The sequence below is a fragment of the Ovis aries genome, chromosome 4, assembly GCF_016772045.2.
Source record: "Ovis aries strain OAR_USU_Benz2616 breed Rambouillet chromosome 4, ARS-UI_Ramb_v3.0, whole genome shotgun sequence".
NCBI classification, from domain to species: domain Eukaryota; kingdom Metazoa; phylum Chordata; class Mammalia; order Artiodactyla; family Bovidae; genus Ovis; species Ovis aries.
In genome coordinates this window covers 78103747-78174507 of record NC_056057.1, presented here as the reverse complement: position 1 = coordinate 78174507, position 70761 = coordinate 78103747, and the positions used below count along the sequence as shown (strand labels likewise).

The 70761-nt window shown below is 48.9% G+C and overlaps 1 protein-coding gene across 2 annotated transcripts; it reads left to right on the top strand.

The window, feature by feature from the left end:
• The first annotated feature begins 12508 nt into the window (after nucleotides 1-12508).
• Nucleotides 12509-61824, top strand: RAMP3 (receptor activity modifying protein 3). 2 transcript variants are annotated; one of them, XR_009600506.1, is made up of 5 exons: nucleotides 12509-12638; nucleotides 31446-31578; nucleotides 35085-35347; nucleotides 52162-56917; nucleotides 58156-61824. XR_009600506.1 is itself a non-coding variant. In XM_004007973.5 (3 exons), the coding sequence occupies exons 1-3, from the start codon at nucleotides 12575-12577 to the stop codon at nucleotides 35338-35340; spliced, it is 453 nt and encodes a 150-aa protein (XP_004008022.1). In that variant the 5' UTR covers nucleotides 12509-12574; the 3' UTR covers nucleotides 35341-36242. The 2 variants fall into 2 exon arrangements, 1 of the variants encoding a protein (XP_004008022.1); XM_004007973.5 differs by lacking the exons at nucleotides 52162-56917; nucleotides 58156-61824 and having other exon boundaries at nucleotides 35085-36242.
• Nucleotides 61825-70761: the final 8937 nt, after the last annotated feature.

Sequence of the window (70761 nt, the reverse complement as noted above, 5' to 3'; positions counted from 1 at the left end):
GAATTTCTTCTATTGGAGAACAGCCTCCCCAGAACTTGTTAGTTTTAAGTGTAGAGGAAAGTGATTCATTTATACTCACATCCATATTCTTTTTAAGATTCATTTCCTTTATAGATTATTACAAGATATTGAGTATACGTTCCTGTGTTATATAGTAGGTCCTTGTTTATCTTTTTTGTATATAGTAGTGTGTATATGTTAATTCCAAACTCCTGATTTATCTCCCCTCAGGAGAATCCCAGGGACAGGGGAGCCTGGTGGGCTGCCGTCTATGGGGTCACACAGAGTCAGACACGACTGAAGTGACTTAGCAGCAGCAGCAGCAGAGCTATCCACTTTGGTGACCCTAAGTTTGCTTTCAGTGTCTGTGAGTCTAATTTCTGCTTTGTAAATAGTTCACTTGTGCTGTTTGTTTGAATTCCACAAATAATGATATCATGTGATATTTGTCTTTGACTTAATCCACTTAATGCGATAATCTCTAGGTCCATTCAGATGGTTACAAATGGCATTATTTCATTCCCTGGGGACACTTGCATACACACTATATTCTCCTAAGGGTTTGGGAGTCTGTCACCCCTTTTGGGTGGGATTAGTGGCCTCTGTGGGCTGGAAGGCCTCGTTCCATGTTTTTCTCCCTCTGTCCCTGGCTGCTGTGGTCTCACCCTCTCCGCCAAGTCTGGCCTCCTGTGAAAACACGCCCCTCGATCCCCCTCCGTCCCCCTTCCCTTCTCTCCTCAGCCCTAACTCCTCCAGTCTCCCTAGCCCCGCCAGCACCTCCTGGTGGGCCACTTGCCCTCCACCCTGCTCCTACTGCTCTGCCTTTTTTGAGGTCACATGTCCACCTGACCCTCAGCCCCACTGCCTCCCAGGTACGGCAGCCTCTCCTGAGATGGGCAGAGGCGAGTTGCTGGCTTCTCAGGCCTCCTGGGTGCCCGAATCTCTTCTGTTGGGGAACAGCACCCCTCCCCACTCCCAGAGCTTGAAGCCTGGAGGCAGCACTGCCTCTTCCCTTCTGCCCTCCGAAGCCTTCACCCCTGCTTCTGCCCATCTCCTGGGCTGCTGCCCTGGGAAGGCTCTCATGGTGCCGGGCTTCTGATGACTGCCTGACCACACTCGTCTGATTAGAGATGATCTTAGTTATTTGTTGGTTGTTCTGTTCACTTTCTGCTCCTCCTCAGTGTAAGCCTCCTGTGGTCAGGCTCCCTTCTGTCTCACTGATCATGTGTCCCAGCATCTGGGACAGCATCCTTTATTCTAGAGGAGCTTCGAGGACACGTGAGTGTAGGAGAGGGCTGCAGCAGGGCTCCCCTTTCCAGGGAGTTGCTAATCTTCCCCACCAGCTGGGCTTTCACATGATCCTATCATCACCCCCGCCCTGCCCCCATCTGAAACTCTTCCCATACAGCCTGGAGGGCTGGTGAAGTCCAAACACAGAGTGTGGTTTGAATGGCTTTCCTATGAATGGCTGAAAGGGAGGTTTGAATGTTTGAGTGGATTAATGCAGCCCTAGTGACCTTGAACTATATACTGTTTTCTCACCTGTGCCTTGGCATGAGGATGATACCTAGGGGACTGACTTGTGAAAGCATTTGATGCCTACTTCATAGCACATTAGCAGGTATTCCTGTCCTTGACCTCCTCTTATCTTCATGGTCTAGGCTGGTACTTTTGGGGTGGTGAGGGCTGTTAGCAGATCACATCTCAGAATGTCTTTTTAAATCAACACAAAGCAGTCTTGGCTAAGATTTGAAGACCCAGGATTTAAATCCCCCAGGCAAGCCCATCATGGGAGGAGTCTGTCCTTGGGAGTCAGGCTCTGGTCTCATTAGCTGTGTGACCTCAGAGAGGTTGTTCCCCTTCACATGCTCCTCAGTTTTCCCATCTATGAGGCGGAGACAATGACACTGTCTCTCCTCGTGGATAGGCATAGGCGTGAGGGTTACATGATGTGCTAAGGTAACGAAGGTGCCTCTGAATCTAAAAAACTGTCTACAGATTTCAACTGAGATGATTTAGAAGCTAATGTAAAAATTTTAAATTGGGAAAATAACAAATACATGTTGCAGAAAACTTGGACAATTCAGAAAAGCATAAAGAAGAAAGAAAATCGCAAGTGATCTGTGTCCCAGTGCTTCCCGGTTAACGTCTTGGTTCACCTTCATTGTTTTTTCCTCTGTGAGCACCTGTGTATGTGAGCACCACATCCTCCCATATATATACAGACTGTCCACCACCCCTTCCCCCTGAAGACAATCTTGTGTCCCTGGGGCTGGGCTGCAGGCATGGTGCGGTCACTTTACCCAGAGCACTCCCATGCCCTCAAGGCTTCTGGAAGGCATTGTGGTCAGTGGCGGGGAACCAGGTCACTTTACTAGCAGGCCACCACCATCAACCCATTTCCTCAGCTTCTAAGAGAACCCTTTACCCAGCAGCCATAGGATTGGGACTGCGCTTCTCACCTGGAGGGGAAGTGGAGGCTTGCTTTATCTGCTGGCGGCCGGGGAGGCCAGGCCAGGAGGGGTTGGGGGCCAGGGGGAGAAGCAGGAGGTGTTGGCAGGCCAGGCCTTCAGGCAGGTGCTAGGCCGGACAGAGAAACCAGAAGTTTCCAGGAACCATGTTCCCTGGGCTCACCTGCCCCAAGGCAGGGTCGTGGGGGGTTTCTGGGGCCCTGGGAGTGTTCACTGGCACCACTAGCCTGGCCTCAGCCCATCTTCTTCCAAGACCTTCAGGCCTTTTCTCTCCGCACATCTCCTGTGTGTTTGGATGGATGGAGAAACTGAGGCCCAGCTGTGATCTCCCGGAGCATCAGTCACATGATGGGCCAAGGGCATAGGGTCCCCACTGGTCCTGTGGGGTCAGCTGGGTCCGAGTTTCCTTCACAGTCTCATGCCCCTGGGTGGGAGCTCTGTCCTCAGCCTTCCTCGCAGCCAGTGGGACCCTTTCCACCACTTTCAGGAGCTACGAGTCCTTTAGTTTGTTTTCCGGTAGGTGGCGCTATCTCATGTGTTTTTGGTTTCTCTTAGCCGAGCTGCTTCTATTTCAGCGCACTTTCCAACTTCACCATCCCTCTATGAAGTCCACCTCTGTGCCTTTATTGTTGCTTCTTGTGTCTCTGGGGTCATTCCTGCCTTGCTTCTGCCAGAGCTGCTGTCATCGCTAGGGTGGTATGGCTCTTTCCTTGCATCTGGGATCCCTTGAGACACAGGCTCCACTGTGGGCGGGTGGGATGTCTGAAGGGGAGCCAGCGTCCACAGGCACCTCTCCCGTGTGTGGTGGTGTTAGGTTCCCGGACTCCACTACTGCAGATAGGAGGGTGCGTGGGCCCCTTGGAATCTGGAAGGATGGTGCCCCAGGCCACTGCCTCTCTCTGCTGCCCAGTTACCTGTGGGCACAGGCGCAAGTGCAGCTGGAGACCTGAGTTGTGAGTGTGGCTGCTCGTGGGTTGTCTGTGCCTGTGGGCTCAGCTGCTGCGGTCAGAAGGCTGGGACTGCGCACACCCACTCCACTGTTTCCACAGGTCTGTTTCCCCTGTTCCAACCCACCCACCTTTAAATGTTCTGTTGTGTGGAGTTTTCTCTGTCCTCTTGTTTTGGGCGGAGGAACCTTTGTTGAGTTGTAGATGTTTTATTGGATGTAGACTGAAGGGGAAGGACAAAGGTAGTTTTTCACTCAGCCGTGTTTCTGATGTCACTCTTTAACTTTTAAAAAAGGGCTTTACAATTACTGCTTGGCAGGTGGTGCTAGTGGTAAGAACCCACCTGCCAATGCAGGAAATGCAAGAGATGTGGGTTTGATCCCTGGGTGGGGAAGATCCCCTGGAGGAGGGCATGGCAACTCACTCTAGTATTCTTGCTTGGAGAATCCCGTTGACAGAGGAATCTGGTGGGTACATCCCAGGGAACTGGCCCATGAGTCGCAATGAGTTAGATACGACTGAAGTGACTTAGCATGCACTCAGAATGATGATAACAAAAAAATTTTTGACATCTTCCATGTTCTACTATTTTACATTAATTAAAAATTTAAAAAGATGTTTGCACAGCAAGAGAAGAAACCATGCATCTCACAGAGGTGGGAAGCACGCAGCTAGACCGGAGGAAGGACTGGCATTTGGGCTCTGTCTCTCTGCAGACTCATGTTCTCCACGGGTCATGCTGCCTGGCAGTTTCATTAAGTTCAGCAAACACTGTCTGTTCCAGGCACTCGATGGCAAAATGCATTTCCCTAAGTGGGGAGGGAGTCGCTTGGGGCCACCAGATGAGACAGCTGTGACCACAGAGCATCCTGAGCCCAGAAGTGGGGATGTTGAGGAAGGAGCCAGGGATGGATGCTCAGAGAAGGTAACTCTGGAGCTGGATCTTGGTGGATGAAATTGGGGGCTGAGCCAGGTGGAGACAGAGCACATCAGGTCAGGGGGGCAGACCCGGAGGATGGCCCAGAGGCTAAGTGTGAAGGAAATGGTGGTTTCTAAGAATAAAAAGTCAGCATGCTAAGTGTCCAGCAATAGCACAGAGAAACCCAGATGGGAACAGAGGCCTCTTCCTGCTAGAGAGGACACACACAGCTCTCCCCACCAGGCTCAGCGCAGAACAGACCTGGCAGCCTCTGAACCCACTCCTGCCAAGGTTCTGGTCACATCTGTGGCATCCCTGGCCCTTGTGATGTGTGGTCTTTGGGTGCCTGCTGTGACACCAGGTGCTTCTTGTTTTCCTCCCATCCTTGGTGAACCCTTCTGGGTGCCTCGCTGGCTTAACCTCCTGCTTGCTTAACCATGTCTGACTCTATGTGACCCCACAGAGTGTAGCTCGCCAGGCTCCTCTGTCCATGGGATTTCCCAGGCAAGAATACTGGAATGGGTTGCCATTTCCCTCAGGGGATCAAACCCACATCTCCTGCACTGGCAGGCAGATTCTTCACCACTGAGCCACCTGGGAAGCCCTGAATTCAACCTCTAAATGTTGAAGTCCTGAAGGCACATGGCTGAGCGCTCTGTTTTGGGTTTCTGCATGATCCACCCCCATGCAGTCTCTCTTCGGAGCTCCAGGTAGTCCCTTGAGCCTGGCCAGCACCCTGGGGATTTAATTCCATTTTGATTTTTTGTCTCTAACTACTAGCAAGGTGACTGTTGTTTATGTTATCTGTATTTCACTGCCTCTCGTACTCTGCTTTTTCATACTCTGGGGCCCAGCCACTTTCCATCAAGTTGCTACTGATTTTTAGGTATTCCTCTTACCTTTTGGATATGAATTCTCTGTGTTGCAAATATTTCCTTTCATTAGATTGTTTTTATTTCCACTTTATGGTATTCTTTTGTCTTGTGAAAGATGTAAAATTTTATGTGGTCAAAATTATCTGCTACTGGGACTTCCCTGGTGGTCAGTGGCTAAGATTCCACGCTCCCAATGCAGGGGGGCTGGGTTCGATCCCTGACCAGGGAACTAGATCCTATATGCTGCAACTAAGAGTTCACATGTCGCAAAAGATCCTGCCTGCTGCAGTGAAGATGGAAGAACCTGCATGCCACAACTGAGATGTGGCACAGGAAAATAAATTAAAAACATTATCTGATACTATATGTCTTCTTGCAATAACCCAGATGAACCTCGCCCAGAGATATAACCACATCTTTCTGTAGTTTTAATAATACTCTGATGAATTTTTTACGTAAAGTTCTTCCTTTTACAACATCTCTTGGCTGCACTGCACTACATATGGAATTTTATCTTCCCTGATGGCTCAGATGGTAAAGCATCTGCCTGCAATGTGGGAGACCCGGGTTCGATCCCTGGGTTGGGAAGATCTCCTGGAGAAGGAAATGGCAACCCACTCCAGTACTCTAGCCTGGAGAATCCCATGGATGGAGGAGCCTGGTAGTCTACAGTCCATGGGGTCGCAAAGAGTTGGACACGACTGAGCAACTTCACTTTCACTTTCAAACAGGGACTGAACCCGTGTCCTCTGCAGTGGTAGCTCGGAGCCCTAACCACTGGCCCACCAGGGAAGTCCCTGGGCAGCCATCTTTGATTCCTCACTTTCTCACACTCCTTCCATCCTTTCCAGGATCCCGTCAGTAGCTGATGGCTGTGCTCTCCCCTTGGCCAGAGGGGCCTGTGGAAAGCACCAGCTAATTAGCTCTGCAGAACAGACTGATCTCACACAGAGTAAAGCAGACATACCCTGTGTTGCCAGGGGGCCGCCCTCCTTTTGGCTGGGCCCACACTCCTCTGAGGCTGGACGTCCTCCACCTCCCCTGCGCCCTCTCCTGCTTCTCCCGTCTCAAGTGCACCCCACTCCCCTGTGCCTCCCCAGTGACCACTTGTGTGGGGTTCATGCTGGCTCCTGGTGTCAGGATCTCCTCTGGGGAGCCCAAGCGGTGACGTAGGCTCTGTATTTGTTTTAGGGTGATGTGAGCTCTGTGTCTGTTCTAGGGTGCTCTGTATTTGTATCTTTTGCAACATGTGAACTCCTAGTTGCAGCGTATAGGATCTAGCTCTGTATAGGTTATCTGGGGCTGCCATGACATTGACTACAAATGCAGCAGCTTGAAAGCACACACATATCGTCTTACAGTTCTGTAGGTCAGAAGTCCAGTTCAGGTCCCCTGGGCTGCAGGGGAGGCTCATTTCCTTGTTTGGTCATGTCACTGGCAGAATTAGCTTCTTTGAGGCGGTAGGACCAAGGTCCCTCTTCTTCAGTGGCTCTCAGCTTCTGAAGTGTGTTTTCCTCAAAACATTTTCTGACAGGTTTTACAAAAATGAAATCAAATGGAAGTTAACTTGTTTTGTTCACTTAAAGAGGAAATGGGTGACAATGAAGAGATAAGTGAAATGTGTGTATACACAGAGCAGAATGTTATTTAGCCTCAAAAAGGAAGGGATTCTGACACCTGTTGCAATGTGGATGAACCTGAAAACATTATGTGAGGTGAAATAAGCCAGGCATGAAGGACAAAGGTTGTGAATTCTCTTGTGAGGTGGTCAGATTCATAGAGACAGAGGCTGGGGGAGGGGGCAAGAGGAGCTAGTGTTTCATGCAGGCAGCATTAAGTTCTAGAGATGGATGCTCGTCATGGCTACACAGCATGTGAGTTTGCTTACTGCCCCTGAATGGTGCATTGAAAAGTGGTTAGAGTGGTAGATTTTTTAAAAATTTAAATTTATTTATTTTAATTGGAGGCTAATTGCTTTACAATATTGTATCGGTTTTGCCATACATGAACATGAATCCGCCAAGGGTGTACACGAGTTCCCAATCCTGAACCCCCGCCCCCCCCCCACCCTCCCCAGTGGTAGATTTTATGTGGTGTGTGTTTTACAATACCAACAACAACAACATAGAGAGTTGAGTCCTGGGCCCTGGGAAACAGCGGAGGGTCAGAGTCCCATTCTCACAGAGGGTTATCTCCCTGTGGCCCCTTCCTAGACAGACCCTCTGGCTCATTACATGCAAGTCTCCGGCCCCGAGCTTTACTAAGGATGGAGGGACAATATTTTACCGGCAGGGGGCGCCAAGCACCCGCGTTCCGGCCCCGCTACACAGATCTCTGCCGCCAAGTCTCCCAAGGCTTTGCCGGTTAATCTCTCATCCGCCTGCCCTAAACTTCAGCTCCTCTCATGGTGGCTCCTAGACTAGGTGTGTGGAGCCGAGCCGTGTTTCTCTGATCGCGTTTGCTCACAAAACCTGCACTTAGAAAAGAGGCTCCTTTGTTGTCGGAAGAACATGCTCTTAAAACCATTACAAGAAAAATTACTGAATAAATATCTTGATAATACTGCCTCGGTCAGGGGTGGATTAGGAGAGAGAAGCCACACGGTAATTGGCACTGGTGCGTGCTAAGTTGCTTCAGTCCTGTCTAACTCTTTGCAACCCTATGGACAGTAGCCCACTGGGCTCCTCTGTCCATGAGATTCTCCAGGCAAGGGTACTAGAGTGGGCTGCCATCCCCCCCTCCAGGAGATCTTCCTGATCCAGGGATCAAATCCAAGTGTCTTATCTCTCCAGAACTGGCAGGTGGGTTCTTTACCACTAGTGCCAACTGGCACCGGAAAGCTTGATACAGAGATGGGGTGGCCTACCAAGGAACATAGGATGGCAACAGTGGGGGCGCCTAGTTAGCAGACCCCTGCAGGGGCAGGGGAGGGGAGGTGCACCCTTGAAAGGGGTGGGTCAGGGTCATGCACTACCTGGGCACATTATACATGGGGGTGGTAACCGAGCAATCCTGGGTCCCAGGTGATGGGGCAGCTGCATCCTCTCTGGGGTTTCAGACCCTGCGGTCCAGCAGTATAGACTGGCAGCAGCCCCTGTGGGGTACAGCAGTGGGCCCTGTTCTCTCCCTTGCGGCAGGGGGGTCTCCCCACCCCGTAACACCCTCTGAACTAGTCTCTGGGTGGCACTGGCTCCCAGGCCACTCACAGAGGAGCACGACCCCTCGGGTTCCTCCTTGAGGGCTCTGCTTACTCCAGGGGCCCTGAGCCTGCTGAGAGTCACGGGGGAGGGGCCTGTCTTACGGCGAGGGCTGGGGTGGGGCATGGGAGTCTCATGCTCATCCAGTCCCTGTGTTTCCCAGAGGAGCCTGCAGGGGCCTCTGGTTAATCAACACATCTGCTCAGTCTCCCACCTGTGGCCAAGCAGGGGTGAGGAGAGTACCCTCAGGGGTCCTGCGGGGCTGCTACAGAAGGAGGAGTCTGATGGCCTTGCTTTCCTGATGCGGAAGTCACCTGCTCAGAGTGGTGGGGCGGCAAGGAGGAGCCAGACAGGCTGCCAGGCATGACGACTGCTCTGGGACTGTCTTGGCCATCTGCTGCCTCTACCGTCTTCACCTCCGCCATCTCCATTGCCCAGGGCCTGTGGATCTCAGCACAGAGACGCTCCTTTGCTGCCAGTCCTCATCGCTGATCTGAGAACGAGGCTGTTATCCTCTTCAGTTTCAGATGGAAAATGCGAGGCTCCCTGAGTGTCTTGTGCCGGGGAGACAATGGAGCTTGGCTGGACCCATGTCTGTGCATCTCCCACGCTCCTCTGCTCTGAGACCCAGATCAGAGCTGCGGATCTGGGCCACCATGTGGGGAGGGGGCCAGGCCGGCAGTGTCGAATGGAGGGGCCAACACCAGGACTCGGACCAGATTTGTCATTTCCAGGGGAAGTTTTCAAGCTTGGGACGAGTTCCTATAAGAGCTGATTTGACCTGTTCTCAAGGATGTGTGGGTTTAATTGAGGGCATCTGGGACAGCAGGGGAGCAAGAGGAGGGCTGGAGGAGACCCCAGATGGGATCCCATATCCAAGGAGCGACTCTGGGATTCCATGCTTGGCAATGGAGAGTTGGGTTGCAGGGATGCCACCTTCCAGGGCTGAGACAGCCCTGGGAGGAGATACAGGAGCCCGCCTTTGGATGCCCACTGACCACCTGGGCTGAGTCCTCGCTGTTTGGGATTCTGAGGTAGAGGAGAGGCGCCAGAGAAGAAGGAGGAGCAGACAGCGGAGATTTCAGAGACTGGGCTGCAGCTTGGGAGAAAGGACCCCGACTGCCCCTGAGCAGTGGCTGGAGGACAGGGCCTGGCAGAGGTGGGGGGCCAGGCTGAAGAGGACGCCTGGAGGGTGAGCTGGGGGCCAGGCAATCGTGAAGTCCTCTCTGTGGGCAGGGTGACTGACTCTTCCAGAAGTGAAGCCTGCAAGCCCAGGGAAGGAGCCAGACAGCACCACAGCCCCTGGGCCTGTCCTGTCCTCTCTGCCCTGAGGCCTGCGGGCTGCCACTGGCCTTCCAGACCTTGTCAGCTTGGCTCAGAGGAGCTGGCTGTCTTGTGAGTGGGGGCTTCTGTCCTTTCAGGGATCTAGGCTACATCCTCTCCTCTTAAGGGCAGGCTGCTTGTGAATCAAACAGTGTCATCCTCGGGTAGCCCCCAGGGTCAGTCAGCATCCATTGTCATGAGCACTGACCGTCACCCACCTGCCCAGGGTGTTCACTGCCCCATGTTCCCTTCTCAAGCTCATCTTTCCACAGCGACAGCCCCTCCTGTCTGCCTGGAAGGTCCCATGCTCACACTCCTGCTCCCAGACCTAGTGGTGTACACAGCACACTCGTGTCCTTCCTCACTATCCTGGGGTGACCGGCTTTGACTCAGCCAGGACCTTGGGGAAGCCAGAGTAATGTCAAGGTGAGCTCTCACCCCAGGGCTGCCCGCATGGCGGCTCCTTGTCCAACAGGCAGCTGCTTTGACTAGCAATGAGCCACAGCCTCAAGTCCTAGGCCTGGCATTTCCAGAATGTCTCTTCTTCTGCCGTCCAGAGGCCACAGCAGCCACAAATTCCAGTGGATTGGATGGTGGGGGGCAGTCTAGAGTCTCTGCTGACCTTTGAATCATCTCTCTAGAGTGGGGAGGACCAGCTGACTCGGGGCAGAGGAGACAGTTCTGCATTGGGGTGGGAGTGTGGCGGGGTGAGGGGGTGGTGGAGGTCAAGGGGAAGAAGCAGCAGGGTGGGGCCACAGCAAGAAAGGCCCCTCTGGGCCTCCCCCAGCCCCTTTCTCACCACCGGAGTGAAACCCCCTGCCCCAGCAGAGATGTGCTGTGTCAGGGCTGTGGCACAGGGCATAGAGAGCAAAAGCCAGGACCCTGCCTCTCATGGACCTCCTCTAGTGGGGACGATGGGGCAGTCTGTGGGCCTTGGGAGTTTGCCGTGGGGCACAGAGGAGCTCCATGGGAGTGGAGTGCGGGGACCTGAGTCTGCAAGATGGGGGACGGAAGGGCATCCCAGACTGGGAAGCAGCTTCATCCAGGGCCCTACCTCTCAGGATGCTGGGCAAGTTAGTACTGGTCAGCAAGTCACAGCCTCAGGCTGGAATGGGCTTCATGGTACTGTCTGGTCTGCCCCCATCTGATGACCTGTCCCCTGTTGCAGCCTGCTAGCTGTGTGCCAGTTGCCTGCCGAGTCTGGCCTAGCCTCTCCCGGGGAGTGGTGTTGCCCTCAGTGTGTCTGCAGTCTCCCGGGGACACTCGCGGACACTGGGACCGTGCTGTTGGCTCGTCTCCCTTGGTGTAGGGCATCTGAGAAGCGGTGGCTGGCAGGAAGCACTGAGCTGAGGGGTAGCCCCTTCATCTGTGACCCCCACCACCTTGGGCAGAAGGCAAGCAGGAAGGGTGGTCAATTTTAATTAGCTTTAATTCTCCGTTGAAATAATTCTGGTTCTAATCAGAAAAAGAACAGAAAACTTTGGTCCCTTATTAAGGGGGCTTCATAATGCAGGAAAGGTCAGTTCGGCTCCTCTATTTTGGATGTCTGCACTAGAATCCTCCAGCACCATCTATCTTTGGGGCAGGCTCATTACCTGCCTCTTACTGCTCAGAGGGCAGAGGTCTTATCCAGGTGGGGAGCCCACTTGATCGATTCCTCTGACATGGGAAAGGCCCAGGCTGAGAGTAATTAATCCCTAGGCCTTCCTAGTGCTGCTTTCCTGAGCCCTCAGACGAGGCACTGCTGGGGGGGGTGGTAGACTATGGGCCTCGAAGGGCAGGGGTTCTTTATCAGTGACAATGTGACTGGGCATCCGTGGGGCCAGGGTCTGTGCTACGGGCTGAGAGGGACAGAGATGACCAAACCAACGGAGGTGATCTGTGATTGAGGTACCCTGAGGCCCTTGCTCCTTCCCCTGGGAGCCCATAACACTTCACGAAGTCAGGTCCTGAGGGGTGCCCAGTCACTCTCTTGGCCCTCATTCTGTCCCCTGAGGCCTCCAGAGGGCACAGGGTCAGGACTGGGGCCTGAGGACTCGGTTCCAGCCATGGGCAGTGGGGAGTGTGTGTGTCAATGTAGGTGTGTGCATGCCCCAGCCTCTCTGGTCCAGAGGGGCACAAAGGTTCTTGGCAGAGGGAAGCCCCCAGGAGGGTATCCTAGGGCCGGAGGCCCATAAGTACTCGGGGTTCTACCCTGAAGTCCCCACTTCTCACCCCCTCACAGAGATGCCTCCACTCACACCTAGCTTTCTCCCCAGGGGGTTGCCCCCTGCACCCACTTGCTGCCTCCCGGGTCTCCCACGGCACCGAGCCACACAGCCATCTTTCTCCAGACACCTTCCTGGGCTCCTTTGAGGGCTGGATTGAGGGTGAGTGCACCTGCTGGGTCCCCCCACTTCTGGCCAGGCTCCCACCCACCCCCAGCCTGCTCCCCAGCCCAGCTGGACACCAGGGCTTCTAGGACCACACCCTTAGGGCAGAAGGAAGGGCGCTGGGGAGGGGATGCGTCCTGGGGGAAGGACCGGTCAGTGAAGGGAGGCACGTCCTGGGGGGTAGGACGCGTCCTGGGGGGGGGGGTTCGTCATAGGGATGGGAGCGTCCTGAGGGACAGCAGTTCTGGGGGAGTGCGACCTGATGGAGGGCACCTGTTGGGGGGAGGGAGGCTCATCCCAGAGGGCGGAGAGCACAGCCTAGGGGCAGGCACCTCCTGGGGGCGGGCTCTTTGCGGCCCCTCCCCGGCCTGGGCTCCGTCCCCGGGCGCCCCCAGCGGGGACGCAGCTGCACCGCGCGCCGCAGCTGGACTGTGCGTCACAGCTGGACCGCGCGCGACATCTGGCCAGCCATGGGGACAAGAGCGCTGCGGCGCCCCTACTTTTTCCCACTACTGCTGCTTCTGCTGCTCTGCGGTAAGGGGACGCTGGGTCCGGCCCCGGGGCGCCCCAAGCTCCTCGGGGGTCGAGGGATCCGCGCGGCCTTTGGCATCCTGCCTCTGCACCTGGCTGCTCCTCCTCCTCAGCACCGATCTGGGCCAGCCCGGCGCGCCGGGCTGTGGAGGCGCGGTCCCCAAGATGCTCCAGCTGATGGTGACGGGCCGGGCTTGGAAGGAAGGCAAAGGGTCTCCGGCAGGCTGTACTTGGCCAACGGGCTCGGCCAGAGCCCGCTCCTCCCTGCTGCGATGTCTCCGGCCTCGCTGTTCTGGGACTGGGGACTGGCGGGCGTGTCCATTTCCCTCCTCCCTGTGAGGCAGTGTGCTCCACTTCCCGGGCGCCCGGGTGCACAGCCGGCGCAGGGGTGTGGATGAGAGGAAATCAGAAGTGGGAGTGCTAGATCTTCCCTCCTGTGTCTGTCCTCCAGGGACAGTGTTTCAGTGTGAGTGTGTGTGCCTGTGTCTGGAGCAACTGGCTGGAGGGGACAGAGGGCGGCTTTCTGAGGTTCCCCCTCCCAGACCCCTTCTCCAGCGAGAAAACACGGGGCTCCTGGGAAGACACATTGCTCACAAACTGGGAATGGATTGAATGAAATGCTTGTTTTGAAAAATCCTTCTAAGGAAATCATCCAAGAACCAGTGATAGGGTACCCGTGTTTGGGGAGGGCTTCCGTGGGAGAGCCTTCCTGAGCCTGGCCAGCTCTGAGAGGGGGAAGCCCTGGCCTGGGGGTCCACTGTCCCCTGGGTCCTTTGGGATGCTCCTTTGTTCTCACTGGCCTCAGTTTCCCTGACTGGAAGATGTAAAATTGGGCTTGTTTGCATTGCCACTGTCAGCTTCGATGACCTGGAATTTGGAAAAAGCTGCTTAGGCCCATTGGCATCTTGAACTCCAGGTTATCTTTCCACTGGTGATGTCTGACGTGGATAAAGTATGACTTCATTTAATGTTCAGGGGTTAGAGCCCTAGGGTTAGCTGGATTTTTGTGTTAGAGGAAAGAGTGATTGGTGGCTTCCAGAAGTCAGGAGATCAGGAGCACACTGATACAGGATTTCAGCAAGCTTCAAATGCAAAACCCTTGGATGAAGATTTTTTTTTAATTTTAATTTTTTAATTGGAAGATAGTTACTTTAAAATGTGCTGGTTTCTGCCATACAACAACGTGAATCAATCATAATTACACATATATCCCCCTCCTCTCCGCCCTCCCGTCCCACCCCTCTAGGTCATCACAGAGCACCAGGCTGGGCTCCCTCTGTTACACAGCAGCTTCCCACTTATTATCTGTTTCACACGTGGTAGTGTATATGTCAGTGCTACTTTCTCAATTCGTCCTACCCTCTTCTTCCCCTGCTGTGTACACAAGTCTGTTCTCTACGTCTGCATGGAGATTTTGGTTCCTGTAATGGGAGAAGACTGATTCATTATGACGGAAACTGAGGCTTTCCTTGCCTGCCTACAGCCTGGAATTGAGAAGGACCAAAGGCAGGCCCTGTGGAGAAACCTTCCATGTTAATAGCCTTGGGCTCATGCTGGCGTGGTTCTGGAAGCCACCTCATCTTGTCTCATTGGACCTGGTGTCCCTCGCCCACAGAACCTGGGCTCAGGCTCCCCAGCCAGTGTCAGGGTCCAGGTCAGCCCCTCAGCAGACACAGTCCAGCGCTGGCCTCATCAGAGTAAGGACCTCAGGAACTGACTCCTGACTGAGTCGAGGAGATGCAGAGAGGGAGGCCTGCTCATGGGCTCGTACTGCTTTGTCATTCATGGGATGGGGGCCATACAGCCCTGGAGGCTGCTGCGTCTTGGGTGCCAGGGCTGCTCTGGATGCTGACACCCCGCCATCCCTGAGCTGTCTCTGGGTGGTGCAAATGAGTACAGGGAGCTGGGCTAGCAAGGGGGCTGTTCCTAGTGATCATAAGGGCCCACTGAGGACAGGCTTTGAAGGAAAATTGAGAATTACAAATCCTAATTCAGAAGCAGGTGCTGCTGTGCAGGGCCCTAGGGTCATGAGGTCCAGCAGAAGTCCACTCAGCTAGGGCTCTGGTTCTGTGCCTATTACTGACTGGGGCTGAAACTGGACTCAGGTTTGACTGCTCAATGCTCAAAAATCAGTCTTGAAGACAAAAGGGTTAGTGGGGAAAAATGCTTTATTCAGGAAGCCAGCAACCTAGGAAGATCAAATCACCCAAATCAACTCCAAGCTGCCAAACAGGGCAAGAGCTTTTATAATTTTTTAATAATGATTTCATGTTTTTAAAATGTGGACCATCTTAAAAGTCATTATTGAATTTGTTGACCAACGTAGACAGCATATTAAAAAGCAGAGACATTACTTTGCCAACAAAGGTCCATCTAGTCAAAGCTATGGTTTTTCCAGTAGTCTTGTATGGATGTGAGAGTTGGACTATAAAGAAAGCTGAGTGCAGAAGAACTGAGACTTTTGAACTGTGGTGTTGGAGAAGACTCTTGAGAGTCCTTGGACTGCAAGGAGATCAAACCAGTCAATCCTAAAGGAAATCAGTCCTGAATATTCATTGGAAGGAATGATGCTGAAGTTGAAGCTCCAATATTTTGGCCACCTGATGTGAAGAGCTGACTCATTTGAAAAGACCCTGATGCTGGGAAAGATTGAAGGCAGGAGGAGAAGGGGACAACAGAGGATGAGATGGTTGGATGGCATCACCGACTCTACGGACATGAGTTTGAGCAAGCTCTGGGAGTTGGTGATGGACAGGGAAGCCTGGCGTGCTGCAGTCCATGGGGTCACAAAGAGTTGGATACAACTGAGTGACTGAACTGAACTGATTGAATTTGTTACAGTATTGCTTTTGTTTTATGTTTTGGTTGTTTGGCTTCAAGGCATGTGGGATCTTAGCTCCCTGACCAGGGACCCAACCTGTACCCCTTGCCCTGGAAGGCAAGGTCTTAACCATTGGACTGCCAGGGAAGTCCCAGGGCAGGAGCTTTTAAGGGAAAGCTTCAAGGATGTGCAGGTGGGGGCTATGTGCAGAACAGCACTGCTCAGATTGGAGCAGCTTGTATTATGGGTGCAGTTCGATCATCAGGCAGTTAGCTCTTTCTCCCTGGTGGTTTTAGTATCTGTAAGACCACTCAGGAATATGCACTGGACAGTGTTATCTAAGTTATTCAGGGAGGAGCTAAAGATTCTGAGACTGCTGCAGGCCTAACTGCTACTTTTGTCACTCCATGTCTACAACCTTTCAGTCATTACTTCCTTTAAAAATACTTATTTCTTTTACCTATTTATTCAGCAGTGCTGGGTCTTAGTTGCAGCATGCAGTCTTTTAGCTGTGGCATGTGAACTTGAGCTGCGACTTGTGGGATCTAGTTCCCTGACAAGGGATGGAACCCAGGTCCCTTGCGTTGGGAGCATGGAGTCTTAGCCACTGAACCACCAAGGAAGCCCTACAATGTGTGTTAAATAGGCCGCAAACAAGCCCTTTTAAATTAGCATAAAATTTGAGTTAAATCATATAAATCAGAATGACTTCCACATACCTCAATACGTGAAAATTTCGTCTATCATTTTCCCCTTCTGATCGCAAGTCTTTCAGTAGAAAGCACTGATGATAAAAATATTTGTCCCTTGATCATGTTTGCTGCTTGCCCTGGGTCTATCCTCTGCCTTGGTGCTAGTCCTACTTTTCATTTATATGAAAAGTAGTTATTTTTTCATATAAATGAAAAATTTTTTTCAGTTTTTTTTTTTTTTTTTCATTTACATGAAAAGCCTAGTTATCCATGTTGGAGGAAAACTAATCAGCCATAAAAAGGACTACAGAGGTATGTTGACAGTGGGACATTCTATAGGTTATGTGTGTGTGTTAAGTTGCCTCAGTCGTGTCTGACTCTTTGCAACCCTATGGACTGTTGCCGGCCAGGCTCTCTGTCCATGGGATTCTCCTGGCGAGAATACTAGAGTGGGTTGCTGTGCTCTGCTCCAGGGGATCTTCCCACCCAGGGACTGAACCCATGTCTTTTATGTCTTCTCCATTGACAGACTGTTGCCACTAGTGCCACCTGGGAAGCCCTTTATAGGTTACACATCTTATCAGCTATATCAGATTGTCACACAACTGTTACACATGCACTTCAGGCAGTAGACTATAAAGCAAGCAGTGATACATGTCATGAGTAGTTATACTCTGACAACTTTACTAGGTCAGTTTTCCATTTAATGCTCTCCATGAAGTTTAATAAACCAAATAATCTTGATTAGTTTAATATTTCTTTCAGAGATGCTTCAGGGGCCATTTGGAGAACTCAGTTAGCTAGAGAAGGAAACCTAACTCTTATCAAAAACAGCTCAATATTCCAGGAAACATTGCTCTTTTAACAGAGTGAGAAAACCAAACTCCAGTCTTGTATTAGTTTACTTTTGATAATAAAATTCATTTATTTTATTAACTTCCATCTAATCTTACTCAATCCTGACCATGCGTAAAACTTTTCTTAAGATTCCTTTTATATAAACCTCCACGACTTCTGTATTCACGTAAGTTTGTCCCTTATCTTTTTCCCGTCTAGAAACGATGAGCTCTAGGGCAAAATTGTTTTTCTTTTTTCTTTAACAAAGCTATCTCCATTCTTTTTTAAAAAAAAAATTATTTATTTAGCTGTGCCAGGTCTTAGTTGCGACACAGGATCTTTGATCTTCGTCAGGCATGCAAACTCTTAGTTGTGGCATGCAGGATCTTTGTTCCAGCCTGCATATGCTTGGTTGCAGCATATGGGATCTAGTTTCCTGACCAGGGTTTGAACCTGGGCTCCCTGCATTGGGAGTGCGGAGTCTTAGCCACTGGCTACTTAACTTTAGTACTCTTGCCTGAAGAAGTCCATGAACGGAGGAGCCTGGCAGGCTACAGTCCATGGGGTCCCACAGAGTCGGTATGCAACTGACTATTATTTTTAGTAGTTTTAATTACATATTTATTGTAATTTTCGTCCTTAAAAATGCTAATCTCTAGCAAAACCCAAAAGGCAAGTAATTGAACTGTTTGTTATACTAACATTTTCTAATTGACAAACTTATAAACATGTTCTATAACCTCTAAAAACATACATTTTCATAGCATAATTTCTCTCTTTAAAGTGGCACAAACATCTTTAGTTTTTTCTCTCCTAAGAAGACGAATGCTAGACTTGTATAGCAATCAATGTTCCAGTATTTTATCTTAAAAAAATGACCTAGACCTTCAACGAATTTTTGTCATTTAACTTAATTTAGCAAAACTTTAAAGTTTCAAGTTACTGAGAATCAGCAATACGTGAACCGTGAACTCCCTGATGTTCAAGCTGGTTTTAGAAAAGGCAGAGGAACCAGAGATCAAATTGCCAACATCCGCTGGATCATGGAAAAAACAAGAGAGTTCCAGAAAAACATCTACTTCTGCTTTATTGACTATGCCAAAGCCTTTGACTGTGTGGATCACAATAAACTGTGGAAAATTCTGAAAGAGATGGGAATACCAGACGACCTAACCTGCTTCTTGAGAAATCTGTATACAGGTCAGGAAGCAACAGTTAGAACTGGACATGGAACAACAGACTGGTTCCAAATAGGAAAAGGAGTACGTCAAGGCTGTATATTGTCACCCTGCTAATTTAACTTATATGCAGAGTATATCATGAAAAACGCTGGATTGGAAGAAACACAAGCTGGAATCAAGATTGCTGGGAGAAATATCAATAACCTCAGATATGCAGATGACACCACCCTTATGGCAGAAAGTGAAGAGGAACTCAAAAGCCTCTTGATGAAAGTGAAAGAGGAGAGTGAAAAAGTTGGCTTAAAGCTCAACGTTCAGAAAACGAAGATCATGGCGTCCGGTCCCATCACTTCATGGGAAATAGATGGGGAAACAGTGGAAACAGTATCAGACTTTATATTTTTGGGCTCCAAAATCACTGCAGATGTTGATTGCAGCCATGAAATTAAAAGACGCTTACTCCTTGGAAGAAAAGTTATGACCAACCTAGACAGTATATTCAAAAGCAGAGACATTACTTTGCCGACTAAGGTCCGTCTAGTCAAGGCTATGGTTTTTCCAGTGGTCATGTATGGATGTGAGAGTTGGACTGTGAAGAAGGCAGAGTGCTGAAGAATTGATGCTTTTGAACTGTGGTGTTGGAGAAGACTCTTGAGAGTCCCTTGGACTGCAAGGAGATCCAACCAGTCCATTCTGAAGGAGATCAACCTTGGGATTTCTTTGGAAGGAATGATGCTAAAGCTGAAACTCCAGTACTTTGGCCACCTCATGCGAAGAGTTGACTCATTGGAAAAGACTCTGATGCTGGGAGGGATTGGGGGCAGGAGGAGAAGGGGACGACTGAGGATGAGATGGCTGGATGGCATCACCGACTTGATGGATGTGAGTCTGAGTGAACTCCCGGAGTTGGTGATGGACAGGGAGGCCTGGCGTGCTTCGATTCATGGGGTCGCAAAGAGTCGGACACGACTGAGTGACCGAACTGAACTGAACTGAACTGAACTGAGAATCTAAAATAATTAAAACATAATCATTTCTAAAGAGTTCATCTAAAAACTTCTATATCATTTTTCTGTATTTTACTACTTATGACAATATCATCATGGCAAATCAGTTTTTTGTTGATAATTTTTTCAATAGATATAACATGAATTTACTGACTTTCAGTAAACCTTTGTACAAGGAAAGTATCATATGTAGTACTGATGATTCTGAAGACATATCTGTATTAATTAACAAATCTTAATACTGGATATTAATTTAATACTTAATATTCTGCAGAGTGCATGAACCTGAAATTCATTTTGGTTAGTTTTTTGTTGTATTTAGAAATGTTTGATTTGTAAGTGCTCACTTTTCTTTAAGACAGTTAGATAGAGATCATAGATTAATTTTGGTAATTTATAGACTAATTTTGGTAATATTATCCAAAGATAAAGACACAATTATGATGTGGCTTCCTGGTGGCTCAGACAGTAGGGAGTCTGCCTGAAATGCAGGAGACCTGGGTTCAATCCCTGGGTTGGGAAGATCCCCTGGAGAAGAGAATGGCAACCCACTCCAGTATTCTCGTCTGGAGAATTATATGGACAGAGGAGCCTGGTTGGCCATGGCTCACCAGTCCATGGGGTCCTAAACTTACTTACATTTAAAAGGCTTCCCCTGCCCCCCACCTTTTTTTTTCCTTTTGGCTTGAAGTTCTACTAATTAACCCAAGGCCTGCTGGCTCAGTTTCATGCCTTGCTCTTGACACAACCGTTGGGTTTGGATATTACTCCCGGGATGCCTCTCTGCAGCAGTTGATCCCCATGATCATAAAACATTTAGCGGCACTTAGTCTCAGCTTTTCCCACTCTAGCAACCTAGAAAGGGCTGTTGTGACTGCCAGCTGGGCTTCCCTGGTGACTTAGCAGTAAAGAGTCCGCCTGCAATGCAGGAGCTACAGGAGACGTGAGTTTGATCTCTGGGTTGGGAAGATCCTCTGGAGGAGGATCCTTGCTTGGGAAATCCCCTGGACAGAGGAGCCTGGAGGGCTGCAGTCCATGGGATCCCAAAGAGTCAGACACGACTGAAGCGACTGAGCACGCACGCGTGCATGTGACTACCAGCTGGATTCAGTGAGTTCAGTCCCCATAAGCTGTGTGGGGACCTAGGAGTGTGGAGTTGCATGTATGGGAAGCTCCTGCCAGTGCCTGGCACACATTCTGTGAACATTTGAGTTTGCTAGCATCTGTGGCTCCCAGGGGCTCACCTACAGCACCACCACATACAGTGCCTGTGCCAGTGTGTCTGTGTATAAACATGGCACTGTCACTGTGTTTGTCACTGGTGGGAGTAATGTCCTGCTGTCGGGCCATCTCCTGTCTCATTGGATTCTGTGCACTCAAGTGGGCCCAGGTGCAGTGCTGGATATCAGGTACCCTAGTGACTGCAAGGAGGTGCTTGGCTCAGAGGTGCCTTGGAGGTCCTCTGACGTCACTATATGGAAATTGAGGTCCAGGATGGGGAGGGAACTCGCCAGACCACAGGGGCTGAGGGCAGAACCTTCTAGACCCCACAGTGTCCCAGAGCCATACTGGCCGTGGCCCGTCACTGCTGAGCCCACCGAGGAGGCCATGGTCTGCTTGCTGCTTGTTTGCACTGGAGGAGAATGAGAGCTCCTGTTTTTCATTTCCAAATGACTGGCCGTAAAAGGCTTTTCTCTCCGAAATGCATCTGTTTGGCTGTTTATCATTTCCCAGAGTCTGAAAGTCCCCTAGACAAAAGAAACACAGTTCTGCTTTTTCTTTGTTTCCTTGATGGAACTGCTGAAATGGTTTTCTATTCCAAGTTCATTTCTGAGACCTTTACTAACGCAGCTGGTTGCCTGAGTGGGTGGCAACCATCTACCTTTTTGGTGTTGTCAGGAATCTGCATCTTTACCTCTCTTTTTTTTTTGTTTTTAATCTATTGTTTTATTGAAGGATAATTGCTTTACAGAATTTTGTTGTTTTCTGTCAAAGATGAAACAGCCATAGGTATACATATATCCTCGCCCTTTTGAACCTCCCTCCCATCTCCCTCCCCATCCCACTGCTCTAAATTGATACGGAGCCCCTGTTTGAGTTTCCTGAAACACACAGCAAATTCCTGTTGGCTATTTATTTTATATATGGTAATGTAAGTTTCCATGTTACTTTTTCTATACATCTCAGTCTCTCCTCCCCTCTCCCCATGTCCATAAGTCTATTTTCCGTGTCTGTTTCTCCACTGCTGCCCTGTAAATAAGTCCTTCAGTACCGTTCTTCTAGATTCCATATATGTGTATTAGAATACAATGTTTATCTTTCTCTTTCTGACTCACTTCATTCTATGTAATAGATTCTAGGTTCATCCATCTCATCAGAACTGACTCAAATGCATTCCTTTCTATGGCTGAGTAATATTCCGTTGTGTATATATACCACAACTTCTTTATCCACTCATCTGTCGATGAACATCTAGGTTGCTTCCATGTTCTAGCTATTGTAAATAGTCCTGCAGTGAACAATGGGATACATGAGTCTTTTTCAATTTTGGTTTCCTCAGGGTATAATGGCACCCCACTCCAGTACTCTTGTCTGGAAAATCCCATGGATGGAGGAGCCTGGTAGGCTGCAGTCCATGGGGTCGCTAAGAGTTGGGCATGACTGAGCAACTTCACTTCGCTTTCACTTTTCACTTTTATGCATTGGAGAAGGAAATGGCAACCCACTCCAGTATTCTTGCCTGGAGAATCCCAGGGATGGGGGAGTCTGGTGGGCTGCCGACTAAGGGGTCACACGGAGTCGGACATGACTGAAGTAACTTCACAGAAGCAGGGTATAATATGCCTAGGAGTGGGATTGCTGGCTCATATGATGATTTTATTCCTAGTTTTTTTAAGGAATCTCCATACTGTCTTCCAGAGTGGTTGTATCAATTTACATTCCACCAAAAGTGCAGGAGTGTTCCCTTTTTGTCCATACCCTCTCCAGCATTTATTGTTTGTAGACTTTTTGATGATGGCCATTCTGACTGGTGTGAGGTGATATCTCATTGTAGTTTTGATTTGCATTTCTCTAATAATGAGCGATGTTGAGCATCTTTTCATGTGTTTGTTAGCCATCTGTATGTCTTCTTTGGAGAAATGTGTGTTTAAGTCTTTTCCCCATTTTTTGATTGGGTTGTTTGTTTTCCTGGCATTGAGTTGTATGAACTACTTGTATATTTTGGCAATTAACCCTTTGTCAGTTGTTTCATTTGCTATTATTTTCTGAGGGTTGTCTTTTCACCTTGCTTATGGTTTCCTTTGCTGTGCAAAAGCTTTTAAGTTGAATCAGGTCCCACTTATTTAGTTTTGTTTTTGTTTCTGTTACTCTAGGAGGTGGGCCATAGAGGATCTTGCTTTGATTTATGTCATCAAGAGTTCTGCCTATGTTTTCCTCTAAGAGTTTTATAGTTTATGGTCTTACGTTTAAGTCTTTAATCCATTTTGAGTTTATCTTTGTGTATGGTATTAGGAAGTGTTCTAATGTCATTCTTTTACATGTAGCTGTCCAGTTTTCCCAGCATCATTTATTGAAGAGGCTGTCTTTGCCCCATTGTATATTCTTGCCTCCTTTGTCAAAAATAAGGTACCCATAGGTACATGGGTTTATCTCTGGGCTTTCTATCTTATTCCATTGATCTATATTTCTGTTTTTGTGCCAGTACCATACTGTCTTGATGACTGTAGCTTTGTAGTATAATTTGAAGTCAGGAAGGTTGATTCCTTCAGCTCCATTCTTCTTTCTCAAGACTGCTTTGGCTATTTGGGATCTTTTGTGTTTCCATGTGAATTGTGAAATTTTTGTTCTATTTCTGTGAAAATGCCATTGGTAATTTGATAGGGATTGCACTGAATCTGGTAGATTGCATTTGGTAGTATAGTCATTTTCACAATATTAATTCTTCCTACCCAGGAACATGGACTATCTCTCCATCTGTTTATGTCATCTTTGATTTCTTTCATTAGTGTCATAATTTTCTGTGTACAGTTCATCTCTGTAGGTAAGTTTATTCCTAGATATTTAATCCTTTTTGTTCCAGTGGTGAATGGGATTGATTCCTTAATTTCTCTTTCTGATTTTTCATTATTAGTATATAGAAATGCAAGTGATTTCTGTGTATTGATTTTGTATCCTGTAACTTTGCTAAATTCACTGATTAGCTCTAGTAATTTTCTGATACTGTCTTTAGGGTTTTCTATGTACAGTATCATGTCATCTGCAAACAGTGAAAGCTTTACTTCTTCTTTTCCAATATGGATTCCTTTTATTTCTCTCTCTTCTCTGATTGCTATAGCTAGGATTTCCAGAACTATGTTGAATAATAGTGGTGAAAGTGGACAACCTTGTCTTGTTCCTGATCTTAGGGGGAATGCTGTCAGTTTTTCACCATTGAGAATGTTTGCTATAGGCTTATCATATGTGGCCTTTACTATGTTGAGGTAGGTTCCTTCTATGGCCGTTTTTAGAAGAGTTTTAATTATAAATGGGTGCTGAATTTTGTCAAAGGATTTTTCTGCATCTATTGAGATTATCATATGATTTTTATCTTTCAATTTGTTAATATGGTGTATCACATTGATTGATTTTCATATATTGAAGAATCCTCGCATTTCTGGAATAAACCCAACTTGATCATGGTGTATGAGCTTTCTGATGTGTTGCTGAATTCTGTTTGCTAAAATTTTGTTGAGGATTTTTGCATCTAGATTCATCAGTGATATTGGCCTGTAGTTTTCTTTTTTGTGTGTTGTCTTTGTCTGGTTTTGGTATCAGGGTGATGGTGGCCTCATAGAATGAGTTTGGAAGTGTTCCTTCCTCTGCAATTTTTTGAAAGAGTTTTACGAGGATAGGCATTAGCTCTTCTCTAACTGATATAATTCTCCTGTGAAGCCATCTGGTCCTGGGCTTTTGTTTTTTGGGAGATTTTTGATCACAGCTTCAATTTCAGTGGTTGTAATTGGGTTGTTCATAATTTCTATTTCTTCCTGGTTCAGTCTTGGAAGATTGAACTTTTCTAAGAATCTGTTTATTTCTTCCAGGTTATCCATTTTATTGCCCTATAGTTGTTCATAATAATCTCTTATAATCCTTTGTATTTCTGCATTGTCCATTGTAACCTCTCCTTTTTCATTTCTAATTTTGTTGATTTAATTCTTCTCTTTTTTTATTGATAGGTCTGGCTAAAGGTTTGTCAATTTTGTTTATCTTCTCAAAGAGCCAGCTTTTAGTTTTATTAATCTTTACTATTGTTTCTTTCATTTCTTTTTCATTTATTTCTGCTCGGATCTTTATGACTTCTTTCCTGCTACTAAGTTTGGGGTTTTTTGTTCCTCTTTTTCCAGTTGTTTTAGGTGTAAAGTTAGGCTGTCTAGTCGATGTTTTTCGTGTTTCTTGAGGTAGGACTGTATTGCTATAAACTTCCCTCTTAGAACTGCTTTTGCTGCATCCCATAGGTTTTGAGTTGTCGTGTCTTCATTGTCATTTATTTCTAGAGATTTTTTGATTTATTCAGTAACTTGTTGGTTATTTAGAAATGTGTTGTTTAATCTCCATGTGTTTGTGTTTCTTACAGTTTTTTTTCTTGTAATTGATATCCAGTCTCATAGCGTTGTAGTCAGAGAAGATGCTTGATATGATTTCAATTTTCTTAAATTTACTGAGGTTTGATTTGTGACCCAAGATGTGGTCTATCCTGGAGAATGTTCCTTGTGTACTTGAGAAGAAGGTGTATTCTTCTGCATTTGGGTGGAATGTCCTGAAGATATCAATAAGATCCATCTCATCTAATGCATCATTTAAGACCTGTGTTTCCTTGTTAATTTTCTGTTTTGATGACTTGTCCATTGGTGTGAGTGGGGTTGTTAACTTCTCCTACTGTTATGTGTTACTGTCAATTTCTCCTTTTATGTCTGTTGGTGTTTGTCTTATTGAGGTGCTTCTATGTTGGGTGCAGAGATATTTACAATTGTTATGTCTTCCTCTTGGATTGATCCCTTATTCGTTATGTAGTGTCCTTCCTTATCTTTTGTAATATTCTTTATTTTAAGGTCTATTTTGTCTGATGTGAGGATTACTACTCCAGCTTTCAGAGAAGGCAATGGCACCCCACTCTAGTACTCTTGCCTGGAAAATCTCATGGATGCAGGAACCTCACAGGCTGCAGTCCATGGGGTCGCTAAGAGTTGGACACAACTGAGCGACTTCACTTTCACGCATTGGAGAAGGAAATGGCAACTCAATCCAGTGTTCTTGCCTTGTGAATCCCAGGGATGGGGAAGCCTGGTGGGCTGCTGTCTATGGGATCACACAGAGTTGGGCACGACTGAAGAAACTTAGCAGCAGCAGCAGCAGCAGCAGCAACTCCAGCTTTCTTTTGCTTCCCATTTTCATGGAATATATTTTCCCATCCTTTCACTTTCAGTCTACATGTGTCTTTAGGTCTGAAGTGGGTTTCTTGTAGACATCATGTATATGGGTCTTGTTTTTGTGTACATTCAGCCAGTTTGTGCCTTTTGGTTGGAGCATTTAATCCATTTACATTTAAAGTAGTTATTGACATATGTGTTCCTAACTCCATTTTCTTAATTGTTTGGGGTTGATTTTGTAGATCTTTTTTCTTCTCTTGTATTTCTTTACCATATAAGTCCCTTTAACATTTATTGTAAAGCTGGTTTGGTGGTACTGAATTCTCTTCACTTTTGCTTGTCTGAAAAGCTTTTATTTCTCCGTCAATTTTAAATGAGATCCTTGCCAGGTACAGTAATCTTGGTTGCAGATTTTTCCCTTTCAGTGCTTTAAATATACCCTTCTGGCTTGCAGAGTTTCTGCTGAAAGATCAGCTGTTAAGAATATGGGATTTCCCTTGTATGTTACTTGTTGCTTCTCCCTTGCTGCTCTTAATATTCTTTCTTTGTGTTTAGTTTTTGTTAGTTTGATTAGTATGTGTCTTGGTGTGTTTCTCCTTAGGTTTACCCTGTATGGGGCTCTTTGTGCCTCTTGGACTTGATTGACTATTTCCTTTTCCATGTTGGGGAAAATTTCAACTATAATCTCTTCAAAAAACTTCTCATACCCTTTCTTTTTCTCTTCTTCTTCTGGGACCCCTATAATTCGAATGTTGGTGCTTTTGATATTGTCTCAAATGTCTTTGAGACTAGCCTCAGTTCTTTTCATCCTTTTTACTTTATTCTGCTCTTCAGAAGTTATTTCCACCATTTGATCTTCCAGCTCTCTGATTCATTCTTCTGCTTCAGATACTCTGCTATTAATTCCTTCTGGAGTATTTTTAATTTCAGTAATTGTGTTGTCTCTGTGTGTTTATTCTTTAATTCTTCTAGGTCTTTGTTAATTGATTCTTGCATTTTCTTCATTTTGTTTTCAGTGTTTTTGATCATATTTACTATCATTACTCTGAATTCTTTTTCAGGGAGTTTGCCTAGTTCCTCTTCATTTATTTGGACTTCAGTGTTTCTAGTTTATTCCTTCATTTGTGTAGTATTTCTCTGCCTTTTCATTATTTAAAAAAAAATTATTGTGTTTGAGGTCTCCTTTTCCCAGGCTGCAAGGCTGAATTCTTTCTTTTGGTTTCTGCCCTCCCAAGGTTGGTCCAGTGGTTTGTGTGAGCTTGTATAAGGAGAGATTTGTGCTGAGTTTTTGTTTGTTTGTTTGTTTTTCCTCTGATGGGCAAGGCTGAGTGAAGTGGTAATCCTATCTGCTGATGACTGGGTTTGTATTTTTTCTTTGTTTGTTTAGATGAGGCATCCTGCACTGCGTGCTACTGGTGGTTGGGTGATGTGGATCTTATATTCAAGTGGTTTCCTTTGTGTGAGTTCTCACTATCTGATACTTCCTAGGGTTAGTTCTCTGGTAGTCTAGGGTCTTGGAGTCAGTGCTCCTACTCCAAAGGCTCAGGACTTGATCTCTAAAATTCATTGAAGAAACAGCATGAACTTTCCAAAACCATCTATCTTATTTTCTTTGAAATGGCAGTCAATTCTGGCATTTAAAGACTTTCCAAGTGTTTCATCCAGGGACTTGTAAATCTCACTTGTCTTCTCACAGGCGAACCTCAAGCTCACCAAAAAAGAAAGTTTTACTTCCAAGTCCCAGTCTTGGTACCACTGAGCCCAGCCCCACATCCCTCTTCTCTCCTTGGTGGTGGACTTTAGACAGATACCTCGCCACCTCCCATTCCGGTACCAGAAACTTTACCTCAGTCTTATAACACTGGATGGATTGTTGGGTTTTGCTGGGACTTCCTTAAGCCTGTGCATCAGAAATGGTGCTCTATTTAACTGTCCCTCCATCCCCTCATGGAGGTCACTTACAGGTGTCCCATGGTGCCTGTCCTGTGCATCCTCATACCACACTGCCCACTCCCTCCATGGGCAGGAGAAGTTATCCCGTGAAACTCGCCTCAGGATGTCATGTGGTCCTTGATGGCACATCCTCAACCTGCTCTGGCCAGGCCCCTGCCATGTTGGTGTGTGGCGATTCTGGGACATATGGAGATTCTGGTCTATGAGGAAGGAGGGAGGGAGAGGAGGAAGGAGTTCCAAGAGGGAGGATGTGCAGGGGGAAGGAGGAGAATGAGATGGAGGAGGAGGAAGCACTGAACTGGGTCTCAGTGATGTGACAGGTGGTGCCTGGGTTAGGCTGAGGATGTCCAGATGTTCCAGGTCCAGGGGTCCAGGCCCAGAGGATTAACATCCAGATCATCCAGGTCCATGGATCCAGGTCCAGTTGGGTTTTGATGGTGGTCCAGGGGGTCTAGACGGCCAGGTCTAGTTGGACTGCACCTGGGAGGAGTCGCAGTACCAGTAGAGGCAAACCACGGGATGAGAGCTGCCTGGCTCATGCCCACGGGTGGAGGGTGGCACTCAGGAGACCCATGTAGGATACCCTGCAGAGACTATCAGCCAGACCCAGGAATGGGCACACGGCTGGATGTGGAGGACATTAAGTGGACTGGAGCCTGTGTTGGGGTGCCTGTCAATGAGCTGAAAGGAAAAAGTGCCTGTGCAACAGGGTGGCTTGCGGGGTGGGGGGAAATGGAGCACAGGTGGCCTTCTCAGCTGCCTCCACACAGCTCGAGAGCCTGTGCCCCCCTGCACGGCCTGGACCCAGGGCTGCAGGTGGGTTTGGCCCCCCACCCTGTTACTGAGCAAGTGGTCACAGAGACCCTGTCTTTTTGGGCTGTTGTGGGGCTCAGCAAGTTGGACCACACTTAGGACAGGGCACTCAGCAGACATTGGTCAGTACTGAAGCTGAGGGAAGCCTGGCAAGGGGCAGCCAGGCCAGCGTTCATTTCCAGAAGGGGAAACTGGGGCTCAGAGTAGAGAGTGAGTGCATCTAGGCTGGAAGAGAGTCGTGGTAAACATGTGGGGCTTTTTGACCACCTCCGGACTCCTCAGCTCTCCCATTGTCTGTCTCTTAACTCTGCAGTGTGGGCAGGGCCTCTCAGCACCTGGAACTTGTCAGAGATTAGCATCTTGGTGCTGCAGGCCTACTGGCTCAGAATCTTCATTGCACAAGATCTCCGTGCCTGTGTGCACGTAATTGTGAGCAAGCATTGCTTTCCCTACTTGTTTGCAGCTCTGGCAGTACATTGGAATCACGCATGGGGTGTTGTTGTTTTTTTTTTTAACAAATATGAAAATATGAATCTTTGGTCCCAATCTCAGAGTCACCCTTGCCATGGGCCAGGGCTGTGGCCTCAGGGAGTGTGGGTGTGCAGCCAAGTCAGACACTTTTGTTCTACCTCACATGGTCATCCTGAGAGACTCAGTGCTGAGAGGGGCTGGGAGGGAGGCCCCCAGCCACAGAGATGTCCAGGTGGGTTCAGGTACGGTGGTCTGCACCAGCCTCAGAGGGGAATGGCTTTGTTCTGCCTTCAGAAGAATTGTATTACAATAGATTGTTTCCATCAAGGACTTCAGAATCGAGAGCTGTGTTAAAATAGAACTGGATCGACAGCCTGGGAGCACATAAGCCAGACCTGCTGCAGCCTGGGAAGGGGGCTAGGTGGCTGGGGGTCGAGGCCGAGTGGTGTGTGGGTGGGGCAGTTGTGGCCAGATGGAGACAAATTGAAAGAGATGCATGACTATTAACTGGTGAAAACACCCAAAATCAGTACCATTCTCTTTTATAAAGGAGAAGACATAGGCCCAGCAGGGTGAAGGGTGTGTCCAGAGTCACACAGCAAACCAGTGACTCCAAGGGGGTGGGGCTGGGCATCTAGTTGTGGTTAACTTCAGAAGGGCACCCTCTTCCTGCAGAGACGGCAAGGCTCCTCTTTGAGGGGTGTCAGCTTCCGGCTTGGCTGCTGCCTACCTGGGACCCCACGATGTGAATGTTCTGAGGCTCAGGGTGGGTTCAGCGGGGGAGTGTGGAGTTTGAAAACCCACCTCTGCCTTCTGTTAGGCTTTAAATAAACTGGGAAGGCCTGCACACCTGCACTAGTCTACCTTTGGGTCTAGCCTCCAACGTCACTTCTTCCCCTTTCACCCAACTACTGTTAATGAATTGAGTCTTTAATTATTATGGAAAGACTCTGGTGATACTCTTGGCTCTGAAATATACTTTGTCCAGTATTAATGTTGCCACTCCAGCTTTCTTTTGATTAGTGGTTGCATGGCATATTGTTCCCCACCTTTTACCTTGAATCTTTTTGAGTCATTTTAAGGTAGGGTACGTATAAATAGCCTGTGATTGGATTTTGGATTTTGCCTTTTGATTTCATCAAATAATCCTTGCTTCATTTTTTGAATTTTGGGTATGCCATGTGGCATGTAGGATCTTAGCTCCATGACTAGGGGTCGAACCTGTGCCCCTGCAGTCGAAGCTTGGAGTCTTAACCACTGGACCACCAAGAAAGTCCCAACAATTTTTATTTCTTTATTGAGGTGCTAAGACTATTTACTTTCAATGTGATAATTTATTGATATGGTTAATTTTAAATCTACCATGGTACTATCAGTTCTTGCCCCCACTTCTCTCTTTTTCTGCTTTCTTTTAGATTTTGTATTTTTTTCCACTTTTTAATTTCTCCTTCTTCCCCTTCACTAATTGGCAGTAATTATTATTATTTTTTGATTACTGTAGTGGTTGCTTTAGGATTTGTAGTATGTATCTTTAACTTATCACAGTCTAAGTGATATTATATCAATTCATGTATAGAACAAGAACCTTCCAAACCTTTCATTCCTGTCCCCCCGACCCTTGGCAGTGCCACATGACTTGTGGGATCTTAGTTCCCCAACCAGGGATTGAACCCAGGTCCTGGCAGGGAAAGCACTGAGTCCTAACCACTGGACCACCAGGGAATTCCCCTTTTGCCTATTTTTAAATAAGTCATTGCTCTTGTTTAATAGTCATGAGTTCTTTATATATTTTAGATACAAACCCTGTATCAGAGATATGATTTTCATATATTTGCTTTCATTCTGTGGGATGTCTTCACTCTTTCGATGGTATCTTTTGAAGCACAAAAGTCTAAAAATTTGATGTAGTTCAATTTCTATGTTTTTCTTTTGTTTGTATTTTTGGTGTCATATGAGAAGACTTCATCTTATACAAGGGCACAGTGACTTTCTCCTGTATATTTATTCTATTTAAATATTTTATTTATTTATTTTTGGCTATGTTGGGTCTTTGTTGCTTCGTGCAGGCTTTCTCTAGTTGCAGAGAGCAATGAGAGCCACTCTCTAGTTGCAACATGCGGGCTTCTCATTGCACTGGCTTCCCTTGTTGCAGACCATGGGCTCTAGGTGCTTGGGCTTCAGTAGTTGTGGTGTATGGACTTTTTTGCCCCCATGACATGTGGATCTTCCCAGACCAGAGATTGAACCCATGTCCCCTGCATTGGCAGGTAGATTCTTAACTACTGGACCACCAGTGAAGTCCTCTCCTATATTTTATCCCACTGGAACCCATCTTCCCTCAGCCTCTCCCCTCCCAAGACCCCAATCTCTCTGCATGCTGCCCTCCCTTGCCTGCTTCTTCCCATGCCTCACTAGAGGACATCTTTCTGTGACCCTTCTGGGTCCTGTCTTGGTGACACCGCAACGTGGGTTCCTCTTTCTGCACTGGCTTCAACCTTCTTGAGTTACATGGAGGCCAAGGTGGTGGAAGAAGACCCCAGCTGACCTTGAGGGGCATCAGCACGAGCCTTCAAGGGTCATGACAGCACCTAGCCTTCCTAGTGATACTCACAACTCTCTCCTCTCTAGGGGAGTCTCCCCCGGTGGGTGGCTGCAATGAGAAGCGTATGTTGGCCATGCTGCCCCGCTGCGGCAAGACCTTCGCCGAAAAGATGATGAAGGTAGAGGTCTGGAAATGGTGCAACCTCTCGGAGTTCATCGTGTGAGTGTCCCTGCCCATGACCTGCCCTTGCCCTGCCCACAGCGCCTGTGCTTCCCAAGTTCCGAGGTTCATTCCAAGCCTCCCAGCCCCTCACTCCCCTCACGGACCACACTGGCTGCTCCAAATTGAACACTCCAGGTTGTGCGTCCCCCACTCTTCTGAGTGTGGTCATTTCTCTGGGAACCCCTGACACCCAATCCCCTTCCTGAATGTGGTTGGTGCCCTGCCCTGGGGTGCCTGCCTCTCTCCACGGTCCGTGCTGGGTGGAGTTGTCCTTTTGGGTTTTCCTCACAGCACCAGCCAGGGCTGGGTCGGTAGTCAGGACCATTGGACCACAGAGAAACTGAGTCCCACTGGTTTCTACCTGGTGTGGAGAGGGCCCCGCTTTCTAGAAGCTTCTGAGATATTTTTCATCTCCTGTGATCACACCCAGCATCAGGTGTCTAGGTACACCTTTCACCTCCTTGGAAATCACCGATGGCCTGCGCCTACCTTCCCCCACTTCCCACTTAGAAGGCTCTGCCTGGCACAGTGCTGGGGGCTGCTGCATTCAACCTGTCCTGTGGGCCATGCCTGCCTGGGACCCCTGGATTTCTATCAGTTGCTCCAGCCCTTTCCACCCCAAGACCCTGGCCCCTGTGCTGTCTGTTCCCAGTGGTTGTCCTATGGGCTTCCATGGCCATCTCCCCAGGGGACAGTGTCTCCTTGTGGGCACATCCAAGCCCCCTCATGGACTCCACACATAGCTGCTCACTGAACCAAATGGAACAAAATTTCTGTGTCTGCTGGGAAAGGGGAAGGGGGTGTTCAGGAAGGGCCTTGGCCAGGCTTCTTATTGTCCTTGGAACCTGACCTGAACGCCAAGCCCAGAGTGGACACACAGGGGTGGAGGTTTAGGGAGGAGGTGTGAGTTTCCTGTCCTGGGCTTCTGTCATCTGCTAAAGCCTCAGTGAGATCAAACAGACATCCAGCCCCAGGGCCGGAGGACAGTAGAGGGGTCAGCCAGGAAGGGGTCTTGGAGGAGAGAGGGGCCGATGTCTACTGGACTAGGGAAAAGTTTGCTCGTGGAAGAGGGAACCTGCCAGGGGCAGTTTGCCTGTCTTCTGGGTTCCACATCCCAACTTTCCCCTCTGGACCATGGCTGCATTTTTGCTCATTGTGAGAGCACCCTCAGGGGCTGCAGGGAGGGTGCTCTGGGAGACAGACTGAAGGGAGGGCGTGGAAAGGCCCCAGGGTGACCAGAGTCGCTTGGGAAGAACCGAGCTTGTCGTGACCCTGGTTCTGTGATGTCACACAAATGGCAGCTTCCTTGGGAAGCACACCTTGATTTTATCTCCAGGTTGAACGCAGGCTGATGAGTTAACAGCACCTGGGACTGTGTGTGGAAAGGTGTGCATCCCTGCCTCATCTGCCTCCCCAGCCCTGGGAACGCGGGGTGCTGGGCTGTGGGTGTTGGCTTCTGCAACTGTTGCCTTGTGCCTGAGTGCCTGACCTTTGCTGTCTTTTATTGTAACAACATTTTCTGTCACAATAAGGAGTCAGTTCCCAGTGATCTTGAGAAGCAGCAAGTGTGGGCAGTCTGCACATGGCCCTGTAGGTCTCAGCTCTGCCCAAGCCCTAACCTTTGGGACTCACCCATGACCTCACTGAGAACCTACTACGTGCCGGGCACTTACCAGAAGTGTATTCACAGCACCTAATTTGGTCTTTTCACCAAGGTGGGGGCTTTCACCTAATAGGGCCCATTACCTTATTGGCTGAGAATTATGAATCCCATTTACAGGTGGAGAAACTGAGGCTCAGGGAGGCTAAGCAATGTGGGCAAAGTCAGGAAGATGGTCAGCCAAGCTGAGATTAGAAGATATCGGTTTGACATCCTGAGCCCTAAGCTGCTACCTTGTACTGTTTTCTGTGCACGGGGGTCACACGGGCCTCAAATCACCCTCCACGTCCTGCTCCTTGTACCTTGTCTCAGTTGCACTGAGCTCTGGGGCGGGTGGGGGCTCTGCAGGGTGTTGGGTTAGAAGCTCTGGGGTGATGGGGCCCAGTGGGAGGGGTGGGTCTTGGGGGTGATGGTTTGCCTGAGGACCTGGTTAGTGAGGCGACCCAGAGCCTGGACCCATCCCAAGGACCACATCATGGGTCTGCACATGGATTCCAGGCTGTAGCCTTTGTTTCCTGCTTTCTTTTGCCTTGTGTGGCTCTTCGTTGCCTGCATTACCTGAGGGGTGCGGGCAGATGTGTGCCTGACCAACCAGCCAAATGTTTGGGCTGGGAAACCATTTGCCCCAGGACCACCAGGAGGAGTGGTGAAAGGTCTGGCTGAATGGATCCGCTGCCCTGTTTTCCCCTGCCTTTCCAGGCAGAGATGAGGTTGTGTACAGGAAGCTCCTGCAGGAAGCGGATTCTTCCTGTTGCTCGTGCCACCCTTCCTGGGTCAGTACCGGAAGGAGAAGGGTGGTTGCAAAGCCTAGCCCCCATGGGGAGCTGAGGCAGGAACCCCTTCCTGCCCCATACCTGTCCTGTGTGAAGCACTTTGCCAGGTGGGCAGTGGTCGGAGCTGGCACACTGAGGCAGATATTCAACCAGCCCTCTGACCAGAGCATCTTGAACAATGGCTGCCAGTCTAGGTCAGCAGCCCCAGAGGCCCGTAATCCTCGGTCAGTGGGCTTTTGGATTGAATTCTGGGGACTGCCAGTGGTAACCCTTGGTTGGCTATATGGACCATCAGGGGCCTGGCTGTTTGATGGACGTGGCTCCTTGTTCATGGCTTGCTACGTGCCTTTCCAGGTTTGGTCAACACAGACAGGAAGACCCTGGGCAGAGGGGGTCCCATGTATCCTGTCAGGTGGGGGCTGAGGAAGGTAACTTCGGAGAGGAGGACAGGTGGGATGCCCCTCCTCCTCCCTGCACCACCCAGTCAGGTTAATGAAGACAGGTTAACTTGACTGGGAGGCAGCTTTCTCTTGGCCTCAGAGAGATCTCTTCCCCTGGGAGGCCCATATAGTGGTCCTAGGTGAGAAGGGCCTTGCAGGTCAAGGGGCTGTGACCTTTGGCCTTGGAGAAAGAGCCCAGGCTCAGAGTGTCCTCTAGGAAGACCTGGGGGTGCTGGCACCCTGGGGGCTGAGCCCAGAGCTGGGGTGTTGGGAGTTCCTTTCCTTGTAGGGAGGAGGTGACAGTGTGGACGACCATGATGAGGGCAGGGATGACGTACGAGATGCAGACTGGGCATGGGGTATATTTTGGGGAGCTCATGGCCTCAGAGTTTCTTGCAGGGTATGGGGCCACCACGCGAGAGAACCTCAGGGCAAGGACGCCAGGGGGATGGATACTGCCAGACCAGCAGGCCCAAGAGAGGTTGTAGCACGAGGCCACTTTTCCCATGTGGCCTGGGGCCATGCTGAGAACTGGTGGCCACACAGCACTTGCCCCCCACTTTCCTGTAACTCAGGGCCAAATTTAGAAGTGGTGGGGGAGCTGAATGGTCAAACGCCTTGCCTTCACAGGTACTACGAGAGCTTCACCAACTGCACGGAGGTGGAGACCAACGTGGTGGGTTGCTACTGGCCCAACCCCTTGGCTGAGAGCTTCATCGCCGGCATCCATAGGCAGTTCTTCCAAAACTGCTCGGTGGACAGGCAAGACTGGGAGGACCCCCCAGACGAAATTCTTATCCCGCTGATCACCGTGCCCGTCCTGCTGACCATCGCCATGACTGGTGTGGTGGTGTGGCGCAGCAAACACACCGAACAGGTGTTGTGAGGGCCTGGTAAGCCCGAGGAGCCATGCCTGGAGAGATGGAAGAAAGTTCTGCAGGGCTGATTGAACTGGTGCTTCAGCTGCCCCTGAACCTTGCCCCGGCGGTCTTGGGCTGGTGATAGAGAAAACGTGCTGTGGCTGGAGCTTGTGTGCTGGGCGCAGATCACCGTTGCTTCACCTGCGCTGTCCCAGGATGGGCTGGGGCCTCTGGTGTTCCCAGTACCAAGTCCCTTAGGGCCCTGCCCTGGCCTGACCTTGACCCCGCCTCCTAACTGACTCTACCCCTGACCCCATCTTCCACTCTGACCCCACCCCTGGTCCTGGTCCCACCCCTGATCCTGGCCCCACCTCCTACTCTGACTCCACCCCTAGTTCTGGCCCCATCTCCTATCCTGACTCCACCTCCTACTCTGACCCCACCTCCTACTCTGACACCACCCCCAGCCTTGGCCCTACCACAGTGTCTCTGCTCTGAAAAGGTGTGCCTATTCCCACCCCACTCCAGTACTCTTGCCTGGAAAATTCCATGGATGGAGGAGCCTGGTAGGCTTCAGTCCAGGCGGTCGGAAAGAGTCGGACACGACTGAGCAACTTCACTTTCTTTCATTCCCACCTGGCTGGGGGTGGGGCAGTAAAGTGTTTTGTGGGTCCTCACTTTGCAGGCCTTGGGTCCTCCTGATGGGGAGCCCACTTAGAGAGAATCTGGAAGACAGAATTGAACTAGGAGCTCCAAGGAGCCACAGGATAGCTTGCGACCTGCGGTCTGTGGCCGCAGCTGGTGTGGGCCTCCTTGGTAATGTGCCCCTCTAAGAGCAAGGCCTCAGGGTAGGGGCCTTGTGCGCTCTACTGGCTGAGCTCTGTCTGCTGTGCCTGTGCTTTCTGTGAGTAAAGAGACATGCTGCTTCTGAGGTTTCCAGTTTTATTTCAGGGAATTCACAGAGACTCTGCCCGGCCTCTTAGAACTGGCAAGTCCCCCAGGCCCATTTTACAGACAGGGAGTGATTGAGGCTCCAGGAGGTCAGAGGTCAGAGCAGCAAAGAGAGCCTCAAACCAGGGGAGTGTGGGCAGGCGGGAGGGATCTGCTATCCAGCTCTCAGAGGTTTTGTGCTTCCCACTGGCTCCCTGCGCTTTGAGGAAAGAGGGGAGACTTCATCTTTCTGGCATTTCGAGGTTGCCTCGGGCTTGCTAGGACCCCTGCCTGGTCCTGGGGACCTGGGAGCAGCTGGTGGAGGCGCTTTGTCCGCAAGCCTCTCTCTGGTCCCTGGCGGCATTCCAGTTCCGTAGTCAATGCTTTTGAATGTGGGCGGTTTACTTCAGCACCGTCTTGCTGGGGCCCAGAAGTGGGGTCGTGGCTGTGAGTGGATGTGGAGGGAACCTAGCAGAGCAGTCCTTATGTCCTTCAGAGGCCTTACTCCTCTTCCTGCCCAGAGGTGCAGGGGGTCCCCTGAGGTTGCTGGTTCTCTGCAGGTGCCCACGGGTGCAGATGCCCACAGGTGCAGATGCCCACAGGTGCAGGGATGGGATGGGAATCTCCTGGCACTTCCGGTTCCTGAGGCAGCTTCAGCCAAGGAACAGAGACTGTGATCTCAACGTGTATCCACAGTGCCTCTGGAGCATCGCCCACCATGCAGGTCTCTGCTGGTCATCTGTGAACTGACCGACTGCTGATGAGATAACCTGTGGAGGCCCGGAGGCGCAGTGCTTTTGGGTTTCAGACCATCTCAAGCCTTTAAAGTGTTGGTTCTCTTCTCAGATGGTGCCCTGGGGCCCCTGCAGCTGCGGAGGGAGTGCAGCCCAGCCCCTGCTGGCCCTGGCCACACCCTGTGTGGGGAGCCCCTGGAGGTTGTGTGTGTCTTCCCTGCCCCAGGGATTCTCACTTCCCAGGTCGCCTGAGAGCCCGGGCCCCCAGAGCTGCACCAAGAGGCTACTCTTGTGTGCACATGGCTATCCAATGATGCTTCTTGGCTGAAGACCCCACTCTTACCAAGACTGGAGAACCTCGTAACTGTGGGCCTGGCACTGGGCTGCCTGACCGCCCTTTTAGCTCTCTAGCACGCTTTCTTCATTATGCTAACTTTAATTTAATTTTAGTGACCCCCTGACCCCACTGAGCCCTCTGACCTTCAGGCTAGTCCTGTCCAGCCCTGGCTTGCTACCTCCCTCCCACCCAGCCTGGTCTACTGGTCACAGCTTTGTATGCTCTGTCAGTCTGTTGGCCCCACATTTTCACTTATTCATGGGTTTTTCTAGGACATGGAGGGTCCTGGGTGCCAGACCACACAAGGAATGTGTGTGTATACGTTTGTGTGTATTTGTGTGTGCATTTCTGTCCCTCTTCCCCCAGCTCCGTACAAGGGGGTGCCATGTCTCTCTACTTTCTAGACAAGCAGTCTAGATATAGTGTTTTCCTGGGAGGGCCAGGATTTCTCATCCCCTCCACTCTGAGCTCTGTGTTACAGAGACTAAATTCCAGGCATGAACAGCTGAGATGTCAGGCCTCCCTCTCCCTGGCCAGACCTCACTGACAGTTAAGAGGGAGCTCTACCCCAGGCTCAGCTTGCTCTCACTTCAGTTCACCTGTACAGTGGAGGCTCCTGCCAGGAGAGGCGAGTGGAGAAGACCAGAAGCTGCTGCCCGCACCCAATATGCTGTTCATAAAGTGAGGGTGTTACGCTACTGTCCACAACCCCAGCTCCAGGAGAGTGGGTCAGAGCTCTTCCCAAGGGCAGAGGCAACTGTAAGGACGGGCAGCTCTGAAGCTCTCTCCATAGGAACTGACTTGATTTAGAAGATAGTGTAGGGAAGTCCAAGCCTAAGGGAGCTCTCGAGAACCGGGAGAATTTTGGTGGTGAGCAGTGACAAGCGACTGGCAGCTCTGCGTTGGAGGTGAGCATGAAAGGGCGCTGGCAGCTCCATGAGAGCACAAGTTAAACCACAGGCAGTTGGATTTCCCACCAGAGATAAGTGGGAACAGAGACACTTACAAGAGCCCTCACGGGGTCAGAGAAAACCTCATAGCGTGTGCGAGCTGTGTGAGCTCAGTTGCTTCAGTTGTGTCCGACTCTTTGCCACCCCATGGACTGTAGTCTGCCAGGATCTTCTGTCCATGGGATTCTCCAGGCAAGAATACCAGAGTGGGTTGCCATGCCCTCCTCCAGGAGATCTTCCCCACCCAGGGATCGAACCTCATAGACTGGCCTTAAAATCACCCCACCAAGGAGCTCAGATTTAATTGGGTTAGAATGTGGAGCATTGATGTCCCAGGTCATCGTCAGCACAACGGAGCAGTCAGCTAGACACCAGTGGAGTCTGAGAGCTGACAGTGATACCCACAGAGACAGCAGATTCCCAGAGATCAGACCCAAGGACATCAAAAGAAGCCCCAGCAGAGCTTGGGGTCTTGGGCATGTGTGCTAAGCGGAGGGCTATGCTCTCTGAGAATGACACTTGAGCTCATGCTGACATTCCAACCAGTCCACCCATGACTAGCATTCAGGTGTCAGTGTCTGTCCCAAATTTGTCCCTCGTCCTCCAGTACCCATCACAGATGTGCCTCCATCTTACTCACGCATGCAGAGCAGCCCAGGTCATGTCCCCTGGAGGGCGTTGGTGCAGAACTTGACTAGGGTGTGTGTTCTGTGTGGACTTCTGCACAGTGAAGGGGTGCTGGCGCTGCAGGGGGCCACCTGGGTCCAATCCCAGCCTAGTCATTTGTGACGTGACCTTCAACAAGTATGTGCCCTCTGCATAGGTGGGTTCCTGGTCTACGCGGGCCTTGGGAGGATGGGATGAGATCATCCACATAGCTTCCTGAGCCTGGCACACAGTGGATATGGTCAGTGTTATTATGGAAAGTCTGGGCTGGGTTCTGGATGGGGGAGCCCCTGGCATGTCACTTCATGGAGGGTGATACTGTGGGAGTGGAGGATGGTCCCAGGGGATGTGTTGAGTGGGGAGCAAAGAGAGCTTGGGGCAAAGTCACCCCAAGGGTTCTAACCTGAGGAAAGAGGACCCCAGGCAACAGCGAGGGAGTGAGAGAACCAGTTTCCAGAAGGCATCAAATGCTACTGAGGGATCCAGTTCACAGAAACCAAGAAGAATTCCTGGGGTGTGGTCAGGTGGGAATCCTTGGACCCCTCCCAGAACCATCTCCTGTCTTGGAAAGCAACAGGATCAAGAATATGTCACCCACGGTGGGAAGATTAAGTGGATTCATTTGGGTCCTCATGGAGGGAGGGACACTCCTGACCTCTTGATGTCCCCCCAACCCCAGACAGCAGGCTGTGACTACACAAGGAATGCTTTTGGGAGACTGATCCTGCTGGCACTGTTGAAGATTCCAGAAAGCAGAGCTGGTGGATGACCGGTGGGCCAGTGGGTTGGGGGCTTGGGTGGTCATGAAGGGTGTGGGAAGGGTGTTGAGGGGCAGGCGGGCAGCCACCAGCTCAGGACTACAAAAATCCAACCAGAGATCTCAGAAAGGTATTAAACAGAGAGGCGGCCCCTTGGCAGGAGACTTGTGGGGACAAATTTGAGGGATGGAGTAAGGAGTCTTGTCAATGCAGAGGCTCCCCCCACACTCCCGCCCCCTTAGTGGCTGGTCTAGCCTCTGGCAAAGCAGACCCATCCTTTCCCCATGAGAGGGGTTCTGAGTGGAGGGAAGTTGGATGTCCTCTTGGGGAGCAGGAGTTCCCGACAGGGAGGCAGAGATGAGCAGGGGGAAGGGGGCCATTGAGATGTGTGAGCAGTAGCCAGGAGGCCAGAGTTAGCCTGATAGAGGGATGGAGGACTCGAGGGGAGAGCAGTGGAGGGTGGAGGTGGACAGACCATATGGAGCTGGGTGGGACAAGGTGAGGATTTGGTTTTCATTCTGAGTCATTATAGTCACATATAGGTGGAGCACACCATAGGTGGAGCCAAGGTACCGAGTAGCATTGAAACGATAAAGGCATGCTCCAGTTATCATGGTTAAAATCACTCCTTCATATTTACTGTTATTTAATGAGAAGGAGTGGGACTTTCTGAGTGATGCAGCTGTCTATAAGGCTTTTAAATGTAATTTTTAACCACAAAGCTTATACTGTTTATACAAATAGCACATGTGGTCTCTTAGAGCTTTTTAAATGGTTAAAAATAAAAGCTTACTAATGGAGGGAAAAAAAGTGGATTCATTTGGAACTTCCCTGGTGGGCCAGTGGTTAAGAATTCATCTGCCAGTGCAGGGGACATGGCTATGATCCCTGGTCTGGGAAGATTCTACATGTCTCAGGGCAATTAAACCTCTGCATCAGAACCTGCAGCCTGCAACTACTGAGCCTGCGTGCTGCAACTGCTGAGGCCCTAGCACTTGAATCTATTTCTGAAGAAAGGGAAGCCACTGTAACGAGAAGCTTGTGCACTGTAAGGAAGAGTAGCCCCTGCTTGCCAAAACTAGAGAAAGCCCATGTGTAGCAGTGAAGATCCAGTACAGCCAAAAATAAATAAAGAAGCAAAATAAAAAAAGTGGATGCACTTATCTTGTAAAATTGTCATTGTTCTGTCGATCAGTCATGTCCGAGTCTTGGCGACCCCATGGACTGCAGCATGCCAGGCTTCCCTGTACATCACCAACTCCTGGAGCTTGCTCAAACTCATGTCCATAGAGTTGTGATGCCATCCATCCATCTCATCTTCTGTTGTCCCCTTCTCCTGCCTTTGACATTTCCCAGCATTGGGGTCTTTTCCAAAGAGTCAGTTCTTCCCATCATGTGGCCAAAGTATTGGACTTTCATCTGCAGCATCAGTCCTTCCAATGAATATTCAGGACTGATTTCCTTTAGGATGGACTGATTTGATCTTGCAGTCCAAGCGACTCTCAAGAGTCTTCTCCAACACCACAGTTCAAAAGCATCAATTCTTCAGTGCTCAGCTTTCTTTATAGTCCAACTCTCCCATTCATTGGTCTTCCCTCATAGCTCAGTTGGTAAAGAATCTGTCTGCATTGCAAGAGACCCCAGTTCGATTCCTGGGTCAGGAAGAGCCACGGGAGAAGGGATGGGCTACCCACTCCAGTATTCTTGGGCTTCTCTGGTGGCTCAGCTGGTAAAGAATCCACCTGCAATGCGGGATACCTAGGTTCGATCCCTGGGTTGGGAAGATCCCCTGGAGAAGGGAAAGACTACCCACTCCAGTATTCTGGCCTGGAGAATTCCATAGACAGTATAATCCGTGGGGTGGCAAAGAGTTGGATATGACTGAGTGACCTTCACTTTCACTCCAATCCATACATGACTACTAGAAAAACCATAGCTTTGACTAGACGGACCGTTGTTGCAAAGTAATGTCTCTGTTTTTTAATATGCTATCTAGTTTGGTCATAGCTTTTCTTCCAAGGAGCAAGGAGCAAGTGTCTTTTAATTTCATGGCTGCAGTAACCATCTGCAGTGATTTTGAAGCCCCTCAAAATAAAGTCTCTCGCTGTTTCCATTGTTTCCCCATCTATTTGCCATGAAGTGATGGGACCGGATGCCATGATCTTTGTTTTTTGAATGTTGAGTTTTAAGCCAGCCTTTTCACTCTCCTCTTTCACCTTCATCAAGAGGTTCTTTAATTCCTCTTCATTTTCTGCCAGAGTGGTGTCATCTGCATATCTGAGGTTATTGATATTTCTCCCAGAAATCTTGATCCCAGCTTGTGCTTCATCCAGCCCAGCGTTTAGCATAATGTACTCTGCACAGACGTTAAATAAGCAGGGTGACAAAATACACAGCCTTGATGTACTCCTTTTCCAATTTGGAACCAGTCAATTGTTCCATGTCAGGTTCTAACTGCTGCTTCTTGACCTGCATACAGGTTTCTCAGGAGGCAAGTAAGGTGGTCTGCTATTCCCATCTCTGAGACTTTTCCACAATTAGTTGTGATCCACAGTCAAAGGCTTTAGCGTAGTCAGTGAAGCAGAAGTAGATGTTTTTCTGGAATCCTCTTGCTTTTTCTGTAGCTGAAGCCAATAGAACCAGGAGGGGGAGGAGGAAGCTGCCAGAGGAAGAGGTTCGGCTGAATGGTTCCAGTGTCCATCAGGCAGTTTCCAGGAAGAAGAAAGAAGCCCCCAGATGTCTTCATGTCTTTGACCATAACTGGGTGTCAGCATCTGACAGGCTGACGCTGTTCCTGAACCCTGTGGGAGCAGGGATGCTAAGTGTGGCTGCACATGTGCCCAGGACCCAGGCTCCTCTCAGAAGTGATTGATAAGGGGCCCCAGGAAAGTTCCTGGTCCAGCCCTCAGTCAGCAGAGGACACAGGATGGCAGCGGAAGAGGACCTACAGAAGCTGCCAGAACCGGGTCACTGGGACTTTGGTGACTGGTCATGCCTGAGCAGGAACAGAGGGTCAGATGGGGTCAGGACAAGCGAGGCTGGAGGGGAGGCCAGGTGAGACTCAGGCTTGGACTTGGGAGGCTGTAGGAGGGGGCATTTGCTGAGGAGGAAGGTGGGGGTTGGGGTCCCCCCACACTTGCCTCTTGGTGAGAACCCTCCTTGTCCGGAGGCTTGGCTCTCAATGTCATAAGGTTCTGGACAAAACTGTGATGAACTGCAGAGTCAGTGGGCCCATGTGTCCGGTGGACTCTGATAAAGGCTGTCTGGCCTTGCTGTGTGCTCGGGGTGGGGGTGGGGTGGCACTGCCCCTTCCCTGAACTGGGTTTGACTAAAGGCCCTAGCAGCTTGGAGAGTGGGCGGGTTTCTCCCCATCACTCTGCTCTGCCAGCTTCTGCAGTAGCTTCTGTGTGGCCACCCCTCCGGCTGGCCAGGCTCTCCCTCTGAGTTCGGATGCCGGCTCCTCCCACCGTGCCCCAAGGACCATGGGGACAATCACAGGATACAGAATACTTATGCGTGGTTCCCAGAACGCAGTGGACATTCAGGAAGGACATGCTATTGTTCGTTCCTGGAAGGCCAGGTCCCATGTTCCTCCTCTGGTAGCTTTGTTGTTGGGAAACACTCTGATTTCTGGTGAAAGGAGCCACCGAGATTCAGCCTTCGCACGGCCCCCTCCCTGTCCGTGTCCCTCTGTCTCCCTCCCTGCAGGCCCAGGGGCCCACGCTGCTTCTATCTCCTGGGTCACCCATTTTTTCTTCTTATGGGAATAGAACACCATCTCCCCAGCTCCAATTCCTGGTGTCCCCAAAATTTGTCCTGTGAATTGAAGAATTCACTGTTAGGAAACAAGCAAAGAAGGGAGAAGAAAGGAGAAATACAGGGTTCAGAATCTCCCAAAATGTTTTCACTTTTGTCCTGGTTCCTGGACCCTTTTCTGAGGTCATTCTGCTTGCAGGTGAGGCTCTCCTGATTGAAGAGGGGCTAGGATAGGGGGCTAGGATGGGGTTGCAGCCGTGAAGATGGGGGGCTGGGATGGGGGCCTGTCCTGAGTGGTGAGGGGCTGTGATGGAGGGCTGTCTTGAGTGATGAGAAATAATGTGATCATTATTTAAAAAAAAATTTTTTTCTGTCTGCCTCTATACATCCTTTCGTTTTGTTGTTTGTTATTTAGGCTCTCAGTCGTGTCTGACTCTTTGTGACCTCCCATGGATTGTGGCCCACCAAGCTCCTCTGTCCATGGGATTTCCCAGGCAAGAATACTGGAGTGGGTTGCCATTTCCTCCTCCAGGAGATCTTCCTAACCCAGTGCGGAGGATTCCAATTCCACAATGATTAGGCCACTTGAAGTTGTTCCCCAGCTCAATGATGGTTTGTTTTTTTCTTAAAAAGTTAATTAATTAATAGATCTGGCTGTGCTGGGTCTTTGTTGCCGAGGGGCCTTTTCTCCAGTTGCAAGGAGCAGGGGCTACTCTCCAGCTGCAGCGCAGGCTTCTCCTTGCAGTGGCTTCTCTTGTGGATCACAGGCCCTAGAGCATTTGGGCTTCAGTAGTGGCAGCGCACAAACTCAGTAGATGACTTTTACACATATGAAAAGGTATTCAACCTCACCATAATAAGAAATACACAGTTTAAAATATATGACCATATCATCATTCATTCTTCACTGATAAGACTGGCAAAAATCTAAAATTGATAATACATTGTGTGTGGGAGGATTGGAGGAAACAGTTCTCGCCTGTGTTGCTGGTGGGGATGTAGATTGGTATAGTCATTGTAGAGGGCACTTCGGCCATATCTGTCAGCCAGAACTAGAAATGCATATACTTTTGGTCCGCAGTTTCACCTCAACAAATTCAGCTTACTGACATACTTACATGTATATGTATATGCATATGTGTATGCGCATGCATTCACTATATTCACTAGAGCAGAAGTTTGGGAGCAACCTAAGTGTTCAGGAGCAGAACACTAGTTAATCGAAAGGTGGTGCATTTGATGTGTGTGGAGCTTCATGCGAGCTTCATGGTGTGTTGTCAGCTTCAGGGCATTATGCATTTCACGGCTCCTAGTGGACCCAGTCCAGGGATGGACATGGGAAAGGAGATTGACTTCTCATTTTATACTTTGTCATCTTTAAATATCGAACATGTGCATGTATTATTAATGACAAAAATAGTATTTAAAATGTGTTGCTGAATCTTGTTGAATTCCTCTTTATTAACCTGACCCCACTGCTACATCTGTCCAATCTCCAGGCCTTATTGATTCTACTATCTAAAGTTTTCTCAAATCTGTTTCTATTTCTATCCATTCCCTTTCCCATTTCTGCCTCCCTCTCTCCTGCAAGGAGAGCTGCTGGACAGGAAGAACACAAGCTGGAATCAAGATTGCTGGGAGAAGTATCAATAACCTCAGATATGCAGATGACATCCCCCTTATGGCAGAAAGTGAAGAGAAGCTAAAGAGACTCTTGATGAAAGTGAAAGAGGAGAGTGAAAAAGCTGGCTTAAAACTCAACATTCAAAAAAGTAAGATCATGGCATCCAGTCCCATCACTTCATGGCAAATAGATGGGGAAACAATGGAAACAGTGAGAGACTTTATTTTGGGGGGCTCCAAAATCACTGTAGATGGTTACCATGAAATTAAAAGATGCTTGGTCCTTGCTCCTTGGAAGAAAATCTATGACCAACCTAGATAGCATATTAAAAAGTAGAGATATTACTTTGCAACAAAGATCTGTCTAGTCAAAGCTATGGTTTTTCTAGTAGTCATGTACGGTCTGGTGTGAAAGTGAAAGTGAAAGTCGCTCAGTCAGGTCTGACTCTTTGCCACCCCACGGATTATACTGTCTATGGAATTCTCCAGGCCAGAATACTGGAGTGGGTAGTCTTTCCCTTCTCCAGGGGATCTTCCCAACCCAGGGATTGAACCTAGGCATCCCTCATTGCGGGTGTATTCTTTACCAGCTGAGCCACCAGAGAAGCCCAAGAATACTGGAGTGGGTAGCCCATCCCTTCTCCCGTGGCTCTTCCTGACCCAGGAATCGAACTGGGGTCTCTTGCAATGCAGGCGGATTCTTTACCAACTGAGCTATGAGGGAAGACCAATGAATGGGAGAGTTGGACTATAAAGAAAGCTGGGCACTGAAGAATTGATGCTTTTGAACTGTGGTGTTGGAGAAGACTCTTGAGAGTCGCTTGGACTGCAAGGAGATCAAATCAGTCCATCCTAAAGGAAATCAGTCCTGAATATTCATTGGAAGGACTGATGCTGCAGATGAAAGTCCAATACTTTGGCCACTTGATGGGAAGAACTGACTCTTTGGAAAAGATCCTGATGCTGGGAAATATTGAAGGCAGGAAGAGAAGGGGACAACAGAAGATGAGATGGTTGGATGGCATCACTGACTCTATGGACATGAATTTGAGCAAGCTCCAGGAGTTGGTGATGTACAGGGAAGCCTAGCATGCTACAGTCCATGGGGTCGTAAAGAGTCAGACACGACTGAGCGACTGAACTGAACTGAACTCTGGCAAAGTGCAATTTAAAGGCCTCACGTCCAGGTGGCGCTAGTGGTAAAGAACCTGCTTGCCAATGCAGGAGACAGAAGAGAAGTGGGTTCAGTCTCTAGGTTGGGAAGATCCCTTGGAGGAGGGGATAGCAACCCACTCCAGTATTCTTGCTTGGAGAATCCCTATGAACAGAGAGGCCTGGTGGGCTATAGTCCATAGAATCACAAAGAGTCGGACACGACTGAAGCAACTTAGCATGCACACATTGTTTGTGGAGTCTCCCTGACGTTCTTCCCCTGGTATGAGCTCAGTTCTACATATATTAGGTTTGGAGTGCTTGGGTTACACATCTGAAACTGGAGCTCAGGAGAGATTTAGATCAGAGATGCAGATTTGGGAGTCATTAGGTACATTCGTGGCTGTGTTCTTGGGCACATGAGTTGACTGGTGGTTACCAACCAGAAATGCTAGGGTTTTCGTCTAGTACTGAGAATTGGGAACTGCTGTTTCTGGGATGGAATCTGGTTGTCAGGGGTAGTTTCTCCTAGGCCTCCAATTTGATATGGGGCTTCTGAATAGCTACAGGAGCTGTAAAAACGTAGTGAACTGCATCTAGCAGGATTTCCTCTGCCTGCCCAGGAGGCTGCACAGTGTGTGTTTTCCCACAGTTTGGATGTCGTCCAGAAGCCCCTCCCATGCCCACAGTGCAGGGCTCTGCAGAGAGACGGCGTTTCCCTCCATTGTCTCCTGGGACACCCCAGAGAGCTTCCAGTTGAGCAGCACGTCCACGCATGACACAGCTGCTGCGTGATGCCCCTGAGCTCAATGTGGGAGCCAGCCTGGTGGGAAAGCGTGGGTGACAGGTCTGACCCCAGTGCCTTTGCTCGGTGTAGCAAGGCTCTGACATCACCCAGCCTGGACATGGGAAGAAAGCCTGGCCCTTCTGAGGGCTGCTTGACCTGAGGGTCAGGATGGAGCCACGTTGAGTGTGAACTTTAAACAGGAAACAGGCAGGTCTGTCCTGGAAGCCTCTTGTCCTCTTGCTGAATGGCCATAGTTTCCTCCCAGAGAGGAGAAACCCTGAACCTGAAGCAGCAGAGCTGAAGGCCATAATGAATGGGCTGGCACAGCCGAGCCACAGGCACATCCCGTTCCTCTCGGGCTATATTAACACCTCCAGCCTTCAGTCTGAATCCCTTACCTCCCCTGAAGATCCGATAGGGCCAAAATCCCCTGTGCACACTGTACTGTGAATGATGGTGGTGGCTATTCAAACATCAGACTGAAAGATTGTTGCTGAGCCATGAAAGACACCGGGATTCTTGGCCTCCAGAGGTGAGGAATTCAATCCGGGGCCAGTGATGAGGCTTGATCATTCAGAGCTTTTTTGTAACAAAGTTTTATTAAGGTAGAAAAGAGATAGAGAAAGCTTCTGTCATAGACATCAGAAGAGGTCAGAAGGAGTGCCCCCCTGCTAGTCTTTAGCCAGATGTTATACAGCTACAATCAGGCTGCTAATTAGAGAAAGGGAATGTCTCAAAACTCAGAGACTGGCACCAGGCCCCTCACCCACAACATGCATTTTGAGATAACATTGGCACAAGGTGACTCATCCTGGGTCATAAAACAATTGACATGAATCTTGATGAAAGGTAGGTTTCCAAGTAAATATATAGTTTCATTAACATAGATTAGGAGAACAACGTATGAGTAAAACATACTGGTTTGTTGAGCCCTTATTGGTCTGAGTCTTAAGCAGAACCCACCTGAAGAAAGACAGAGTCTAGGGTACATACATAGTTCATTAACATAGCTTAAGAAAAACATTCCCATAAAAAATGCATTGGTTAGCTCAAGGTTTGAGAAAAATTAAGTTCAGGTGGAATCAGGTGTCTTTATGGCAACACAGAAGTTTTAAGAGAAACCTCCTTTTAAATTTGTATCAGTTCAGTTCAGTCGCTCAGTCGTGTCTGACTCTTTTGCGACCTCATGGACTGCAGCATGCCAGGATTCCCTGTCCATCACCAACTCCCGGAGCTTACTCAAACTCATGTCCATAGAGTTGGTGATGCCATCCAAGCATCTCATCCTCTGTTGTCCCCTTTTCCTCCTGTCTTCAGTCTTTCCCAGCATCAGGGTCTTCTCCATTGAGTCAGCTCTTCCCATCAGGTGGCCAAAATATTGGAGTTTTATCTTTAGCATCGGTCTTTCCAATGAATATTCAGGATTGATTTCCTTTAGGATGGACTGGTTGTATCTCCTTGCAGTCCAAGGGACTCTCAAGAGTCTTCTCTAACACCACAGTTCAAAAGCATCAATTCTTTGGCACTCAACCTTCTTTATAGTCCAACTCTCACATCCATACAAGATAGACTACTGGAAAAACCATAGCTTTGACTAGATGGACCTTTGATGGCAAAGTAATGTCTCGGCTTTTTAATATGCTGTCCAGGTAGGTCATAGTTTTTCTTCCAAGGAGCAAGCATCCTTTAATTTCATGGCTTCAGTCACCATCTGCAGTGATTTTGGAGCCCCCCCAAAATAAATCTGACACTGTTTCCACTGTTTCCCCATCTATTTCTCATGAAATGATGGGACTGGATGACATGATCTTAGTTTTCTGAATGTTGAGTTTTAAGCCAACTTTTTCACTCTCCTCTTTCACTTTCATCAAGAGGCTCTTTAGTTTTTCTTCGCTAAATTTAGTTCTTCTTAAATTTGTATAGAGAAGGGAAAAAATCTGACACTTAGTTTGTTTCCTCCTGCTGCTTGAGAGAGATAAACAAATGTCTGACACTTGCAGCTTATTTCCTTTGTTTGGAGGCCGCTAGCCTTCCTGCCTGTTACCCTCTCAAGACCAATGCACGTCTGTTTCCCCATCATCAGGTAGTCCTGTGGGCTCCCTCCTGCTGGCTTCATTCCACTCAGATAACAGATATGACAAAAACAATCACTGCTTGATTTTGAGTTTCAAGACTGCCTTGAATTTCTATTGAGGCAACAGGTCTAGAGAGACAGGCTTCATTGTGCTTGAAACGGGACGTCTAAACTCCACACCTTTCAGGCAAAGCTCAGGGTTCTGAGGACATGGTGTGTTGTCAGAGGGGTGCCTGCAGCAAAGAGATGGGGAGCAGTAACTGAAAGCTTGGAGATTGGCAGGCCTGAGTGGGTTGCCCAACCTGATCACAGTAACCCCCTGTTTCTTCCTCAGTTGGGAGAGAACCCCAGGTAGGGCATGGAAAGTCATGGACAGGACTTTATATTGAAGTTAAATAGGTGGATTAACATGGTCATTTACCTAAACTGCACTAAACCCACCCAGGAGGAACAAGAGGATGAGGAGAATAACAGGAAACCACAGATGAGGAGAGCCAGAGGCACATTTTGGAGCTGGAAGTGGGTGGACTTTGCAAAGTGGAGGGAAGTAAGACCTAAAAGTGGAGTCTGGGTGGGCCAGGCTGACAGGAGGCAAGTTGGGGGAGGGACCTCAGGACTTGGAAGGAGGCAGGGTGCCAGTGTGGGTGGTGGGCTGGCTCTGTCTGTGGGGTGAGCAGTGAGGCCTCCACACCCTCTCCCCTCCACAGGAGACCCTGGCGACTCCAGCGGGGCTGAGGGGTAAAGGTGAGGGCCCAAGTTGGGAGGTGAGGCCCAACCACTTCCCTTGCTCCTCCCTGGAATGTTTCTCACTTCTGCGGAGGTCGGACAACACCCCTAGAGGAAGCCAGCCAGTGAGGAGGCCAGAGTCATGGATGCTGACCTCTGGGCCCCTGTCCAGTGAGGCGGTGGGGCTCATCCATCCCCAGGCCCTGCCTTTTTTGTTGGAGCCTCCCACTAGTGTTTCAATGTTTTCCTTCTAAATAGTCACAGATGCTCCAGGGTCTGATGACTTTCCCAGAGACCCTCCGTGATATTGTGATGTACAAGAAGAAATACATGTTCTTTGTTCTGTTTATGGCCCAGAGCTCTTCAAACCCTTGTAATTTCTTAAGAGGAGAGATTGATAGAAGTGTCTCTAGTTATGTTAATGAAGTGATTTTGGAAAAGCAACCTCCAGATGGGGCTGGCTGCCAGGGGATCCAATCTTGGAATCACGTGATTAGAGGGTAGGAAATTGCAATCCTAACACCCCAACACCCTACCTACTGGAAGGGAAGAAGAGTTGGAGGCTGACTCAGTCACCAATGGCCAGTGATTTAATCAATGCTGCCTATGTAATGAAGCCTCCATAAAAGCCCCAAAGAATAGGGTTCCGAGGCTTCCACTTGGTGAGCACTTGGAGATTCAGAGATTCAGGGTGAGGAGAGGGTGTGGAAGCTCCGCCCCCCTTTCCCACGCCTTGCCTGCACATCTCCACTATCTGGACGTTCCTGAACTACATCCACTTGGGGGTTCCCAGGTGGTGCTAGTGGTAAGAACCTGCCTGCCAATGCAGGAGATGTAAGAGACGTGGGTTTGATCCCTGGGTTGGGAAGATCCCCTGGAGGAGGGCATGGCCATCCAGTCCAGTATTCTTGCCTGGAGAATCCCATGGACAGAGGAGCCTGGTGGGCTACAGTTCACAGGGTGGCAGATTTGGACACAATCGAAGCCACTTAGCATGCACACATATTAAACTGGTGATCTAATGAATAGATGGGTTTCCTAGGTTCTGTGAGCCACTTTAGCAAGTTAATATCAAGCCTGAGGAGGGAGTGGGTCGTGGAACCTCTAGTTTAGAGCCAGCTGGTCAGAAGTACTGGTGACAACCTGGGTTTTCCACTGGCATCTAAGGGAGAGGGTCAGTCCTGTGGGATCTGACCTTATCTCCAGGTAGATGGTGTCAGGAGTGAGTGAAATTGTAGGACACCTTGTTGGCGTCAGAGAATTACCTGGATGTATGTGTGGGTCCCCACCTCCAAACCTGACACACACGTTGGCAACTGGTGATGGGAATCCCAGCTTCTAACCTGAAACACAGTGACTGGAACAAACACAGCCGACTGAGGCACTGGGAGGGCCCTGAGACTGTGGGGAGGGTGGGGGGAGCACAGATATCACCACCACCACCACCACCAGCCCTAGAGTTACTGCCCCCAGCAAGACAGCAGGCCTGGTGTCCACCCCACTGGATGCCTTTGAAGGACAATTCAGAAGGCAAGAGAGACACAAAAGCAAAGCACCCAGGGGAAGGGTGGACAGGAACAGCTGTCCCCGCTCACTGTTCTCACCCGTGTCCCATGCACCCGTCGTGTCTCTTCCTGTTCTCCCTGTGGCCTCTGTCTCTGCCTCTTCTTATCTCTGCTGTCCCTAGTGTGCTGAACTGGTTAGGGAACAAGGGGTCCCCACGCATCTTCAGTAGACTCTTGCTTCTCTCATTGGCAATCACTCTATTGGTGTGGGCGACTGAAAAGAGTAAATACATATGTTCTCCAGGCTGCAGGTTGAGGTAGATGAAGCAGTGGGGACTGCATGTTGGATCAGCCAACAACCTGGTACATTGACTTGGTTATTCTCTTCCTGAGGATGCCAGGGTTGTCTGCAATCAATACCTTGCTGCCGCCCAGTACCTGGCGATGGACATCCTCCACAGACCCCTTCTTGGAGCCCTGTGAGGGTCTCTCTGGAGGGTCTGCTCTGCAGCAGAGTTCCTGGTTGTGGGCATGCATCCGCTTCACCTTCTGAGTGCTGCGTATTGCTTTCCGAGATGACCAAATCCAGTTTATTCTTCTAGTGGAGCAGGAGGATTCCCATTTATTTACATCTTAGCCAGCACTTGGCATCATACCGCTTCTGACTTTTGTGTATGATGCTATTGGGTAGAAACTGGTCTCTCCTTTTAAAAGCTGTGCTTTTTCCTATTACCAGTGACGTCCCACTGGTGTCCCATAGACTCATTAGCCAACTGGGCTTCCTTTCCCGTAATTCCTGTTCACCCCGTCTATCTGCTGGAGTTTCTGACATTGCATCATTCATTCCAGGAATTCCCCGCAGTCCAGATTTCACTGTCAGCCTGAGATGTGGTTTCACCCATTCATCTGAAGCTGGTGTTCATCACTGGACAGAGTCCTTCATATGGATGCCATCAAATCCATCCCTTCTTCACTTTGTGGTCATGCTTTTATTTAAGAAGACTTTACTTATTATTTTCATTTTATTTAAGGAGACTTGCCACATCCCTAGTGATGAAGATACTCTTCCCATGGCTTTATAACCATACCTTTCCAAGTGAGGTCTTTAATATGCCTGGTTTCCACCTTTGTAAATGTTGTGATGTCAGGTCTGGCTTTGTGTATCTCCATGTCAGGAACAAGGAACAAAACCTCCCACAAAACTGTCCTTTCTCCTCTGCTTTCTGGTGTTGCTCCCTCCCATATTGAGCTCCTCACTTATTTAACTTATATGCAGAGTGCATCATGAGAAACGCTGGGATAGAAGAAGCACAAGCTGGAATCAAGATTGCTGGGAGAAATATTAATAACCTCAGATATGCAGATGACACCACCTTTATGGCAGGAAGTGAAGGGGAACTAAAAAGCCTCTTGATGAAAGTAAAAGAGAAGAGTGAAAAAGTTGACTTAAAGCTCAACATTCAGAAAACAAAGATCATGGCATCTGGTCCCATCACTTCATGGGAAATAGATGGGGAAACAGTGTCAGACTTTATTTTTTGGGGCTCCAAAATCACTGCAGATGGTGACTGCAGCCATGAAATTAAAAGAAGCTTACTCCTTGGAAGGAAAGTTATGACCAACCTAGATAGCATATTAAAAAGCAGAGACATTACTTTGCCAACAAAGGTCCATCTAGTCAAGACTATGATTTTTCCAGTGGTCATGTATGGATGTGAGAGTTGGACTGTGAAGAAAGCTGAGCACCAAAGAATTGATGCTTTTGAACCATGGTGCTAGAGAAGACTCTTGAGAGTCCCTTGAACTGTAAGGAGATCCAACCAGTCCATTCTAAAGGAAATCAGTCCTGGGTGCTCATTGGAAGGACTGATGTTGAAGCTGAAACTCCAATACTTTGGCCACCTCATGTGAAGAGTTGACTCATTGGAAAAGACCCTGATGCTGGGAGGGACTGGGGGCAGGAGGAGAAGGGGATGACAGGAGATGGCTGGATGGCATCACTGACTCATGAGGTACATGAGTTTGAGTAAACTCTGGGAGTTGGTGATGGACAGGGAGGCCTGGCGTGCTGTGATTCATGGAGTCGCAAGGAGTCGGACATGACTGAGTGACTGAACTGAACTGAACTGAACAGGGGCCTTTGTCTGTTTTGGAGCAGGATCAGCTTATCTTTGAGATGAGTTATCAGGAAGAGCCCTGATTGGGTCATTCTTGTGGATTTCCTGGCCCAACATGTGCACAGAGAAAGCTGTTAGTCTAGGGAAAGGAAAAAGGGAGGGAGAAGACACCAGCTAGAATCCATTTTGACTGAGAGATGCATGCTCACATCAGGACCAAATATGGAGATGACTGGCCAGAGACCAACCCAGAAAATGCCCCAGATAAGCAACCTAAGCTGCCCCTATGGGGTTCAACTCACTCTGAGCTCATCTCTGTGCTCTTTCGCATGTATTTTTTTTTTCCACATGTACTTTGCTTCAAATAAACACTTTTTATCATTTTCGCAATGTTGGTTTATTCACTGAATGTTTTCTTCAGTGAAGACAAGAACCAAGGTCCTTCTTCCAGCTTTTCACCTCTGAAGTTAGTCTGAGTGCCTGGGAGAGCAAATATCCCTCTATTTTTTTTTCCAAAGGGCTCAGAGCTGTCTGCAGATCTTTTCTGTCCTATATGAATTCTAGAATGGGCTTGTTTGCGTTCTTCCAGCTGGAGTTTTGCATGGAATGGTACTGAATTTGTAGTTTATACAACTGCAACTTTACACATACTTGTGTTAACAGCCTGACTGCTTCTTACCTTCTGCGTGGAGCCCAGGGTTGGGGCAGTGGTACAGCTGCCTCTATGTCTGTGACTACAGCACTAATGCACTCAGCATGTGGGCTGCAGAAGGAGCCCACCAGGGCCTTGTCGGGTGAGTCCATGTTAAATAATGATGCCTGTGAAAGTGCTTTGCAAACCTGGAGGCAGCATGCAGAGGGGTGCAAACCATGGGTCAGTGCAACACGGGGCTCAGTTCTGTTTCTCCCTCCCTGGGTGTGCGGCCTCAGGCAGATAAGGGCTGGCTTCCTCACCTGCTTCATGAGAGATACCTGCAGTCCAGGGTCACTTGGGAAGCACCGTGTATGCATCAGCTATTAGCATTATTATTGAAGCTGATGTGAAGGTAAAATGATACTAATTCTATTTAAAAATCCACCTCCTGATGGCTAATGTGAATCTGCTGGCAGGTTCCTTTGGCACACTTGATGTGTTTTCCATCTGTCTTAGTCAGCTCGGTTGCCATAACAACATACTACAGACTGGCGGCTGAAACCGCATTGATGTCTCACAGTCTGGAAGCTGGAAATCCGAGATCAGCAGGGCTGTGTTCTGGTGAGGGGCCTCTTCCTGGCCTGTCGATGGTTGCCTTCCTGCTGTGTTCACACATGTCAGAGAAACAGAGAAAGCGCAAGAAACAGCCCTGGTGTCTTCCTTTTATAAGGCCACCAGTCCTCTGAGATTAGTGCCCCATCCTCATGACCTCATTTAACCTTAATCATTTTCCTGAAAGCCCCACCTCTTTTTCTAAAACTCACACTGGGGATACAGCTTCATCTCATGAATTTTGGGAGACACAATTCAGTCCATTGCACTTTCCTATGGTAACAGGATACAGAGGTGGAAATGTTTCCCTGTCTGTTTGGCTGAGACCCCAGGACCTCAGGGGCCCACTGACTCCCTTTGTGGAGGGAGGTGGCCGGCTGGGACTTACCTCTGAGGTAAGGCAAGGGGCAGCCGACCAGAGGGGACTCGGGGCGGTGGGGCCGCCACCTGGAGCCCTCAGGGCTGTGTTCTCAGCCCCAGTCATAAGCGGGGGATGGAGGCACAGAGTGCTCTGAGGCCCGGGGCAGAGGCTGTGTCGCATAAACTCTGTGCGCTGCTCTCAGGGAGGTCCCTGCCCCACTCTTGTTCCCCAAGGCCAGTGAGGCCCCTCCTTCCTCTTCTGCTTGCCCCAGCACAGCTGTGCCCCTCGACTCCACCTGCTTTCCATCTCAGGGTCCTCCATGCTTTTGGGGGTGCCCCTTGAGCAGGGGCCTATGCCAGGGTGGTCAAGTGTTTGCCCCTCTTCCAGCCCTTGGGCCAATGCCTTTACGTGGAAAGTACTGGAGCAGTGACCTGGCGTGGGTGGGGGAGGGTAGTGCCTGGGGTGGTGACAGCGGCTAGGTGATGGGCAGTAGGAAGACGTAGGCCTGTGCCCTAAAACAGCTCTTGTGAGAGTGCAGAGGCTATCTCATCCTGGGTCTGTCAGGGCAGCAGAGTCTGGCCAGGGTCCCGGGAAACCTGGGAGAGGGGAGCTCTTGAAATAGCCCAGGCCAGTGGTTTCCAGAGGCGCTGGGATGCCGGATCTGCGGGGGACAGGTTACATGAGGCCCAGAAGCAGGATGGTCTTCAGGCTCCTGGTGGGTCAGAGGTCCAGTGAGCCCCAGAGAAGGGCCTGTGTGGATGGAGCTCACAAAGCCCCGCATTCATTTGACATATGATGGTTCACATATGATGCTACTTAAAAAATTGTTTATTTTGAATAATTTAAAATATATTAGGAAGGTTGCAAGAAATCCCATAAACTTTTTGCTGGGATCCCCAACTGTGACCACAGCACACAAGCATGACCGTCTGGCTCTCTCTGTCTGTAGACCTACCCCTATCTGTGCACGTTAGTATATGCGCACACATGTACTTTATGTACTTCTTATGCTCCTTTATGTACATGTGTATACCAGGACAGGCTGCCACTGGACTATTGTAACTGAAAGTGGGGGCCAGCTGATTGCCACTCAAGAGCCAATAAAGAGGCAAGGTCGGTGGTAAGGAAAGTTTGCTTTGTTTCGGATGCTGGCAACTGGAGGTTGGTGGATGGACTCCTGTCCAAAGGCTGACTTCCCACCTCTGACAATCAGTAGGCATGAGCTTTTATAATAAAACAGAGGGAGGGCGCTACATGTAGGGACAACAAATCAGCTCTGACAGTCACCTTGAAATTGGCCATGCGGTGGTCAGGCCAGCATCATCTCTATTGGTTTAAGTACAGTTAATCTCTAGTTCCAGGGTTGATTTGTTCTCATGTCCCTGAGGCCAGTTCCTGGAATTGCTGCAGCTTCTGTCATGGCTACAGTCTGGTCCTCAAGCAGTTAACTTCTTGCATCCGGCGGAGGTTTCACTGTCTGTAAGACAGCTCACAGATGCATTTCCTCAGAGTATTATCTGTAGCCCTTGAAGAGGAGCTAAGGGTCCTTGACTTTGCTTAAGGACTCAACTATTATTAAATGGTCTCCTTTGACTGTTTTCCTTTGTTCCTGCATTTTCTTACATTTCTGATTAAACTTGTTCTTTGGCTTAAGTGTTTTTCACAGACAAAAGGCCGGCAGAGGACATGGGGGTGGGGCAAGGACCACAGTGTCCTGCTCCGTTTCACTGTTGCTGGGTAAAGAGATCATGAAGCGACCAGAGTGGAAACACTGTAGCTTGAACAAAAGCCGCAGACCTAGACAAAGGGAGGAGCCGTTAGACCTCCCAGATGTGCAATGAGGCCGCTTGGCTGTGAGCCTGGGTAATCCTTCAAGGAAAGGTAAGACCAACCTCGGGCTGACTCGGATCAGCAGGGCTGCCCCCCTCCCACTGCAGGCCTGGGTGCGCTCACCGGGGAGGGCTGCCTCCTCCTCCCTGCCAGCAAATGGGTGGCCACCTCCCAGTGCCTCAGGGACAAGCCTGCCCCCAGGGCAAAAAGGCAACTCAGCTGCCAGGGGAGCTTGGGGGGCCATTTCTTCCCTTCACACCCAGGGTCAAACTCACATTATACTCAGGGTCACACCCTCACACCCGGGGTCTCACAGCACACCCAGGATCACATCCACACACCCTAAGGTCACCCTCACGCTAGGCGGTCCCATTCCCTCGCTGGCCTGCTTTGGTTTCTCCTGGGTTAGGGCCTAGGCAGGCTTCGCTGAGAGCTCAGCTGATAAAGAATCCACCTGCAATGCAGGAAACCCCAGTTTGATTCCTGGGTCGGGAAGATCCCTTGAAGAAGGGATAGGCTACCCACACCAGTATTCTTACTTGCAAAATTCCGTGGACAGATGAGCCTGATGGACCACAGTCCATGGGTTTGCGCAGAGTTGGACACAATTGAGCGAGTGTCCACAGCACAGCACAGGGGCAAGGTTCTGGCCTTTCTGGGCGCTGCAGGAAGGTTGTGGCTTGGGGGCTGCCCATGTGCTGCCAATAGAAGCTTTGGTTCCTGGGAAACTGCCCTGTGTTTCCCTCCCTCTCTTTGGCCTTGGGAAATCCCCGTGGGGCTGCAGAATGGGCATCACTTGACACCAAAGTCCTGAGTCACCATGGGTGCCCCCGCCTTCCCTCCTGGCCTCGCTCCCCCAACACCACAGCCCACCTCGGAGCTCTTCTGGAGGCCCAGAGTGGGATTCTTCTTAAACCAGGCTGGTTCCAGCTGGTACAAGGCATCTTGGTGGGATGGGGGTAGGGGTAGTTGGGAAAGTTTGGAAAGAGAGGCAGTGATGGCCACTCTGGCATTTGTCCAGCGCTCTCCAGGTGTGCAAGGACACACTCACCCCCTTGGCAGCCCCTCTTGCTTGCTGTAGACTCCCTGGGGAAGTGGAGGGGGCATGGTCCCCCTGGGCAGTGGTGTGCCAGCCAGTCCTACCCCACCCATTTCCTGTGATCTGGTGGCGTTGTGCTCAGTCACGTCTGACCCTTTTGCATCCCCATGGATTGCAGCCCGCCAGGCTCCACCGTCCGTGGGATTCCCCAGGCAAGCATAATGAAGTCGTTTGCCATTTCCTTCTCCAGGGGCTCTTGCCTACCCTGGAACTGAACCTGCGTCTCCTGCACTGCAAGAGGATTCTTTACCATCTGAGCCACCAGGGAAGCCCACTTCCTGTGAGGGGAGAGCAAAGGCAGCTAGATGGGGCTGGGCGCTGAAATCCAGGCGGTTTTTCCAGGGCAGTCTCAAGGGTCCTACAGGCTGCCGAATTCTCAGCTTGGAGGACTGGACAGTCCTTTGCTGCTCAGAGACCTCCCACCCCTCAGGTGAGCACCCAAGAGATGACCAACACCCCCAAGAAGACATACCTTGTCCCCTCCCCCGCCCCAGCATCCCTCCCAAAGTCACCTAACTGTGGACCTGACATCTGGGAACACTGCAGGGAGTATGGTGTCAACGCTTTTCCTCTTCTGGGTGAACCGAGAGCTTGGCAGCTGCACTTGGCCTCTGCTGAGTGACAGGTAGCTGATGTTCCCACACAAACTGCATATAATTTTAGCTCAAAGCAGAGCCACTAATTTTTCTAGCTGCCTGGTGTGGGTTTATTGAGAGCTGAGGCACAGGGCCCTGAGGTTTTGAAGGGGTGAATGGAAGCATGTGGACTGGCCAGGCTGGGCCCTCTGGTCTGCAGGGCACTTGTTTTATAGGGGTGTCCTGAGCCTCATCCTTCCCCATACTGTGTCCCCTCCAGACCCCCAGGAAGCCTCCTGTCCTGTTCCATCAGGGTTCTGCCAGACTGTGTAGAATCCCACCTTGCAGTTTACCTGGGTTCAACCTCAGCATCTTAATTCAGAGACTGGTTGGGGGTGCTAGATGTGAGGGGCTCTCCCACAGCTGAGGCCCCTCCTCAGGGGCCTGCCTGTCTCCTGAGGTCTTGGGCCAGCCCTGTCCTGAGAGAGAGCAGAGCCCCTGGCCTGGCACCCTCCAGATGTGCCCCTCACATCTCTCTGAAGACATGGAAGCCTTGCAGTGACGTGGCCACCACTTACCCCCTCAGGAGTCTGGATTTCCAACTATGGAGGCGACCTCTGCAGACTTTGGCCACAACCAGTCTTCAGTGCATGTTGGAAGAACTGGCTGGTGGGCATTTGGCTTTTTAATAGTTAGACATTGAATATCATTATCCCATTTGTATTTCAACCTCTGCCTTTGTTGTTGTGGGCATGTCCTTCCTCACTGCACTTCCGGTCCTCGGGTGGCGGATATGCCCGCCTGGGGGCTGAGCTCTTCCTGGACCATCTGCTCTGGCTGACGGAGGGTGAGGATGCAGAGCCTGGGCTCCAAGTCAGTTCTGCCTGGGATATGGGATCAGCTTCTCATCTAAAAGTATAGGAAAACCCATGCACTCAGCCAGCCAGCAGGCAAACATTGCTCGGGTCTGCTCGGTACCAGCAACACTGTGAGATTGGTATGGGGTCTTTATTCTGGGCTCGTGGTTAAGCCTCAGGTGCAGGCTGAGAACCTGTTTTGCGGACATGACAGGACAAGCTCCGTTAGAACGGAAGGGACTGGCCTGCTACCATCTCAGAGCCTCACACCCCAACGATCTTCACTCTTGATTTCTGTGCAGTAGACTATAAGTGGCCCCAGGCAGTCATGATGCCCTTGGACTCAATAGAAACTCTCTCTAAATTCCACCCTGGACTACACCAGCCCTTAGTGGTCTGAGAGGGCTCCCCTCTGCAGACACCACAGGCTCTATTGCAGGAGGTCTGATCTGCACCACTCATGAGCCAGACCCCATCTGCATAGCAAGTTGGAGGTGATAATTGGCCAAGTTATTCAGATAATAAGAGCAAAAACACACTCTGTGTCCCAAGCCTTTAAACATTTTGGGGAAAATGGGGTTCCTGATGCTGGCAAATTAAGGGAAACTATGTTCAGAGGTGGCAGGGCAGGAGGTTTTAGTGTTGGCCTTGGGGAACAGATGGGTGCTGGGGGGGGTCACAGCATGGAGTAGGGGTGGAGCCTCTTTCTCAGTCAAGTCATTTTACAGATGTGGAAAGAGAGGCTCAGAGAGGCCAATGGAGTTGGCCCAAGGACGCACAGAGGCCCAAGGACACACAGCAAGCAAACAGCACAGCTCAGGTTGGCTGTCCAATCAGTATCATGTCTACTGACTGTGTTTCTCAGATTTGGGGTTTCTCATCTGCTCAGTTGCTCAGCTGTGTCCAATTCTTTTCAACCCCATGGACTGTAGCCTGTCAGGCTCCTCTGTCCATAGGCTTTGCCAAGCAAGAATACTGGAGTGGGTTGCCATTCCTCTCTCCAGGGAATCTTCCTGACCCAGGGATCGAATCCATGTCTCCTGCATGGGCAGGCGTGTTCTTTCCCACTGAGCCACCTGGAAAGCTTGGGAACTAGTGAACTCCAACAGGGCCTGTGCCAGGGCGTCTGAGTGAGATGGCTCACAGAGGAACAAGGATGAAGGGGCTGGCCCTCTCCGCATATGCCTGCTGGGCCCAGCAGACACTGCCTGCCCTCCCTGCGGGCTGCTCTCTGAGGTCCTCCTTCCTTGCCTATGCTCTAGTAAGCACCCTTTGGAAGCTCCCTCGATGGTCCCTGGTGAAGGTCAGTGCCTTTGTACTGGTGACTTACTTTTCTGCTTTAAGGAATTTTCATTCCCTCCTGAAGGTACTTCCCCAGCCTGATTCTCACCCTTACCAGTCATTTAGCTGATCCCCACCAACCTCCACCTCTCAGTTCTCAGTGTCCAGCAAGATGGTCTCTGCTCCCGCTAGCTGGTTCCTGGTCGCTGCTCCCTTGGGTCTCTCTTTGTCTCTGACCTCTGAGGGGGCATTACCCAGGGCTCTGTCCTCCCAGAAAGCCTCTTTTCTGTTGGCGATGTTCTGTTGGATTTAATTCAATCTCATGGTTAAAGATCACTATTAAAAATATCTTCCTCTTGCAGATAGACTAATTCATGTCAAAGCTGGATTTAACTCACTAGTGAGGAAATCTGCAAAGAAGATGAAGAGCTCTTCTAAGTTTTAACCAAGTTCTCCTTAATGGTTTGCGTTAAACATAGACCATTTGTAGAGATTTGTCTCTCTTTGGAGGTTCTGGTCTCCCTTGTGTTCTTTTTTAAAAAATTAAAAATGTTAATTATTTTGGCTGTGCTGGGTGGGTCTTTGTTGCCGTGCAGGCTTTTGCTGTCTGCTGAGAGGGACCTTCCTTGTCTCCTGTGATGTCAGCCCTAGAGCCTGAGAACATGGGCCACCTTCCTCCCGGAGCTTTGGGGGCTGAGATGCTGCCTGAGGCTACAGCCCTATTCCTGAATGATGGGCTTAGTTAAGGGCTGGATTGTGTTCCCCCAGATTCATATGTTTGAAGCCCTAATGCCCAGTACCTCAGAATATGACCTCATTTGCAGGTAAGGTCGTTGCTGATGTAGTTAAGATGAAGTCATCTTGGAGTAGGATGGTCTTAATCCAATGACTGACGTCCTTGTAAGTGGGAAATTTAAATGCAGAGGTGCACACAAGGAGAAAGCCTTGTGAAGTTGGAAGCAGACATCTGGTGATGCTTTTACGGGCTCAGAACACCAAGACTGCCAGCACACCACCAGAAGCCAGGGTGGAGGCTAGGCACAGAGTCTTTCCCACAGCCTCGGGAGAACCAGCCCTGTGGACACCTTGCTCTTGGACTTCCAGCCTCCAGAACTGGGAGAGAATAAATCTCAGTTGTTAAAACCATCTGTTTCGTGGTGCTTTGTTGTAGCAGCCCTAGCATACAAATGCAGCATCCCACTTTAGCTTCATGATACTTTTTTCCCCGAATTTATTTGTTTATTTATTTATGGTTGTGCTGCTCTTCACTGCTGTGTGGAGGCATCTCCAGCTGCAGCGAGTGGGGCTACTGTCTGTCGCGGTGCGAGGGCTTCTCGCTAAGGTGGCTTCTCTTGCTGTGGCGTGTGAGCCCTAGACGCACAGGCTTTAGGCGTTGCAGCACTCGGGCTCAGTAGCTGTGGCTTATGGGCCCCAAAGCTGGCTTCAGTAATTGTAACGCATGGGCACAGTTGCCTGTGGCGTGTGGAATCCTCCCGGACCAGGGATCGAATGTGTTTCCCCTGCACTGGCAGGTGGACTCCCATCCACTGTGCTGCCAGAGAAGTCTGCTTCACAATATTCTTAACCTTATCAGCACATGACAATCCCTATGTCCAAGTTATCATCCCAATGGAAACTTGAAAAAGAGCAAACCTGTTTTTGTATACATGTACATGTGTGATAACTCAGTTTTCAGTACTTTTTCTCTCTCTTTGTGAACTTTGATTTATTAAAAAATTTCCAGATATGGAACTTCCCTGGTGGCTCAGTGGCTAAGACTCCATGCTCCCAGTGCAGAGGGCCAGGGTTGGATCTTAGTTGGGGAACTAAGACCCCACATGCTGCAACTAAGACCCAACACACCCAAATAAATAAAAATAAAAAATAAATATTAAAAAAATTCTGGAAATCAAAGATCAATCACTAGTCAAGGACTTAGAGCCAATGAGGCATCTTGGAAGTTATATTTCAGCCAACTGTAGCCACACTCTCCTTGCTAATATTGTTGGCCTGACTGTTGACCCCACAGCATTTGCAGCCTGGTTTGACATGTACAACTGAGTTTTTAAAAATATTGACATTAGTTATTACAGTTCAATTTGATTGAATACATGACTACATCCTCATAGCACTAAACATTTAGTGGAAACAATGACAGTGGCTCATAAAACCAGAATAGAAAATTTAAAGTATTCAAATTAATTCAATGTATTAAGAGGAGATAAACACAACTACTTTGCCTGTGTTGTATTCCACACCATGATTATAATACAGGAGAAGATAAACAGTAGTATTTTATATCAAAATGATCAGACCAGTTAAATTTGTCCAAGGATGATTGTGACATGTAATATTAAACAAAATTTTTTTGTAATCCAAAAAATCCTTGTATAATTCTTTTGTGTTCTCAGAGCATACTGACATTTAAAAAATCTTGATATTTTAGGCTTTTTTGGGTACTGTTTCCTTTTTACTAACAACTAGTCACATTCTTTGCTCCTGGTTCTGTTGCTTAGCAACAGTATTTAAATTCAAGGTTGGTGGACTTCAGTTCCATTTGCCTGTCTGAGATGGAGTCCCCCCTCCACAGCATGGGGAATTTTTTTTTTTCTTTTTTAAAGAGAGTCAGCATATTTGAATTCAAGGGACTAGGAGGCTTTCATTTCCTTTTTAAAGGTCTTATGGAAGTGCCTATTAAGGATCCATTAATCAATACAGATTTGCCTCTAAAATGTGAGGCTTATTGATTCCCTTGGGCAGGGGCATGTCCCTCTGAATCCATCTCCTGTGTTCCCAGGACTGGCTAACAGGCAAGGGCACAGACCTAAGGGCTACACTTTCCAACTCGTTGTGGTTGCTCCCTTCTAGACACAGACCTGCCAGAGAAACCAGAACACAGAGATTTGCCCAAACATGCCTGTGGTGGAAAACGACAGAAAAAAGGCCCCTGCAGGTACACAGAGGCCTGTCATGGGCGATCAGCTGTAAATGAATTCAAACGGAGGCCATTGTTCCCTGCCCAGCAGTGAATGCCTCCTGGCCCATCACCCACCAGCACAGTGTGGGCCCGCAGGGTCTATCACAGAAGCTGGAGGCCAGGGCTGCCCCTACTGTGGGGTCTCCAAGGATTACACGACAAGTGATGGTCAGAGTTGTGTTTGTCACTAAACAACAAAAGACACCGCCCCCCTCCCCGCCCTGCAATACACACACACCAACTGTCTGTGTGTATCTGACAACAAAACCACACCCTGGGCCTTCCTCTCTGAGGTTCCAGGGCTGTTGACAGCCTGCTCTACTTGTCAACAAGGGTGATTACAAGCAGGCAGGACCACGGTTTATATTTTCCCACAGCGGGAGTTGCAGCTGAGGTTGGCCTCCCAAGTAAGCGTGTTTAGGAATGTTGGACCCCAATCCCCTGAGCCCTTGGCATGGACACAGAAAGACAGATAGCAAGAGAGAACCAGATCTAGTGAGCTGGCCTAAGGCTGCAGATCCTCAAAATGTTTCCTTGGTTCCACCTGGGGGTCTCAGAGGCCCCATATCTATCACCGGGGACTGGAGGCCAAGGCATTGGCTCCAGTCTGCAGAATACTGGGGGCAGGGCTGTGGAACTCTGCCCTCGGCCTGTGATGTACCCAGGGCCTCCACACCTCACCAGACACCAGACACAGAAGTCGGGGTGCAGTGGGAACGGGAGGCAAAGAAGTCTGGCCTCTACAGAGCCTGCACTCCTGGGATGATAGCCTTGCCCCGGGAAGAGGGTTTACTTGCTGTTTCAGGCTCCAGTTTCTGTTTTCCGTCTCCTAATTTCTGCCATTTTTGTAGGAAGTGATAAGCCAATACCCCAAAGCACCCCTCCATAGAGGCAAACTGGACTGTTATATAATTACCTCTTTCAGAGAGAAATTTCTGGGGCCAGTCATATTTTGCATGGAGCCAACCAAATACACGTAGCAAGCTGAATCCTTTCCTTCCCCCTGTGAAAGAGGCCTTACTCAGAAAAAATCCCACCAGTTCCTCCATCTAGGGCTGACCTGCGAATTGACCACACCCCCGAAGCCTGTTACTTTGCTGTTCTAGTTGGAATGCTGGGTAAGGGGTTCCATACCCAGTGCCTTCATATCTCCTGGATGGAAAGTGGAATCCACGGATGCTTGCTGTGGCCCATCCTAGCATTCTCCGTGCATACTACCTCAGTGAGCTTATATGGGAGGTCAATCCAAGAGGAATAAGAATCTAACCATTTTTCCTGGGCCATGCCCCAGAATCCCACAATGAATAACAGAGTATAGATGAGGTGTAGCCTGGGATGGGTTACTAGGAGTCCTTTGGGGCTGTGTCGCTAAGAAGGTAGGAAGGTTGATCACTTCCCATCGCTGAGATGGTTTGAGCTCTGTCCTCTGGGACAAGGTATGTCTCAACTGTGGAGGGTTTGGAGACATCAGAGGCTGTGCCTAGGAGTTGCAAGTCTGTTCCCCACAGATATATTTGTTGGGTTGTGTCCTGAGCTGTAGCCTTCCTTAAAGTGAATTAAATTTTGTTTGGAGTGAGGGCTCTTGGTTTTCAACAGTTCAAATGCTTGAACTCAGGGTGCTGCTGCTGGCCATCCAGGGTGGGTGTTCACTCTGTAAGACAAGATGTCCCCCTAGCTTACCTCTCACTTGTGAACATTAGGAAACTTCTAAAGTTCTGGGCAGAGACCTCCTGAACACTTCTTCTCTCCCTGCTCCTGACCTTGCCGTCTCTCATTTCTGTGATTCAGAACAAAGGGTATGGTCATTTCAGTAGGAGTGCTTGGAGATGGTTTCCGCAGGATTTGGCCTTTTCCCTGGACCCTGAAGGCTGGGTCACAACACGAGTGAGACCCGGCTGAGGATGAAGGCAACTGCATTCATGGAAAGCGTGAACTCTGTTGCTGGCCAAAATCTAGGCCTTCTCTGTTCACTGAAGCCAAATGAAAAATATGGAGACAGAGTTTGGAGGAAGTAGAAAGGTCGCTTTTATTCTCAGTCGGAGGAGAGGGGAACGCAGTAGGCTTGTGCCTCAGGAACTGTGCCCGCCTCCATAAGGAGTCTAGGGGCTTATTTAAGGCAAGGGCTCCCAGTCAGGAGTCAGTGATGAGGAACAAAGGTGATAGGATCTTGATTTTTTCCTCTTTCATTGTCTCAAAGACAGTCATAAACTGGTGTGAACAACCCAGTAATTGAGTCTGGCAGCGGGGTGGCTCTGCAGCCTTCTTTCTGATATGCAGGAGAAGGACATGGCTACCCACTCCAGTATTCTTGCCTGGAGAATCCCCTTAACAGAGGAGCCTGGTGGGTTGCAGTCCATGGGGTCACAAAGAGTCAGACAAAACTGAGTGACTAACATTCCCGATATGTAACTACAAGGGCAAGGGTATTGTAAGGGTAAACACCAGACAGGGGATGTATTTAGCATAGAATCAAAGGAGAAAATGTAAATTGTAGCTCCTGCTGAGTTCAGTTCAGTTCAGTCGCTCAGTCATGTCCGACTCATTGTGACCCCATGAATCACAGCATGCCAGGTCTCCTTGTCCATCACCAACTCCCAGAGTTCAGTCAAACTCACGTCCATCGAGTTGGTGATGCCATCTAGCCATCTCATCCTCTGTCGTCCCCTTCTCCTCCTGCCGTCAATCTCTCCCAGCATCAGGGTCTTTTCCAATGAGTTAACTGTTCGCGTGAGGTGGCCAAAGTACTGGAGTTTCAGCTTCAGCATCAGGCCTTCCAGTGAACGCCTTGGACTGGTCTCCTTTAGAATGGACTTATTGGATCTCCTTACAGTCCAAGGGACTCTCAAGAGTCTTCAACACCACAGTTCAAAAGCATCAGTTCTTTGGTGCTCAGCTTTCTTCACAGTCCAACTCTCACATCCATACATGACCACTGGAAAAACCATAGCCTTGACTAGACGGACCTTTGTTGGCAAAGTAACATCTCTGCTTTTCAATATGCAGAGGTTGTTCATAACTTTTCTTCCACGGAGTAAGCGTCTTTTAATTTCATGGCTGCAATCAACATCTGCAGTGATTTTGGAGCCCCCCAAAATAAAGTCTGACACTGTTTCCTGATCTATTTCCCAAGAAGTGATGGGACCAGATGCCATGATCTTTGTTTTCTGACTGATGAGCTTTAAGTCAACTTTTTCACTCTCCTCTTTCACTTTCATCAAGAGGTTTTTTAGTTCCTCTTCACTTTCTGCCATAAGGGTGGTGTCATCTGCATATCTGAGGTTATTGATATTTCTCCTGGCAATCTTGATTCCAGCTTGTGCTTCTTCCAGTCCAGCGTTTCTCATGATGTACTCTGCATGGAAGTTAAATAAGCAGGGTGACAACATACAGCCTTGACATACTCCTTGCTGAATTAGGGGGCAGAAAAGTAAACTTAGTTACAGACATGCAGAGGTAGGAGCAGTTAAAGTAAAAAACCTGAGAATGTTCAGGCCTGCTCATTGTTCTTTTTATCTTCTTTGTTCTCAGAAAAGGGAAAGAGAAAAACCCATTGCTCTTTTTTCCCTTTTCACTCCAACAGCTCCTCTGCGGGAGAGTGTTCTCCTCTGACCTGTGACCACAGGCCATTTAATCCAAAGCATTTAGGAACTGGAATGCTGTGACGCTGCAGATCTCCAGCCAGGCTGGCCTGGACCCAGTCAGTCCATGAGCATGAAGTGTATACATGTGAGTGTAAAACAGCACACTGAATGTGCACTTTTGAAATTTGTCTGTGCTGTATGTTTTCACGCTGACTGGCTTGAGAACAGACGTCTTCACCCTGGTGCCTCAAATCAACACGGCTGGTTTGTTGCCTGAGGTCCCGTCTCAGACGCTGCTGTTCACACTGCAGAGCTGTGCAGTGAGAATTTTGCACCTTCTCGCTTTAATCATGTCATTAGTTTACTTTGTAAACATCGTTTGCTCATTTATTTCTTGTTTCTTCCACCAGCATGGAGAGGACGAGAAGGTTCCACAGTATTTAGTGGGTTGACATTTGCCGCTCCTGTTTTCTGAGAATGTCCTCTGAGAATAAATCTATTGCTTATTGAGAAAACAAATTAGAACGACTTCCTGGTAAAGATGGTATAATGAACTCAGGTCTTAGAATCTCCCTTATCCAATTCTTGATGAGATTAATAAACCAAAAAGATTAGCAAGAAAATTTCCAACTATCAAAGAAAGAGGTACAGATTCAGGCCATAGCATTTGAGAATGGCAGCCATGGAAAGCAGGAGATGATGCTTGTGAAACATTGAACAGCTTCATAGTTCCCCAGAGAGGATACTGGGAAAGAGGAGAAAACAAAATTCTAAGTTTTCAAGTAAATTTCCTAATTCTGGGAGAAGTAGACAAGGGGTGGGTGTACAGCCTGGAGAGAAGTTTCAAGAAGACTTCAAGTTTGGAAGCTCTTATCTACCTCTGTGAAATGGCAAGATCTCGCAGAGGAAAAAAAAAAAAAAATTACCAAGGTTTGACATTTTCTAGAACTCCATGGTGAGTCCATTCTGGAGGAGATCAGCCCTGGGATTTCTTTGGAGGGAATGATGCTGAAGCTGGAACTCTAGTACTTTGGCCACCTCATGCGAAGAGTTGACTCATTGGAAAAGACTGATACTGGGAGGGATTGGGGGTAGGAGGAGAAGGGGATGACAGAGGATGAGATGGCTGGATGGCATCACTGACTTGATGGACATGAGTCTGAGTGAACTCCGGGAGCTGGTGATGGACAGGGAGGCCTGGCGTGCTGCGATTCATGAGGTCGCAAAGAGTCGGACACGACTGAGCGACTGAACTGAACTGAATGGTGAGTTAAAGGAAATGCCCACATAAGTACCCTGTGCAGGGCGCCAACCCCCCTCTGAGTAGTAACAGAGTGACGTTTAGTGCAATCTCAGGAAAGACAACAGAACCCAGGAAATCCAATAAAGTCTGGTAGAGCAATGTAAAGTGAAATTTTAGAACTCACATAATATCATGTTTTTTTTTTTTTTAAACTTACTGTTTCTTCCTCATTTTGTTCTACTATTTATTATTGTTTTTGGTTGCACCGGGTCTTCATCGCTTCATGTGGGCTTTCTCTAGTCGTGGGGAGCGGGGGCTACTGTTCCTCGCGGTGCTCGGGCTTCTTGCTGAGGCGGCCTCTCTTCCTGCACAGCATAGGCTCTAGGTGTGTGGGCTCAGTAGTCGCAGTGTAGGCTTAGTTGCTCTGTAGCACGTGGAGCCTTCCCGGACCAGGGGTAGAGTCTTTGTCCCCTGCACTGGCAGACGGATTCCTATCCACTGCGCCACCAGGGAAGTCCTCATGTTTTATATCATGAAAAAAATAACTAGAAAGCAGACTATACACAACTAAATTTTAGTTAACTTTGCTAGAGTAAAGCCTTGAAATAACCATGGACAAGTAGGAGTTGTAAGCAGATATTAAAACAATTAGAAAAAATATCACAAGTTTGATGAGACACTTAGATGACCCAATAAAAATAACATTTATAAAGCTTAATTAGAAAACCCAATCAATGAACAGAAGTTTTAAAAATGTGGTAGAAAAAATTATTAAAATCAAGGAAATCTGAACTTACAGATTGAAGAGATTCAATTAGGAGATAGTCTAGAAAAATTTATTATTAAATGGATGCAGTAAATGGGCATATTTTGTTAGGTTACTGAACTTTAAGAGAAAAGATGTTTTGAGGAAAATGCAATTCATATACAAGGAGAAAAAAATGCAATTCATATACAAGGAGAAAAAAAATGCAGTTCATATATAAGGAGGAGAAGGAAACCAGGCTGACCTCATATTTCTTAGCAATATTCAATGTGAAAAGATAATTGGGTAATTATCTGGGGGCAATTAAACAGTTACCCTAAAATGTTAAACTTAGTAAAATCGTTATTGCATATAAGGGTAATAGGAGACATGGAAACATTCTTTAAAATTTCAAGATATATAAAGCCAATGAGTAATTTCATGCCAAAAAAAAAAAAATCTCTACTGAGTTAATTCAGCTCACCCCAAGGTGAGTAAGAAGGCTATGCCAGGGTTGGAGATCAATGATAACTGGAGAAACATCCAAAAAGTCCTGAGGAAAAGAAAGTGGGACCTGAGGGTTGAGTTTTACTCTGAAGTTATAGTAGGGACTTCACTGGTGGTGCAGGGTTAAGAATCCGCCTGCCAGTTCAGGGGACATAGGTTTGATCCCTGGTCCAGGAAGATTCCACATGCTGTGGGGCAACTAAGCCCATGTGCTACCACTATTGTGCCTGAGTCTAGAACCTGTGTGCCATAGCTATTGCGGATATAAGTGGAAAGGCCCAGTGTCAGTAGCCATCATGGGAAAAAATCAGGCTGGGCTGAGAACGGATTGCGTCTGGATGTTTACCTGCCCTAAGCCTTGTAATTACTGAAGTTACACAGATGAGAGCATGTATGATAAACATTGGTTGGGTCTGACTCTAATTTCTCATTGGCTGCGTACACTTTAGGTGTCAGTTCCTCTTTTATCTTTGGTGATACCTGACTGGTTTTCTCTCTGTGTGAGCAATCACAGTGCTATGGCAGCAGAAAGCCCACTGCTGATGGATATTGGTCTGAGAGATGTGTGAATTCCTTGCCCGGGGCTTTCGCCCTTTATAAATTCTCCAAAGCAATGTGCAAGCTTTGTGAGCACCACATGCATCCATCCTCTTGGAAATATTCAGAATCAACAGTCATAATAACTGAAAACATTTTGAGCAGTGGGAGCGGCTTATCAGCTGTTTGCAGACTTTCATTTCTGTTTTTAATAGTCTGTGAAAGGGAGTGCAGATTTTGTTCCTCCAGGGTGTCTCTTAAGTATTTTGGTAAGGGTGGCTGCCTAGATACAGGTGTGCTAAGATTTTCCACTTTAATCAGACATGATTTATCAGTGGTTCGCATTTGCTGCTGTATTGACTGGTAGATTTTTTTGTTTTTTGAGTTTACAAGCATTTGTTCTTGTCAAACTGAGGAAATCTTTAGATAATAGCTTCTTGATGAGGTTTTAAAGGATCCTTCTGAGTCAGGTTCACAGACAAAAGTGTCTTAC

Excerpts from the sequence above, each read along its gene's own strand:
- RAMP3 (XM_004007973.5), top strand. The coding sequence starts at position 12,575 with ATGGGGACAAGAGCGCTGCGGCGCCCCTACTTTTTCCCACTACTGCTG. Across the intron at positions 12,639-31,445 it reads GCTGCTTCTGCTGCTCTGCG|GGGAGTCTCCCCCGGTGGGT; the intron begins GTAAGGGGACGC and ends TCTCCTCTCTAG. Across the intron at positions 31,579-35,084 it reads AACCTCTCGGAGTTCATCGT|GTACTACGAGAGCTTCACCA; the intron begins GTGAGTGTCCCT and ends TTGCCTTCACAG.